Source organism: Phymastichus coffea, unplaced genomic scaffold (genome assembly GCF_024137745.1).
Source record: "Phymastichus coffea isolate CEN01 unplaced genomic scaffold, Cenicafe_Pcof_1.1 PCOF00001, whole genome shotgun sequence".
In the NCBI taxonomy this organism is placed as follows: Eukaryota; Metazoa; Arthropoda; class Insecta; order Hymenoptera; family Eulophidae; genus Phymastichus; species Phymastichus coffea.
The window spans coordinates 14,485,548-14,557,636 of record NW_026706812.1 but is presented as its reverse complement, the minus strand read 5'-3'; the positions used below and the strand labels follow the sequence as shown (position 1 = coordinate 14,557,636).

The window sequence follows — 72,089 nt, the reverse complement described above, 5'->3', positions numbered from 1 at the left end:
AACCCAATAAAAAAATCCAGGAAGATAAATCTATAGGTTTTTAGGGTCGCTGATTTCGAATTCGAGGTCCCTTGACCTTCACCATATCAGATTCAAGGTCATTTGAATGTCAAATAGCAAAAAAATCCGATGAAAGATATAAAAAAATACAAACATAGGTTTTCGGTGTCACTGATTTCGAATAAGAAATCCGTTAAGCTCCATGATATCTTCAAGATTCAAGCTGATTAGAAGGCAAAAATGTAAAAAAAATGGATGAAAAGTTCCAAACAGAAAATCTACCCATAGCTATATATATTTTAATTATGCTTGTAGCATGTGGTTGCAACTAGGACACCTCCACGTGGTGATGGTGGACAACGGAGTTGTTCCACTATCCGGCAGAGTCCCTAGGTAACGGCTGTCATTCCGTCATAGCAACCACACGAAATTAAGTTACGAGACAAGGATTAGGAACCCTAGAATCGGCATCTGGTCAGGGTGGGAATGCGGTCCCGTAGCCGTCGTCATCAAGTGACCGTAACTCTACATTGGTGGAAAACTTGGCCAATACGGAGTCAAACGCAACAAGTCAAGAAATGGATGTTGATTGGTACATCACATTATCTATTAGTAGGACTAGCAAAACTAAAAGTCGTTGCCTCATTTGCCGTTCTATAGGTAAGAGCCATGTTGTTATACCATTTGAAGCTAGGTTATGTGTATTTTTTAACTGTAGCATAATTATTCAGGGAAAATCTCAATGCTGTAAGAGGCATTTAAAAAGGAAGTTTTTTAAGCTAGAAGAATAATCTCGTATTAGAACAGCTTCAGATAGAACAACATTAACAAGTACAAAAGTCTGTGATTTGCTTAACGAACTTCGCTATTTCGTTACAAAGGAATTTCTTAACTTGGATATACCTAGTGCCTTAAGTAATTCAGACTATATTAGACTCACTGATATAACTGCATCAAACTTCAAAAACCTTTTCGGTTATATAAACAAATCTATTCGAAATACAGCTACTAGACGTTCACTAACTTGCCTTACACTACTATTAATGATACTCAGAACTGGTTTTTCACACTCTATCCTTTTAACATTTTTCCAAATGCCACTGCGATACGTAAGTAAAGCTATTGATTCTGCGACAAAAGCTCTCATGGACAAGTTTATTCCTCTTCATCTTAGCTTAGAACACATTGACAGGGAATATTTTATAGAACACCACATAAAAGATTTAGCAAAAGCCTTGTTTGCAAATGGTGAAGATATTAATATTGTTGTTACTGATACCACATACATATATATAGAAAAAAGCAGTAACTACTTGTTTCAGCGTCGTAATTTTTCTGTTCATAAGGGTAGACCACTAGTGAAGCCTATAATGTTAGTAAACACCACTGGTTACATTTTAGAAATATATGGATCTTATTTTGTTGAAGTTAAGAATAATGATGCCAGTATTTTGAACAGTTTGATGCAGCAACGAGTATCGCCCTTCCTATAATTGATAATGCCTGATGACGTATTGGTCGTTGATAGAGATTTTCGAGAGTCGGTAACAGTGGAAAATGCTTTCACAAGTCATGCCTAACTCTCAGATACCTTATATTAGGTACTATGTACGAATTGTCTCAGCAAGCAATGCTTATAGACCACCAAGAGTTTCAACGACTAACCACGATGACGCTATAATTGCTGAGAGAATGCTTGCATTGAGTAAAAGAGGGAATACTCTCCAAAAAAAAGTCGATGACAATGGTTGGAGGAAAAAAAGAGTAATATGGGAAACAATAGAAACAACTTCACTCATGGATTTTCCATGTTTAACAATTGATGACCTTCAAAGAATAACAATTGGTGTATACTAACTCAAACAAGCTGCATCCTATACTACAGAACACATCGATGAGGACAGGAATTACATACTTCAAGTGCACCAAGAACAAAATGATATTTTAAGAATTTTTATGCAGTCCCGTCATACTACCTTAAACAAATACTAGCTCTGAATTCAATATAAAGTAGATAGTTTCGATCCAATCAAAGGTTGGTAATGCCAGTGTAAATATGGCGCTAGAGTAGTAGGTTATTGTGCACATATAGACTCTGTTCTTTGGTACTGAGGGTATTACAGGCATTTTGCTAATCACCAAAACTTGAATGATAACTATCCTGATTTTTTATTAATGCAGCTGATTTGGAAGTGTTAGATAAAGAGAAAGAAGCAGAAGAAGAGAGAGGAGAAGTAAAAGAAGAGGACGGAGAATTAGAAGGAGAGAGTGACGAATAAATAAAAACGTTCAACGAACACTCTAGTAAGAGGCAAAAAGAATAAAGTTGAATAGTCACCCTAAAAAATAAGAAACAATCTATCACAACTACCTTGTTGTTTCTGCGTGACACAGATTGTAGATTATCACATCTGCAGTAATTTGCTTATCGTATAGATTTATTGTAGATTAACCTTTAAATGATCTTGAATCTGATATGATGGAGATCAACGGAACTCGGATTCGGAATCAGCGACTCTAAAAACCTATAGATTCATCTTCCTGAATTTTTTTATTGGATTTTCACCCAAAAACATTGAATAGAAGTGGTGAAGTCTTTTTTTTCAAAGAAGTGCTCAGGGTTAATAGGGGGGGGGGGCGAAGGGAATACATTTAGAGTGTAATCGACACCTTATTGTTAGTAGATATTGTAGGAATTTTTTCGAATTTTTTGGGATAAATCAAAATTAGGTCAAAAACCCGTCTTAAAGACCCTCCCCCTTTAGTCTAAAATGAGATAAAATTTTTAGGTAACGTTATTGCGCATTCAGGCATTAAACCAGAATAAGGCATTAATCGGAAAAATAATAAATTTGAAAGGTATATAAAACTACGAAAAATCTCAAAAGCCTACAAAGTTTTTCCATTTTCGTTAACTTTTACACTAATTCGCTAAGAATTACGCTACTATCAGCTGACTTTTGATGGATTTATTGCGACAAAGTAGAGGTTACCAGTAGTTGTCTGAGCATCAAACTACTTTTAAAAATATTAAAAAATTATTTATTGTGTAACAGAGTGGGTAATTCATAAGCGTACATCCCCGACAAATATCAAAATTTTTGCCCTAAGGACACAATAATGTCTATCGGGCGTCGATCTTGCATGCGCATTTGCTGGCTCCTTTGCGAACTCGTTAATATCTTAAATTATTGGTATTAAATTCCTCTTGTTGAGATTGGTACGGATAATGTATCTGGTGTTGTTACTCGTGAAATCGTCAATTCGAGTGCACTTTCTTGTGGTGTGTGCAGATTACGGTTCGACGGGCAGCAAGGTTGTGGAGGCTCTAACGCAATAAAAAGTACACGCGGTTGCTGGAAATCTCTATGCTTTATTAAGTTTGGATGAAAAAACCGAGTATAAAAGAAAAAAATATAACAGTTGAACCGAGAGACTATGCTAAGAATACTATCTAAGACTAGACTATAACTAACCGAATTTCGATAAAGAGAGAAGACCGTAGCTAATGCGAATTAATAACGCCGATAACCCGGTGAGTTTTTTCCGCGGAAGATCGGATCGACACACTCTTTCAAGTTTGCGCTGCTCAGTTTACTTGGTTCTACGACTATGGTGATTTTACTATCTCTAACTGCTCTTCTACGTGACCTTCCATGCGTTCTTGTCTCGCTTCTCCTTGCGTTTTGTATTTAGGTCTGTCTTTTTTTCGTTCTTTTATTGCAGCTGCTCCTCGCACCGGTTATCACAGGCTAATAATTCTCGGTCACCAGTGACCACACGATTGCTTTTCTCCTCATTCTATTTTTTCGTGTGCGCTCGCAGTCCGATCCCGATCGGCTAATTGCGAGGCGATTGGTGTCACCCTCGCCTCTAGTGGCAACTCGGGCAAGCCAGCGCTCTTAATGAGCAGAGCCGTTACAGCCCCCTTCCAGTCAGGACCAATCGGTACTGAGTCTCTGACGATTTTGTAAGGAGCGGCTGCTTGGCCGAGCCCCCCTCCAAAAAAAAGGGAGGTTGTGAAAAAAACATATACGGGCCTGGAAACCAGAAGAACTTTATTCTTGTGACGATTTCTTTTTTTCTTTTCTCTTTTTTTTTCTGTTATTTCGCAGTCTCTATATATCATCCGTAGGTTGTGTCTGTATCTCCCATCTCAGCCATTGATCCATAAAATTAAGGTGCTTTCCGGCGCGCGGACACCTGTCACATCCGTAACCAGCTGATCATCATACCGCGTAACTCTCCCACTGAGCAAGCCCACTGTCCCTGGGTATAACGCGCTTCCGAAGTGTTAGCGGGATATCATCGCCTGTTTTGGTCAAGACCAAATCAATGGATTTGGTTCCGCCACCAGTTCGACTTGCAGCACGTTGATGGGAACGCCAACAAAACGTTGTTTACTGTGGTGGTGGATCGGGCTAGTGCGGGATGCTCTAGGTCTAAGGATTATTATCCCTTAAGGACCATCCCGTTTTGTGTGCGCACCTCGTTGATGGTGCGCGCGTACGCCACGACTTGAGGCCATTCCTCTAAATCTGCGCTTTCGCCCAGTTCTGCGACATATTCGTCGTAGGCGTGAAAGGCTTCCCGTTCACGGAAACGGAGATTCCTCCATGTGGCTTCCATTGCCTGAAGATCTGCCTGTAGGACCTGACTTGCTGCTGAGGTACGGCGTTTCCCGCTATCCGGCTGGCTTGAGCAGCTAAGCCTTACCCCGATCACTCCGTTGATCTGACAGATGATCAGGTGGAGAACCTCCTGGTCTACGTTTTTAACGACAGATCTTAGGTTCAGGTTCAATAGAGCGGAGGCGGCCTACTCCAAAGGTTATCAAAGGTTCCTGATCAAAGATTATGGATATGCTGCAAACTAATATGCTGGATATATTATTCGCATAATTTATTCCGTAATTAATCAGAAGTGAGCACCTATATGACTGCTCAGGACCATCCGTTTCTACCAGTAAACCATTCAACAATCACTAATTTTATTATTTTCAATTATATATTTTTCTTGGTTAAATTCTTGTTTATTTTGAGAAATTTAATTTGCAAATTTATCTAAATTTTGAACTTCATTTATATAACATATTCTTGTAATATCGTTATAACACATTAGTAGAAAATATGAAATGCAACATCCATAAATCGAAATTGATGTTTAAAATATATCAAAAAAAAGTTTATTAGAAAAATATATGCTTGTATTAATAAAAATCCAGTATGAAATGAATGTATTAATATTTTATTCATACCCAATAAACAAAGTTTCGTTAAGTATTTACAAAAATATACTTATTACAAGCTTATTAGTTTATACATTTATTATAATTAGTCTTAATACGAAATTAATCATGAGGAGACTCTAAATGGATAATGATCTAATTAGTACAGCAAATAATTATAATTCCACAGCCATACAATTCTCACAGAGATACGTAAATTTATGCATAAAATCGTATTTTATAATTTTATAAATGAGTAATGCTCGAGAATTCCTATTCACATTCGATTAGTCAAAATTAAATCAAAACTAATTTTGGTTATTACATTTTGATTTAAATAATTTTTTTCGGTATATAAAAGTGATTGCGTAACTTTACTTTAAGAAAAATGTTTGGGGAGATTAAGATAATCCGAAATATTTAAAAATTAGTTTCACTATAAACTTTTATTTTCATATGATAAGCTATACGACACGTGAATGAACATTCGTACGAAAAATTATTAAAAAATGAACTCTTCTACGTTAATAATTACTGATTGCAACGGTAGTCGATTCAATTAATCGATCCGTTCGCGATTCTATTACTCGCGTGTTAGTTCGAACGATTTAGAGAGAGAGAGGGCGCGCGAGCGTTTGAAATAGGCAGTTAAGCCTCAGCTGTATTCGCGATAATACCGCCATTTTATTTTGCACTGTGTTCGCCGTTTTTCATAAAGTTTTCTGGGACGATTTTTACGTGCGGGAGTACAACAGCATTAAAGCGGCAGCAAGCAGCAGCAGTATAGCAGCAGAAAATTGTAGCGAGGCAGCGCAGCTGATTAATTGGAGGAGCATCGGCAGTTGATTTTTTTCATCAACAATTACGGCTGATCACCGTAATTGCACCGCAGGGTAGCTGCACCTCCCTTTATTATTGCGTGACAAAATACGTTCGGAAGTATTTTGTCAACCGCGATATTGAATCTTTTTGTATTCGCGCCGAGCGTTAGTTTCGCAGTAGTTTTTGAATTCTCTCTCTCCTCTCTCTCCTCTCTCTCCTCTCTCTCCTCTCTCTCCTCTCTCTCCTCTCTCTCCTCTCTCTCCTCTCTCTCCTCTCTCTCTCCTCTCTCCTCTCTCTCTCTCTCTCTCTCTCTGGTACGTACAGCGCCTCTTTTTTTTCGCTCCGCTGTTTCTTTATTTTACTCATCTAGTTTTTCCTCCTCGGAGTGAAAACTCATTTTGCAGGGCGGTCGCTAACTCTGGCTCTCATGCTTGGGCAATAAATCGCAATTTTTATTGCCTTTTTCGAGCCACAGTTGCGATTAAACACCTGCTACACAACATAACCTCCAATCTACGCCTCACACAACAGCACAATCAACGCCACACACGTAAACGCAAACAACGCCTTACACCTACGCTTACAATGTTTGTCGCTGCATCTTCTACATGCCTTGACATCGAGCCTCAACCTTAACCTGGTCAACGCCACATCCCCTGGTGTTTTCATCTTGGTCTCGTACTGCTGAAAGTTATTGCGGTTTTTCGCTGTATCTATTGCCAGTGTGTGCATGTACTAACTTCTAAGTATTTAGCGAGAGAGTTTTCATATTCAATTTTTGTGCAGTGCGTGTCAATGGTCTTTAATTAATTAGTGTAATTGGAATTTGCATTTTTCAAGGGCATTTCTTTTCAGTTCCATCATTGTATATCTCTCAGTAGCCCTGTTTTATCGATTGATGGCATTTTAGTTATCTGCGTTACCGACTGTCTAATTGCGCAACTCATCAGTTCTCTCTGTCGCCACTGACCGCGTTGTCTTATTACTGGCGCGCATTTCAAACTGCTCATTACGAAAATCTGCGTATCTCTAATTTTTATCGACGCCTTTAATGGTTACATTATGCGCATTCTGTAACTCATCTATAAATCGTAAGACTGACCGCTCAGTTCAGTGCACTGTTTGTTTTGAATTGTTCCACTCGCATTGTGTTAGCCCAGTTGCGTCGGCGGGCGCTATTATCTGTAGCGGTTGTCGCCCTGCGTCTAACATTATTCCTAGGAATACCCTATCACGTTCTCCGTCTTTTGCTACAACTTGTTCGCCACCCGCTACATCTAACGCGACCTCCGTTACTCCTGTTGCGTATTTCGCATCAAAAAAACGCACGGCAACATCTCCTCAATCTCCACTATTTCGCAACGTGAAGCAACTCTGCTCTACTCAGCCATCACCGCTTGTTACCCCTGTAAACATGGCGGACTCATCTGCTCCTCCACCGTGGTTCGTCAGCTTTCGTCAGGAATTTCTCGCTGATATGAGAGACCGAAAAGCAAATAAGAAATTCCAAAATGAATTCATGTCTTCGATCCACCATACTGTCTCTCAAAATGCCACTGACAACCAACGTCGAGACATGTTCTCATCGCTTGCCGACGAATGTGAAATTCTTGTTTTTGGCCTTCCATTAACGTTCACAGGCACACACTACCAAGCTGCCAAAGCCCTCTTATCGTTCCTTGGCTATGGTCAAGGCTGTGACTGCCCTTCCATCTACGCCTGTCGGGAGTGGATTTCAGCCACTCGCCAAGACACTCAAACTCAATTGCCTCCTCGCAACTCGGCAACCATCGCCATCCACTCCTCAGCACCTCAAATTAACAATGCAAATCGGACAAACACTTCCGCATTTGTATTTCAACTTGGCAGCCCACTGCTGCGAGACAAAGTGGTCAAGTCTTCTTCAAAGTTGAAAGACAAGACCTCTCTGGATGTCTTTGGTTGCGGTGGCAGATCGCCAGTTTACATCCGTCCGCTCTGGCCCAAGCCTGTGTTTGATCTATTCTCGTTAGCCCTCTCTTTTAGCAACAGGCTTGGTCGCCCAGTAGTCCTGAATCTTCGCGTATGCATGCGGAAGAATTGTCGTGCTACGCCTATCCCAATCTTGTCTTCTGATGATTTTCCACGATTCCTCCCATCTCGTACCTCAAACTATGGAGAAAATCGTACTTCTTCTGATGCTCCACTTCAACATCAACCTGAAGCCTCCCTGGCTAACCCACTACAACAGACCAGTGATGACAGTCTGATCTCAAACCGACTGCACGCGTACAACATCACCTTTCCATCGGTCACATTGACATTAATCGTTTAGACTCATTCACTCATTTTTCCCTACTACAAGCCAAATGTTCCTCCACGTACTTCGACATCATTGCGATAACCGAAACCTCTTTACAACCTGATTTCCCCGATACTCATCTAGCCATCGAGGGTTTCAAATTTTTCCGCCTCGATCGTGTCGGCAAAAAAGGCGGCGGGGTTGCGATATACATGCGAAATCATTTCAGCGTCAATATTCTAATCACTTCGGACCCACAGTATGATAACACTCCTGAATTTATCCTCTGTGAAATAAAGTATGCCAATTATAAACTGCTATTTGCCGTCCTTTACCGTCCTCCCCATGCTCACGCTCCTTTTCACTTTTTCAATTGCTTATCTGCCTATCTTCCTCACTTCCAAAACGTTTTAATCACTGGCGACTTTAATGCGGACTTATCATCTTCCTCCCTTTCTGATGCTTGTACACTCCGCACTCTGATTGTAAACAGCGGACTAAGTGTAGTCTCTCTTGAACCTACTCACCATATCATTGGCAAGTCTCCTCCCTCCCACACCACGCTTGATCTTTTTATTACCAACGACATAAGCAAGGTTGTATGGTTGTCACAATCGCATGCGCCCTTTATCGCAGGCCATGACTTCATTCAGTTACACCTTGCTTACGCTCGTACTGAACACTTCAAGAAAACCATTTGGACACGACAACTTTCCTCCATAAATACTGAAATTCTGTTAGGTACCGTGCATGAGAGTTTCAACTCCCTACCTATACTCTCTACCAACGCCAGTCCTTCCCTATCTCTATCTTTAGACTATGTTGACAATCTTCAACGCTTGATTGCGAAGAACATCTCCTCGTCCTTTGAACTTGTTTCTCCTATTCGCACCATTGCTTTATCATCCAAGCTTAAGCCATGGGTCTCCCCCCAAATCCGCTCCCTCATGCGTAAACGTGACTGCGCATATACCATCGCAAAATCCACGCAACATCCCACTGATGTTCGTATTTATAAATCGCTTCGCTCGAAAGTCTCTAACGACTTATCTGCAGCAAAAAACTCTTTTATAAAATCGAGAATTGATTCTGCTGCTGACTGTAAATCTAAGTGGCGTGAAATAAATGCCCTTGGAGTCAGCAAACCCTCCCATCCCTCTCCTCTTCTTTTTTTCGATGCCGATGCCCTTAATCGGCATTATGCGTCCGTTGCCAACAAACTCCCGCCTATCACCCTGGATAAGTTTCAAGCCATCCTATCTGAACCCCCTCCTCATACTTTCAACCTTCCCATGTTTTCTCTGTGCACCTTCTCCGTCAACGAAGTTGAGAATGCGCTCATTAATAGCGTGTCTCCTGGCCAAGGACTGGATGGTATCTCGTCCAAAATGCTTAAACTTGTTGCACCTGTAATTGCTCCGTATGTTACTTCACTTTTCAACAAGTCCATCACTTCTGGTTCTTTTCCCTCCGATTGGAAACGCACCCTCATCTGTCCCCTCTCAAAGGTATGCAACCCCCTATCTCCCTCTGATACTCGTCCGATCGTCAAAATTTGTGAATTGTGCAAGACATTTGAACGTCTTATACATGCACAACTCTCTCACCACCTTAAATCCCATAATATTTTGTCCCCTCGTCAATCTGGTTTTCGTCGTGGTCATAGCACCGAAACTGCTCTCCTTACAGTTGTTGACGATATTCGTCACGCCATTGACAAGCGCAAACTAACCATTATGGTTATGTTTGACTATTCCAAAGCGTTTGATTCCATATCACATACCATTTTGATCAGGAAGCTGCGCTCCATAAAGGCCAGTGACGCCACACTCAAGTGGTTTTTCAGCTATCTCGCTGATAGACTTCAGGCTGTAGTGGATGCTGGCGGAAAAGTTTCGGAGTGGCTGCGCACTGCTACTGGTGTGCCGCAAGGCAGCGTCCTAGGTCCCCTTCTTTTCGCTATTTTCATTAACGACCTCCCCCGTGTCCTCCGTTATGCAAATTATATGTTGTATGCGGATGATCTTCAAATATACGTGCACTGTGACTACAACAATCTTGCCGAAGGGATTGCCCAAGCTCAGTACGATGCGGATGAGGTTATCCAATGGGCTCTCTTAAACGGCCTATCCATTAATCCCTCTAAAACTCAAGTCATCATCTTTGGCAGTGAACTCTATATCTCGCGCATCGACTTCATTAATCTCTCACGTATCTCCGTACTTGGTACCTCCATTCCCTACTCCAGGACTATCAAAAATCTTGGTGTCACGTTAGCCAGTACCCTCGACTGGAAGTTCCATGCCGCAACCACCGTTCGCAGAGTCTACTCTTCCCTTCACTCACTCAAGCACTACAAACGCTCTTTGCATCATCCCCTCCGTAAACAACTTGTCGAGTCCCTTGTTTTTCCCCACTTCGAGTATTGTTCAACTCTCCTGCTGGACCTTGATAAAACTCGGATCTCTGAACTCCAAATCGCCCAAAACGCCTGTACCCGTTTCGTAGTCGGTCATATCCCTTTTATTCCGACAAACAGTATATCCTCTCATGTTACCTACCACAGGCTCCAACTAAAATGGCTTTTATTAGCAAACAAGCGACTTCTTGCTCTTGGTACTCTTGCGTATAAAGCTCTTTCCCATAAAACTCTTTCTCAGCTCCTGAATCATTTCTCAGACCCAATTTGTGTCACGTTCTCAAATAGGTCAAAACGGAACCCTCCTTCCTGTCTTAACTATGGTGCTCCTCGCACCCAGGCTTGGAATAACTCTTTTACCATCAGTGCCTCTCGCTTACTAAATCGTCTCAGTGTAACAGATTTTTCTCCCGATCGCCTAAGTGAATTTAAAAATTGGTTTCACTCACTTTTGTTCACGCTCGAAATCACTGCTTGGAGTACTCTTGTTCGTTTCGAAAATTTTGTTCCACTTGAAGCCCTCTACCACCTTCCTGCTCCCATACTACCTTTCCCACGCCTCGCAATTTACTACCTCCAATCTCTACCTGGAAGTTCGTGGTCGCTATCTAGATATCTACTTGCTTCATCCCTCCCAACTGGTCCCAGCAGTCATACTCGCAAGGCTATAATCCTTATGTGTGTCTGTTTCATGAGGTGTTGTCATACTGTTGATCCATGACCATTGTTCGATTATTTTTCACAGGCCTTTTCGAATTACGACAGTACTCGGCTTATAATACGCTATGTTTTATTATCATCACTGTTATTATTTTCCGCCCTACTATATATTTTATTAGTTTTAAGTTACGTTTATTCTTTATTTGAACTCGTAAATTGTTAAGTTCAATTTCTCGCTGTTATTACTATTTAAACCTATACGGGATATCTTGTTCCCGTATACCTGCATATCGCTTACATACGGTTAATGGTTACATGTTAAATTGTTTGCAACCCTTGATAAACTTTTGTATTTTTTCTTTGTAGCCAGACGGGGTACTACCCCAAGGCAAATAAATGAACTCACTCACTCACTCACTCACTCTCTCTCTCTCTCCTCTCTCTCTCTCTCTCTCTTTCACCGAATATCAATAATTGATTGCAAATCCTATTCGCATGCATTAGTCTTTCGGCCCATAAAAGACTGTAGTTTTTATTGATTAAAGTTAGTTACTTTTATTCACCGATTAGGTCATTTCATTTCCTACTAGCTTAAGCGATTTATAAAGGCTTAGGTTTTAATCCGATTTCAGCTAGGGGATTAAACGGATTAGGCGTAAAGTCGCCCACACCTAAGATATATCGAGTGTCACAAGTCACGTAACTTAAGGTGAGTTGAACTCCGTTGGAAATAAGACACTTAAACGAAATCATCTGACGTAAAGGTGAATACACGTACAACTATACGTGTTTAACGGAGCGGCGGTTAGCTCTACGTCGTGGGAGTTTGTGCTTAAATAAATTTTCCATTTTGTTAGATAACCTCCCCTGTTACATGGTCTAATTAGATTTTCCCGCATGAGCGTCCAATGTTATATCCACAATGTGACTGAGGAGGCTAGCTGTGCCTTTCTAATTAAAATTAAACAATAGTAATATTTTTAAAATAATTATCGTAGACAAATTCTGTATTCAACGAAGCTGACCCGAATTTCTGGTGACCATGATAAATAGTAATTTCGATTAATGTTGTTTTATGAAAGTTATTTGAAAAACAAATTTTGAGAATATTACACTGACAAGGGAACATTTCCAACCGTCCGCCTTTAATTTTGTTGCAATCGAGATATGTTATACTTTATAAAAAAATAAGAGACACATATTTTTTTATCGGCGGAAAAAGCTGTCTAGGGGGTGAAAACCACCCTCAAAAGTCATCCCTAAAAACAGTTAAACAGCAGTAACTTCAATTGTAATGAATCTTTTTTGATGAAACAAAATGGAAAAAATTTTTTACTTAAAAAACAACAAAACCGCATAGTTTTGGATTCGAGGGGTTGCAACCCCTACAATTTACAAGGGAAAAACTACATTTTTGAGTGGATTTTTCGTGTAAAGAATCACAAAATTATCATAAAAAAATTGAAAAATAAATTTTTATCTAGGAAATGATAAAATAATATTGACTAGCTTCGGAGTTTTTTCGTTATTCAATGTTACGAGGGTGGACCACCCCTAAACCCTACTATTGCTATATGAATCACTAATCCAATCACCAATTTCGCTGATTTTTCATTTGCTATGACTCTTAAAAATTGATGAGAGAATTATACTATTGTTGTGCTACGAGTAGAAAAGGAATTTGGGGTCTGGAAACCATCTTCAAAAGCCATCCCCAAAACCTTGTTACAGCAATATCTTCGGTTTTATGACTATTTTTCGACAAAAAAATTTTGAAAAAATCTATGTAAAAGAGAAACGTAACTCAATAGCTTTTGTCACTGGGGATTACCAGCCCTATGTTGTACAAGGGTGAAACTGTATTTAGAGTATATATTTTTACCGTCAGAATTCAAAAACGGCTCATAAAAAAATTAAATACGATCTATCTTGTGAAAAATAATACGAATAAACCTAAAGCGTTCCAATACATCTCCTAAACACCCAGTGACTAACTCCATACGCATACCCCCTAATCTATTTCCTGATTAACACCCTGATTAGCCCGTCTCGCATACCACCTGATCAACCTGACACTCCCTGATTAACTTCACTCGCATACCCCTTGATCAACCCTAGCCAACCGCTCTCGCGTACCCCCTGATTAACCTCATTAAGCCCAATTTCATATCCCCTGATTAATCCCAACCGCATACCTTCTGATCAACCTCACCTCCTGATAAACCTCACTCGCATACACCCTGATCAAACCCACTTGCATACCCCCTGATCAACTTCACCCCCTTAACGACCCCACTTGCATACCCCTTGAATAACTCCACTCATCAAGTTAATCCTCATAAACGTAAGCCGCCAGTTCATCCCCAAAATAGTTTCACCTCCAGAAGGCTTAAATTAATGAATGGTTATCGGACGGGTTTACCCCCAGGTCGGTCAACTGCTTGACAAATATTTTCGTAGACAGACTAACTCGCACAAAAATTCACCTGTATACAAGTTGATTCAGGACAAGTGATGTATGTTTATTTATTTTATTAATACAATATCAATACGTCTGATGGTATCATCATATTCTTCTTGAAATTCAATCAAATTTTTAAAGTTAATGATTATATTGTATATAAGATCCGTCTTCTTGTCACTGTTTCTCTATGAAAAAATGCTGCAGACATAGTAGTGTCTTGCACCATGCGCATTTCATAATTGCTATATTTTCACAAATCTTGCAGATAGGATCTTCTTCAATTGCAAAGCAATATTCTGCAGGATTATAGAATTTAGGAGGTCTTTCATCCAAATATCCACTCTCGTACCAAGCATATTTGATTACGTTTTGGAATCAAGGTGAAGATAATTGATTATCTGTAATAGATTGCTATTTTATAATATTAGTTCTTTCATGTAAATTTATGTCCGATCCGAATAAAATGATAGCATCAGATATTTTCCACACAAAGTTTTTCCAAATTCTAAAACCAAATACATCCAATGGTTGAATTTTGCCTGTGGTACCTTTGGTTCTTTTAAAACCATAAAAAGAGGCGAGAGCAACATACCTTCTGCAAATATTGTCAGTTGTATCGTATAAATATGTGTAGTAGATGATATTGATTGTACAACCGTTTCAACTGTCTTTATCCCTTTCTCATTTAATGTCCAGTCACTATGCATTTATAAATTAAACTAACTTTGATCAGAATTATATACATTACTTGTTCTTTTTTTTAGATAGTTCAGATTTCACTTCATTAACAAAATTTTGACAGTTCAGCTGTAGATTAGGCTCGTTATCAATAGATAGCTTTGTTACATGTTTCGTTTTTTTATGTGATACAATTTAATGTTTTCTTTTAAATAACAATATCCACTTTGGTGATGCTTTAAACCAAGGCACATTCCATTCATGCTTCTTTTCTAAAGCCTATCTTTTAAGATCTAAATCATAAACTATTAACTTCCGGTTTAAAGCATCTTTAATTTTTTGTAGAGTATAATCTGAAATTTTTAACAAATTATCTCTTCTAATTCCGTCTGCAAAAATTTGCTGTTTTCATATTCTCAACTGACGTTCTAACGTGATTAATTTATACTTACTTTGAACGGAACTTAAACGACAACTTCTTTTTTTTCCACTTTCCTAGTATTCAACAGCTTTTCTTTCGTATCCATCATCGACTGTTGTATTAGTTATAATACAATTAGACACCTCAGTTGCCTTCAGCAGATACTTCCTCAAAACCACCGTCAATCACTTCTGGATTGATATCAAAATCATCATCTAGAAAACATAAATTATCACTTATTTCATACTCAACGCCTGAATATTTGCCTTCAAAACTTTTTTTTTTTTTTTCCAATACATATTCGATATAATCGTGTAGCTGTTTCTCCGCGTCGTTCAATTTTGGTATATTTTCCACTAATTCAGTTACATGGAATCTTTTTAATAAACTTTGCATGACATTGTGAATTTTGATTGTCATTATCATACAGGCGGTTGCGATCACGACGCTCTCAGGAAGCTCGATTATAATCCGCTTAGCAAAAACATAGATGATGCACATAGTGCACCATATGGCCAGCCGCGAGGCTTTTTTGTCAAAGATTTTTGTCAAAGCGGCGGACAGTAATTGTCTTCCTCAACACAGAACGGAGACTTCTCAAACAAACAATTCGTTGTTTTGGGAGAGGACGTCGTAAACTTCTCTCTTTTGTGTACGGGCATATGCAAATGCTGAAGTACAAAATGCGTCACCGATTTTCCTCGACAAGCAACTAATGCTAGTCGACCCGAAGTGAATGCAATGTGTATTCGAACGAAGACTTGCAATCACAAGTGCCGATGTGCGTACCTTCACGTGGTGAGGCTGAAAACGCTGTTTCAGTAAAGAAACAGTAGGCAAAACACACAACGCTTGCCCCTAGAGCAAAAGGCCGACCGGCCAAACAAAAGAAACAAGACGGACCATGACAACACGTGGTGAGGTGCGGCCTGTAAAAGCCCAAACATTCAACGCGGAGTCTACCACACCCCAAGAGCTCAACTCGAGCCCAGAAAAGCCAAAATCCGGGAGTCACTTGAGGGGAAATCTCTTAGGATTGTGGTACCGCGCGCCCTCTTAGAGGACGGGAGACCGCTCCGGGAGCTAGTTTAATTCGGGTAGATAAGAAATTACTTCCTATCGACTGGCAATCGGTAGGTGCCACTACTGTGGGTAAAGAGTCGTGGTCGTGGTCATAGCAGCCACCCAAAGTTCTTTGCCTCGAACTCCTGGAGTAAGGCCCGACAACATTGTGCGAGAGAACAGTCCATTGGGCCGAGTAACTCTGGATGACTAGAACGCACTACGGATGCCGAAACTCTTAGGAAAAATATTTCCACAGAAGGGCAGCATCCTTTCTGCTAAGGAATTGCTTAAGCCCTAATAGCTAAAACAATTTTACATTTGAAAGCGAAATTAGTGGCTGTCAGCTCCCTTTGAAAGCGAAAACCATGCACTAAATGTCCATCAGATCCAGTGCTGCTAATGGTGAACACAGGCTAAAGATGATAGAAAAGACGGAAACCCGACATGCTCACTCAAATGCTACTTTGGTTGCAATTCGTCAAACACCTAACCCTGACTTGACCAAAACGAGGTTTCATTAATATCAAACCCAGCGTGAAAGATAAACACGCTGGTACTCTCGTAAATAGTTTTAAGTTATATTATAATCAAATTAGTTCTTAAGCAGTTAACAATAATTTAAGCAGTAACATAAGCAGTAGTATAGTAAATAGTATTAAGAAAAGTTACCAATCGAAAATCGATTAAAAATTAAAAATAAGAAAGAATTAAAGATTACAGATTTAAACCTATAGATTTAAAATTATTAAATCAAATCAAAAGAAATAAAATCAAAATAAATAATCTAATAATAGATTAACTAGCTTAATCAATCAATTGTAAATATAAAGAGCCATGGGAAACCATGGAGAAACCCGACAAGGTAACGAACGAAGCTCAAGTCAACACACACAAGAACTCACTGTTCGCATTCGAACGCTACTCGCTTAATTGAACGCGCACGTTAACGCCAGAACTAAAATCGAAAGCCACCCTCCAGAATCGCCAGCAGCGATCCCAAAGGAGGAAATATATAACTAGACATTGCGTTGTACCTTGAAAGCGATATGGTCAACCATTCTAGGTATAATAAGGCGAGGAAACGAAAGCAGGAGGCGACCGTTGAGAAACCAGAGTACTGCTCTAATACTCCGGCGTCAACTCAGTTTCCTTCGCAACCAAACAATCTTGACGAAAGCAAAGACGATTAAAAGGTTTAACTTGAACGCACAACAAAACCCTGAACTGGGTCCGAAACTGAGGATCATACAATTGAACCTCGACAAAAGGCAAGTAGCCAACGATGAGCTGGGAGAAATCATGACAGACAGAAATCTTGACATACAGGTGGCACTGGTGCAAGAACCATATCACTGGAATAACGCGATTTCAGGTATGGGCAGTATCGCAGCCATTCACGGAGCCAAAAAAGGCGAAACGATTCAAGCTGCGATACTCTACAATCCGCACAAGGTCACTGCTACCAAGATTTCTAACCTGTGTGACTCCTACTGCGTTTGCGCACAAGTGGTCGGAGCCTTTGGCGAAATTTATTTCATAAGCATCTACTGCCAGTTCAGCCACAGCAGGAAGACCTATCTTGACAAACTAGCTGATACTCTGAAGCAATTAAAAGGCAAAAGAGTCTTAGTTGGAATGGATGCAAATGCCAAGTCAAAGATCTGGTCTAACACATAGGACAAGAATGGAACAGTCATTGAAGAATTCATAGACCAATACGGGCTAATAGTGGCCAACAGGAGGGGCCAACTTCCAACGTGCCGTAGCACGAGGGGTGAGACGGATATCGATGTGACTTTACATACGTCAAATCTGTCAAACCTCTTGGCTAGCTGGGCGGTGAAAGAATGGACCACCAGTGATCACAGGCCCATAGTGATCGAACTGGATTTTGCCTCACAACCAGCCAGACTCATACGAACCGAAGAAACATTAGAACCAAGGTTTAACACGAGAAAAGCTGATTGGGAGAAATTCGGGAAACTTTGTAAATTCGAGAAAGAGAACCTAGCTAAACTCCCTTTAAGAACCTCTGAAGACATTGAAACATATATTTCAAAATTTGAAGAGGTCTTAGTAAGGGCAGCAAAGAACTCTATTCCACCAAAAAAGAAAAGAACGTGCTCTCTATTCTGGTGGAATCCTGACTTGCGAAGTAAGAAGCGAGCGATACAAAAACAACGCAAAATTGTCGCTCTGAAAGACAAGGAAGGATCGAATAGAAAACAAAGGAAAGCTCTCCAGAGATCACTTGAAAAATTGAGTCAAATGAAATCTGAATATGCAACGGCTATTAAAAAAGCCAAATGCAACAGCTGGAGAGACTTCTGCACTATTGAAAGCGAAAAGAATGCTTGGGCGTATCCATACAAACGAGCATCCAATAAAGTCAGAATCTCAAAAGCAATGTGCACGGTTAACCGTAATGGTTCAGTTACAAAAGACCGGAAAGAAACAAGCATGACTCTACTAGAAGAATTAATGCCTGATGACGACCCAAGCTGCGAAAATGATACACATGCAAAGATTCGCATAGATATGCGGGAGGTTCCAGTAACCGGCGACGCAAAGCCTTTCCTAATAAGGGAAGTCGAAATGGCCCTTAAAGCGAACAAGGCAGGGAAATCACCAGGCACTGATAGAATAGAGTCAGAAATGCTTGTCAATGCAAAAACCATTACACCAGGAACTGACACGACTTTTTAACGCCTGCCTAGAATGCGGAGTGTTCCCTAGAAGATGGAAAAGTGGAATGCTAATCACGTTGCTCAAAGGGGCTAAAAAACCCGAGAACGAGATTAAATCATATAGACCCGTATGTCTACTCCCCGTAGCCGGGAAGACACTCGAGAGGCTTGTGATTCAAAGAATATCCAACATTCTAAACAGCTCGGACTAGTCTTCGGAGGATCAATTTGGCTTTAAGGCAACTAGATCCACACAGGATGCCATCTGAAGACTATATGAAATAGTAAAAGAGGCAGAATCTGATCCGTCGACCAAGTACGTAGCCGCTATTCCACTGGACGTCTCAGGAGCATTCGATGCCTTATGGTGGCCAAGCCTGCTCTCCCAATTGAAAGAAGGAAACTGCCCGAGGAACATCTATAAGCTCCTCCAGAGTTACTTCAGTGATCGAGAAGTGGGCATATTTACCCACTTCGAAGAAACAGTGACGAAGGGGTTCCCTCAAGGTTCAGTATTCGAACCGGTAGGCTGGAACGTCATCTTTGACAAACCACTCCGGGCAATCTGGGACGCAGGATACGAAGTACTAGCCTACGCAGACGATGTGCTTCCTATCATTAAGGCAAAAACATGCATTGATTTTGAAAGACAAGCCCAAGAAATCATTAATATAATGACGGACTGGTGCAAGTCTGACAAAATGAATTTGGCAGTACAAAAATCAGCACTAATATGGCTAAAAGGCCAATTAAGCGAGAATAGGAACCCTACAGTTAAAATTGGGAAAGACAACATTAGAACGTACAAAATAGTCAAGTACCTAGGAATCACAATCTTGAAAGGCTTCCGATTGGAAGAACATATTCGAAACGTGATTCAAGACTGCAATAGCACCTATTTTGAGCTAAGTAAAATAGCAAAAGTAAACTGGGGCCTAAAATTCAATTCTATGAAAGAGATATATAATGGCTTCCTACTATCGAAAGTTACATATGCCGCTGCGGGCTGGTGGCAAAGGACCAACATCAAACAGCAATCTATTTTAGAAAGATTGCAACGATCGGTTCTTTGCAAAACACTCAAAGCCTACAGATCGATCTCTCATGAAGCCGCGCACGTGCTTGCAGCCTCCCGACCGATAGCTCTAGAGCTTGACGCGAGAGTTGTAAAGTACTGCGTCAGGAAAGGGAAATCGATTAAAATGCATGGCATCCGAATTAAATCGGAGGAATTTCGATCGGGTAGACTAAAAATCTCGAAAGCCATACAACTCATCAACGATGAAATCGAAAGGGTATGGCAGGAGAGATGGCAGTCAGCCACAAATGGCAGGAGAACATACTGCTATTTCCCAGTAATCAAGGATAGATTAAAGAAGAGGTGGCTAAACCCCAATCACTACACAGTACAGTTTATTACTGGACATGGTGCTTTTAAGTGATACCTCCACAAAAGAGGATTATGTGAAGACTAACTGTGTAGTTGTGGAGAAATAGAAAGCGAAAGTCATATTCTCTTTAACTGCGAAGAATTAAGGGAATAAAGAAAGCCATTAATAGAGGCTGTTGAAGAAGAAGGCCACATGTGGCCCTGCCCGGAAACAGCCCTAGTATCCAGCAGGAAAATCTACAAAGCCTTTGGAGACTTTGCTAGAAAAGTCATAGAGCCCAGGGAAGGAGCACCCATAACAAAGAGAAAGCGCAGAAACGTAGTTATAAACTACGGTAGAAAGACGCCGCCTCTTACGAGGTCCCTAACCAAAGGAAAAAACTCGCACAATAATCAGAAATTTTTGAATAATTTTTGAACTTGAACAAGCTTATTAAGCTTGAAATTCGAATGATAATTTTTGAACATCGAACTTTAGAATCGAACCCTGAAGTTGGATAAATTGAAAGCGAACCATATTACCCGATTTAGCCTAACCGTCGACGCTGATTTGAATGCTTGGCATGACTGACACGAATACTGTGAACTGCCTGGGGAATCGCCTTGTCGGCTAGACGAGACCCCGCCCTGACTTAAAAGTCGAAACAAAAATCGAAAAAGCAAACATCAGTATCAGTCAGTCATAAAAACCACTCCTCAGAAAGCGAGGCCCGAAGTTAGAGCAAAAACTGGGAAACAACCTTTCGAATGACGGATACCCACCAGCGTGACCAACTAGAGTTCCGTCGCGCCCAAACTGAGGGTCAAGCCTTTAGTTCCGCTCTCCCTGAGCGTCGAACTTTGAAAAGATCGGTACTCCTCTCAAGGAGGTCGCCGCCTTAGATTAAAAAGGCTCCGACTCACTGTGTGCGTCAGGGATGTCGTAGCAAACTTGACTTCCGGATCACCAAAGTATTTGAAAGCGAAGGGGTGAAAGACAGTGAGCTATGCCAACCTATTGGCGCCCAGAGAGAGGGGTGGTAATGTATGACTACAATATGCCACCCTCAAAAACGGAAAAGTGTGAAGAACGCAAACACTCACTGTCATTATCATACAATATTGATATATAAAAAAATTATAAGATGTTAACGAAATTGTATTACTATCCAACTGAAATATGTTAACATAAAACGATATATATCTATTTTGAGTTAACAAAACATGTTTTGAAATTTGGACCACATAAAAAGCAATTGATTAATCTTGAGTTGCCGTATATGTGTGTATATATATATATATATATATATATATATATATATATATAGTATATGTACGAGGTGTGTTCAAAAAGTAAGATGACTTCAAATTTCACGGGCAACGTACTTTCGATTATCGATTTTTTTTGTTTTGTTATGTTGGTACACTCTTCCCGAACATCTGTACCAAGTTTCAAGTGTATAGCATTTTTTGTTTGGTTGTGAGAGGCGTAAAGGTTATAAGTGTTTTGCGTGCTCGGCGATTTCTTGCTATCGAAAAATATGGATCAAAGGATTTGCATCAAATTTTGTGTAAAAAGTAAAATAAAGTGCTCCGAAACCCTTGAAATGTTGACGGTGGCATACGGTGAAACTGTTCTGAGTAAAAAAAATGTTTACAAGTGGTACAAACTCTTCCAAGATGGCCGGGAAGATGCTAATGACGAGCCTCACTCTGGACGCCCAAGCACGTCAACAACTGATGAAAACGTTCAAGCAATGAAGAAAATTGTTCTGAAAAATCGTCGAATCACTATCAGAGAAGTTGCTGAGGATGTTGGTATATCGCTTGGCTCGTGCCATGAAATTTTTTCTAACGTTTTGGGCATGAGACGTGTGTCAGCGAAGTTTGTTCCGAAATTGCTAAATTTTGACCAAAAGAACCGTCGCATGAGCATCGCTCAAAAACTGTTGAATGACGTCAACGATGACCCAGATTTACTCAAAAGTGTCACAACTGGTGACGAATCATGGGTATATGGTTATGATATCGAAACCAAAGTCCAATCGTCCCAATGGACGAGCCCAGATAAGCCAAGACCGAAAAAAGCACGCCAAGTTCGATCAAATGTCAAAGTTCTGCTCACTGTTTTCTTCGATTACCATGGCGTGGTGCATCAGGAGTTCTTACCATATAAACGTACGGTCAATAAACAGTATTATCTTGAAGTTATGCGCTGTTTGCGAGAAGCAATACGAAGAAAACGCCCAGAATTGTGGAAAAACAATTCATGGCTTTTGCATCACGATAATGCCCCTGCTCACTCATCTTTGCTTGTGAGAGATTTTTTGGCCAAAAACAACGTCACAATCATGCCTCAGCCACCATATTCACCGGATTTGGCCCCATGTGACTTTTTCTTGTTCCCAAAACTAAAGAGATCTATGAAAGGACGGAGATTTGCAACGATTGAAGAGATAAAGACTGCATCGCTGGAAGAGCTCAAGGCTATACTGAAAAGTGCTTATGAGAAGTGCTTTGAGGATTGGAAAAACCTTTGGCATAAGTGTATTGTATCTGAGGGGGATTATTTTGAAGGGGACAACATAAATATTGATAAATAAATAAATATTTTTTCTTAAAAATACAAAGTCACCTTACTTTTTGAACACACCTCGTATATTGATTATCGGCAGTTGTATTGTTTGTGGATAAAGATAATACTTTATCAGCGATTTTTAAAATATTGTTTTTATAATCTATTTTAGCGTTAAATTTACGCAAACATTCATTGCCTATTAGTCCATCTTCTTCAATAGGTAAATCATCGGGTACCATATGAAATTCGAATTCTAAATCTTTTATTGTAATATTTATTTTTCCTAATGTTACTACACTGTTATGTGTAAAACCTCGCAACTCTAAAATATTCAATTTATTCAGGTATGCTTCGTTTGGTTTCTTAGACCATTTCAGTAGAGATAGTCCAGCACCAGTATCTAGCATGATAGAAAGACTAATATTTTGATTTTTATCTTCTAAGATGGAAGTTGGTGACTTACTATTCAAGTTTAACAATACCAGTCTTTTCGTTACTTCTATTTTCTTTGTATTCTTACTTAAGCTCGGCGCTCTGTTTGGCTGGTCGTTTCCCCGGTCGCGCCTTTCACCTGGAAACCACCGGCGTTTCCCTGCTGTTGTTTCTTTTGTTCATTAAAAATTCTTTTTTTTTTCATCTTATTTTCCAGTGACCTTTAATACCGCAATAATTACAAATATTCGGATCTTTGTTTGGATTTCTTGGCCCGCGATCATTAGAATTAAAATTTCCCTGGTATTGATTATTTGATGCAGAGTTTTGATTTGCTTTCGGCGGAGCTACTTGCTGGCTCATTCTTTCTCTATTGGCTGTATTTTGACTATTCATTTGCTTTTGACCTTCGTTACTATTGAATCTTTCATTTCTAAATTTCGTACTGCCATTGTTACGGTAAAAACACGTATCTGCTAAATGATTTGACAACTTACAAATTTGACATACTTGCGAGTTTTCTGTTTTTACTACCTTTACACTTTTAATGTTTGCTAATTATTTTTTGCTTCTGCAAGTACTTTTACTGTCTGGTTGAGACCGTTGGGTTCCTGTTGGATGGACCATTGTCCATCCAATCCTGTTGAATGGACGAAGTACTAAATTTCATATTGTTTGGGACAATTTTCCAATACAAGAAGACGGAATGTTGGGAAGAGCATTTCTGAAAACTACAAGGGCTGTGATATCTTATCACAACGATGCCTTAATGTTAAACAGCGATGTGATGAACCCAGTGCCGTTCCTGCCAGAGAATGTTCCAATAAACAATCTACGTAACGATCTTATCGCTATGTACCCCATCAAGTACCAAGAAATGCTGAAAGAAGGTAAAATACCTCCTTATGAAGGGGAGACCGATTCTTCTGAAATTAATGTAAATGATGCGAACATCAAACATAGCAAGGTAAAATATAAGATACCTGCAAGGTCGCGCCAAGTTATCCAAATAAACTTGGTACGGACAAATCTAGTGGAAGGTTATCTCCCCCGAATCAACGTAGGAGACGATCGAGTATATATGGGACAAGGAGTAGTAACAAACCAAAATGGAACTTGTAAAATTATGGCTGTTAATACTCATTTTGATAAAGACGTGACAATAGAAGTGGACCCGAGGATCATACTGCCATTCGAGCATATAAATCCCGAGGGTAGTTCGCCTTCGGAAAGTGAAAGCGAATGCACTAGTCCACGGAATGCTGAAATACAGCTCAAACAAAAATATAAGAGGCTACTTAAACTATTGAGAACAGGACATTTGGCACCAAACGAATACAGAAGTATTAAACGTTTGATAAAACAATACCCAAATGTATTTTTACTGCCAGGTGAGCCGTTACCATGTACAAGTATTATTGAACATGAAATTCACCTGGAAAACAATGTGCCCATTAACACTAAACAATATCGACACCCACCGGCTCATAAGCAGTTTATAGAAGAACAAATTACGAAACGACTTAAGGATGGAATTATAGAGGAGTCAAATTCCCCTTATAATTCTCCTTTATGGATTGTACCGAAGAAAGCCGGAAGCGATGGCAAACCGCGTTGGCGAATTGTGATAGACTTCCGTGAATTGAACAGTAGAACTATTGGAGACGCTTACCCTCTCCCTAACATCGCAGATATTTTAGACCAGCTAGGAGGCTGTACCTATTTTTCAACTTTCGATCTTGCAAATGGCTTTCAACAAATTCCTTTGAAAGCCGAGGACATAGCTAAAACTGCATTTTCTACTTTACGTGGACATTTTCAGTATATACGTATGCCCGAGGGTTTGGTGAACGCCCCGGCTACGTTCCAACGAATGATGGACCATTTACTAAGAGGATTGCTAAACGTCGAGATGCTAGTTTACCTCGATGATATAATAGTTTATGCAAAGGACTTGGACGACCACGAGAGAAAGGTCAGAAAACTATTCGAAAGATTGTCTAATGCAGGACTGGTCCTACAGCCGGACAAAGTAGAATTCTTGCGTAGAGAAGTCAAATTCCTAGGACATATAATTAGCAAACGAGGCGTGGAACCGGACCCAAAACTGGTCTCTGCGGTCATGGACTTTCCACGCCCAACCGGTGTAAAAAGTATCCGATCCTTTTTGGGACTATCAGGCTACTATCGACGTTTTATTAAAGATTACTCGAAAATAGCGAAACCACTGAGTGACCTAACTAAAAAGGACAGAGAATACGAATGGGGACCCGAACAAGAAGAAGCTTTCAATACACTAAAAGAACTCCTATGTAAAGCTCCCATACTGACATTCCCCGATTTCGAGAAACCTTTCACTTTGACTACCGATGCTTCGGACTATGCTGTAGGGGCTATCCTATCGCAGGAAGTAGACGGTGTGGAGCGCCCGGTGGCATATTTATCGAGATTATTAAACAAATCTGAAAGAAATTATACGACGACAGAAAAGGAATGCATTTCGTGTCTATATGCCATGAATCAATTCCGCCCATACCTGATGTGCAAGAAATTCACCCTAATAGCCGACCACGAGCCATTGAATTATATGCATAACCGTAAAGACCCGGGACAAAGATTGATGAGGTGGATGTTCAAGTTCACCGATTTTCAATACACCTTCAAATTTAAACCCGGTAAATTGAACTGCAATGCCGATTCACTTTCCCGCAATCCAGTGGACCTGAACGAGTATTTAAAAGAGAAAGAAAAGTGTGAACAGGATCTCAATGACAATATACCTAATATACAGGTAATGATGTTCAAGAAGTGGAAAGACAAATCAAAAGAACAGGAAGCCGCTAAAGAAAAGTTAGAGGAAGAAAAGAAAAGAATGCGCAGACGAGCAAACTCGATTGCTGGCGAACCTAGACCGATAGGTAGACCTTTAGGCTCTAAAACCAACAAACAAAGGCCGGAGTTGGAACATAGTGTGATAGCTGGGAGAACGAGGAGTAAGAATCCTGCTCCATTGACGACTGCCGCCGACCCACGGGCTAGTACATCCGGCCAAAGGTCAAAGGCAGGGACTAGATTGCCTACGGAGAAAAGGGATCCTACGACACGAGCTTCGGGAACTAGACCGAAGATACCGCAAGGTCAAAACTCGAGTAATGTCTCGACTAACCGAGAAAGCGGAATTAGGACTGACATTTCCCGGAGGCCGCTGGTGCGGAAAGATACGCCCCTAACGACGTCTGAAATAAAAAAAAAACATCCGAGAGTCCAAGAAATCCAGAGTCAGGTTGACACCGCAGGATCTTATGAGGCTCTAACGGACGAATCTAGTGTAGAAACCGATAGGATCACTACTAAAAGCCCGACATTTTTTCAGAGGTCTATGATGTCGTCGACGGGTATAGAAGAAACGGACGTTAACATACGCAAACAAGGGAGTTCTGAAAGCGAACCGCCGATTCCAGATTTTACTCGTACTGGATTAAGGGAACAGGAGAAAACCGAAAAGTTAGAAGATTCAGCTCAAAATATACAGGACAAAACATTAGTTGAAAATACTGAATCGAGTACACAACAAACGTCGCAATCTGACGAAAGTGATGGATCGTTGGATATTGAAGTGACTGGCCCTCAAACGAGTAATAACACTGACAGTACTAATGACGACGACGTCTTTGAGAATAAACACGATTCTACCGAAAAGGAATTCGTGACCAACCTAACTCAAAATGAACTTGCAGAATCGTGTGCTAGGTTCGAGGAAAGTTTGAGACGACATCATAGTGCCGAAGACGTGACGTTTTATTGGGACAATAGAGATTTAGAACCGTACGAAATCAGCCACTTCTCTGATGAGGACGAAGTAGATCCTGAATTACAGAATGTGCTAGGAGAAATGGATCCATACAGTGACGAAAACTCAGACGAAGAAATGGAAAGAAGAATAAAAAAATTAGTGGAATTGTCGCAACATGCTGTGGAATCCGAAATAGAACAAAGAAATTCTGAACCACAGAGCGATACAATAACGTCAGACAACGACTCTGTTCATATCAGTGAATGTGAAAAATCTAACGAAAGGGATGAGCTAATCCCTTTGCAGAGACGAGAACTATCGGTGACGCCTAATGTGAAAATTGGTGAACCTAAAAGCCGAAGTACTCCATTAAATAAGGGACAAACGGGTATTAAATTTAAGGGACTCGAAGAAATACCGGAAGAAAAGGAAAGTGTAAATACCGAGACTACACAATCCCCGGTCGAATTGATTTTTTCGAAGGCTCCCATAGATGATGACTTCTTTTTCATCCTGCCTCACGCAAAGGGACCCATAAGTCAGTATAAAAGATCTAGTGATTATAATAATCCTAGTTCCTCAAATACAGAAGATAGCGAAACCCTTTTGGGTCCTGGGTATTTCACTTTGCAAAATAATGTGAGAAACTCTCAACAATGCTTGACTTACCAGAGAGACAACATAGTACATTTGATTTCACGGGATTGTGATAATACTACGGCAATAGCCAGATTATTAAGCGAGATAGGCGCTATTGACCTACGTAATATGAAAAATAAAAAACCTAAGATTGGACAAATTTTAATGACAAATTATAAAAAATATATATTCCGTAGTGGTAAAGGACAAATATTATAACTCAATGAGCGTAGAAACTATAAAGGTCGGATTGGCTAATTTAAAGAAGCTCTTAATTCGTGATAAGGTTAATAGCTTCCGCATATCTAGGAAAGGTGATTACGCAGATGATTTGGGACCGGGTTTGTTAATGGAACTATTGATCGGAGCCTTTGAAGGTAGTCCGATAACAGTTACCGTATGTTACGGGAAAACGACTTTGCCTCCCAAAGAAGAGAGAACAAATATCATTAAAACGTTACATGATAGTTTAATAGGAGGTCATAAGGGAGTAAACCAAACTTATCAGAAAATAAGGGCCCGATATTACTGGCAGGGCATGAGAAATGATGTACTGGACTATGTTAGGAAATGTCCGAAATGTCTAGAAAAGAAAATAGACAGACATAAAATCCATGAACCGATGATTGTCACCGATACTCCTATAGAAGCTTTTGACAAGGTCTCAATAGACACGGTAGGCAAGCTGAGGACGACACCTCGTGGTAATTGTCATTTATTAACAATGCAATGCCACCTAACGAAATACGTAATCATTGTACCCATAAAGGATTTAAAGGCGACTACTATAGCCGACGCACTCGCTAGACATCTGATATGTCAATTCGGAGCCCCTAGGGCTATTCTTTCAGATCGAGGGACGAGCTTCTTGTCGGATATAGTTGAATCTTTGTTACACCTCTTTAAGGTAAATCACCTTACTACGTCCGCATATAGGCCTCAAACGAACGGGTCATTGGAACGTAGCCATGCCCCTCTTATGGACTTTATGAGGACTTATTCAGAAAACTTCGATGATTGGGACAGGTTGGTTCCATTCGCAGTCTTTACTTATAACACCAGCGTTCATGCTGCAACGGGCTATACGCCTCATGAACTTGTATACGGACGAATAGCCCGATTCCCAATGATGATACCGCGGGAAGAAAAACTGCGTACTTATAATCAGTACTTAATAGACCTCGTTAATAGATTATCGGAACTAAAATTAGCTGCCGGTACGAACCAAATAACTGCGAAAGTACGATCTAAAAAACGATACGACAGTAAAATAAGCATGTTTAAGGGTAAGAAAGGCGATTATGCCTGGGTCTTAAACGAGCCCCGCGTAGGCAAGGCAGATAGTTACTATAAGAACCCTCTTAAAATTATTGAAATACTAGGACACAAACATGTTATTTTGGAATTGCCAAATGGTAAAAGAATTAGAAAGCATGTAGACAAGCTTAAATTAAAGCTATAGTATATATATTTTGTTTTAATTTTATTATGTATTTATTAATCACTATTAGTTGCACTATTATACATGTTGAAACTCCTTTCTTCTCTTCTTTTTGCTCCTATTTATTTTTTTTTTACTTTTCCCCTTCTATGACGAATCTGTATTTTTGTTTTTGTTCTTTACATGTGATTACATCTATTTTCAGGACTATCCTACTATATTTTTTTCTCCTCTTTTGCACTCCCAGAGTTGTGATCAGAGAAAACGAATTTGGACATCGGGTATTCCTCCGAATCCCGATGTACTGCTCGCGGGAACAAGTATTCAAAGACTTGGCACTCTGTGGGACTCTGGACTATATGTATTTCACGCCTATCACGACATATGGTTCGCACTTCCATTTGACCTGCAGTGTGCGATTTGTGTCCAAAGGTTCTGCTGCTGAGGCTGTCCGACTATACCATAGGGTATATGGGGCCAAATTGAACGAACTGGAGAGGATTGTACCCCCGTCTCTACACAACAAGAATCAGTACGTCTTTCATGCACAATGCAAAGGCATTGTCATGAAGAGGGATTTCGAAGCCCATAAAAACCTATGCAACAAGCAAATAGGTAAGGATTGGAAGAAACACTGGCTATGTGACAAGTCCTTCGAAAAACGAAGCTTCCACCTCCATTTACGTCAATGTCAATATGAGGACTGGGTGGAACCAGAGCAGTCCGAAGAATCTGTGGGACAAAACTTGGTATTCACCACCATCCTGGAAAACATTTTGGACGAGTTGGCAGCGATGCCCATAAACGCTACCAACCTTTAACTTTATTAATCCTTAGAAATTTTTTTTTCTCTTCTTTTCTCCTACCTTTATAAAAAAAAAAAAAAAAAAAAAAAAATAATAATAAATAATAATATAACATGAATAGTAACCATTTTAATAGTACATATATTACCCGTTTTCGTCATCCTTAATCATTCATGTTTATTCATTCTCATTGGACATATAATTCCCGAGGACGGTAATCATTCTAAGGGGGGGAGGATGTTAAGTGACAACTTTTAAAATTCACTTAATCCTGATATATGTAACGTAAAACTTATATGTATTAGTATTATGTATAATTGCGCCGCGCGTATTAATTGTACACGTTAAGCACGCGTGGGCGGTTCGGCGGCCGCGTAGTAATGCGGTGACGGCGTAGTAACACTCTCGCGCGGGATGACTGTATCGCCCACGCCTGACAAAGGCAGTCTAGCGCCAGAGCTAATCACGAGCAGTCGTAATTCCGTTCAGATTTACATACAGTTTTATTCAGTTGCTTTCATATAGTTTTGATCTCAGTTTTTTTTGTCAATCAGTTTTTATTTATTGCTAAATTCCTCAAATCAGTATATTCATATCCTTGCTATCAGCTATTAACGCATTATTATAAAATACACACACACATATATATATATATATATATATATATATATATATATATATATATATATATATATATATATATATATATATATATACACACGTATACGGCGTACGTTCAGATCGATTACAGCATAATTATTTGTACAAGGATAACAGTTATTATAAGGACCAGCAAAAATAAAAGGATTATATTTCTTGGACGAATATTTTGACAATATACACAATTATATAACTATATAATTTCGAGGACAAGCCTACTAATAATAATAATAAATAAACTTCTAACAAGTAAGTAACTCAAGGTTCATTAGTGTAAACTTATTTTCTTCTTACCTATTTTTCTATAATAATAATAATATTTGGATTAATTACCATTTGGCAAATTTCCGCATATTCATTTTGTGTATAACTATATATATATATATATATATATATATATATATATATATATATATATATATGTAGACGTGTATGCGTTCGTTAAATATTAATTATTTTGGCTTTGGTATTTTGCTTTCGCGACTCTTTCCATTTATTATCATAAATACCGGTCGCGCCAGTGTAACGCGATCTTGTCAATTACATAGCATTATAGCCTACGCTGACTAAGTATTTAAAAATTAAGCACGTCCCCGGATAACATGATATGCATGTGTACGGGATAAATCGTACGTCTACGATATTTCGACAAGCTCGGTTCCAAGCTGCTAAAATTCCCGAGTAAGCTTTAATTCAAACTTTATAAAGAACCCCTATATACATATATATTCCAGTTATTTGATTTTTTTCCATAAATATACTTATACGTTAAAATATATTTAATAATTAACTAGCGAGCGTTAAGTGAGCGGGGCCTCATGTATGCAGCAATACACCACATCGAGTTATAGTGTCGCTCTTTTGCTAGAAAGACACTAACGACGTGTGTGTCTATTAGTACACACATAATAATTATCAATAAACAAAACTCAAGGTAAGAATATACTTTAACTATTATCTACCTTATGCATGCAAATAGCTATTATTCTACCCTCGTTTTAGTTATCGTATACTTTCCGGACTCGCACTTAGTCCTAAAACACTACCTATCCGCTTTGAACCTCGCGCCTAAACGTCATCTGACGTGGACGTAACAGCAGGAAGACTCTGAAGTGCTATCCAGTAGTGATGTTCGATTATTCGAAAAAGTATTCGATTCCTAATAATCGAATTACCAAAATAATCGATTCTTGATAATCAATTTTATTTGAAAATAATCGATTAATCAAATGAATAATCGATGGTTGTTTTAATTAAAAAAAAAGAATAAAGTGCTTATAAATATATGGAAACAATATTATAATAAGAAAAATAAGTAGGAAATAAGAACTACTGATAAATTAAACAATGCAAATTACGTTCTGATGGTATTTATTAAAAGGTCATTGCTTATTTCAATCATTTACAATTTAACAGGCAAATATTCAACATCGACCAATGATTTAAATAAACTTTGAATTGCTACTACAACAATAAAATTTTTAAACTTAAATGTAGTAAATATGTAAATAAAATTTTTTTATGCACCTTGATTTTGTCTGTCTTCGACGAATGGGTTGAAAACATCATGATCATTGTTATCCATTCTTGATTCTACCTATTGCACCTCAGCTCACGTCTCACTCTCACCTCACATTCAACCGTAACAAATTTCTTTTCTATTCGAACGTATGTAAATAGAGAGAATAATATCCACGCATGCGCAAAACACAAATTGCACAAAGTGCAGTCGATTCGATTATTGGCCAAAAAATAATCGAAGCTGTAATAATCAAGTTCCAAAATAATCGAGAAAAAAAATCGAATATTTTGTTAAATAATCGTATGCTTATCGATTAATCGAATATAATCGAACATCACTAATCCAGACTACGAAATGTTGGCTCGGTCGACCGGTGTATCTTCATGATGCTAACCTAATCCCCCGAAAGATAAATTTTGGCTTTGATGTTTTCAGTTTTTGTTGTAAAATTATTATTTTTATTATGAAATGCCAAAACGAATAAGTGATTATATTATATTTTTAATCAAGATCGTGCTTTTTGTAACAGTAAACAATTATAAGTAACGAAATATGTCTGATGTTCGAGACATTTTAGATATTGAAGTGCCAGTTGTTAATGAAGTAACTAAAGAATCTATTATTAGTGGTGATAAAAAAATTAAAAGAAAATATGATTACAAAGTACCGAAACGTCCTGAGGGAATGCATCGAGAAGTATTTGCTTTGCTTTGCAAAGATAATAATGACGTTCCACCTCTTTTCCCAACAGATACCGGGAAAGGTTATAAACAATTAAAAGCTAAGCTAGGTTTAAAAAAAGTTCGACCCTGGAAGTGGACTCCATTTACAAATCCAGCTCGTACTGATCAAGCAATCTTCCACCATTGGAGACGTATATCTGATTCTGGGAATGAATATGCTTTTGCTAGATTTAATAAAAAAGTTCCAATCCCAGTGTATACAAATACTGAGTATGTACAACATCTTGTTACAAATGGATGGACAAGAGCTGAAACAGATCATTTATTTGATTTGTGTCGTCGATTTGATTTAAGATTTGTTGTTGTACATGACAGATGGGATCACAAGAAATATTCGTCAAAAACAGTTGAAGACTTGAAAAATAGGTAAGATTTATGTTATATACATTTATTTATAAGATAATAGATTCTTAAATGTAATTATTAGCTATGTTTTCTGAATTAAAGGTACTATCAAGTTTGTGCTGCATTAAACAAAGCTAAGAATCAATATGAAAAAGTATATACTTTTGATTTTGAGCATGAGCGCAGAAGAAAAGAGCAACTTAAAAAATTATTTGATCGAACTTGTGAACAAATTGAAGAAGAACAAGTTCTCATAGCAGAATTAAGAAAAATAGAGCAACGTAAAAAAGAACGAGATCGCAAAACACAAGATTTACAAAAATTAATTACTGCAGCTGATAATCAAGCTGACCTTCGAAAAAATGATAGAAAGGCAACAAAAAAAAGTGGTAGTTCTACTAAACACAAACTAAATAAGTCAGATTCATCCAATGTAAGTATTATTACTTTGTAATTTTTCAAAATATTTTTTACTTGCAATTACAAAAACTTAATTTATTGCTTGAATTTTTCTAAAGATTGTGAAACTTCAAGCATGTGAGCCAACAGGAATAAAATTTCCAGATATAAAAAGCAGTGGTGTATCTCTTCGTTCTCAGCGAATTAAATTACCTAGTAGTTTAGGACAGAAGAAATTGAAAGGCATTGAACAGACATTAATTGAAATGAAACTAGGTAAAATGATGTATACGCTAAATCACAATTTTCAAAAGTTTTTTTTAATAATATTTTTAATTTTTATAGATTTAAATCCTCCTCCAACTGAAAACATAAGCCAACAATTTAACGAACTCCGTAGTGACATTGTTTTACATTACGAACTGAAAGGAGCATTAAATAGTTGCGATTATGAATTGCAATCTTTGAGGCATCAATATGAAGCACTTGCTCCAGGAAAGGTAATCAAATTAATTTACTTAATATTTTTTCCATAGCATTTATAGTTTTATTAATAATTATGAAATTGTATGTAGTTACTTTTTGAATATACATATATACTAATAATGAATTCTGTCCATATTTTTTAACTTTAACTGCATAGTAGAAAATGTTAAATTTTTATAGACAATACGGCATGTTGAAGATATATTTTTATAAAATATATATATAAGGTCATTTAAATTTTACTTATATTTTTTATTTGACTGTCAACTGTTAGAATTGGCCTTTTAATATGTCGGTGATCTTTTATATTGTTATTTAAAAATCCTTGAATCTTAGGAAAATGAAAAATTCAATAAAAGTACTTTCATTTTTCTCAGACTGTAACTTAACGGCTATCTAGACGATATTCAAGTTTCGTTAGTGAGATTTTTGTTGATAATAATTTTTTTTATACTTTCCTCTAGCTTTTTAAAACAGATTTTTGATAAAAATTATTATATTTTCTATTTTTAAAAGTTATTTTAGATTCGTTTCACACAACAATAAATTGATTCGTTTTCAATGATAAAATATTTTATTTTATATAATAAAATATTTAATAATAACAAAATATTTTATTTTATTTAATAAAATATTTAACACATCTAATAAAAAAATATTTTATTTTATTATTGAATTACAATAATTTATATAAACGCTGCATTAAATTGCATTCATTTGGTTACTGTTGGCTACTACAGGTATATCTTTCTCGGATACATATATTTCAAAATATCCATTTTACACATTGAAAAATTATGTCTTAGCTGAACAATGGAAGTTAATAGATCATTGAGTTGTGTTATGACAAGTCAGAAAAAAATTTTGATTAATAAATTTATCAAATTATTTAGTACAATTATTCATCACTTTTTAACCCATTAAAGCCCATGCCAAAACAACATGAGATAGCGCTAAACTAACTATGCCATTCATAGCATAAGTGAAAAAAAAGTACTCGTGTTTTTTCTTTTGCCATTTGCAATTGTTTATAAAAAATTATTTAAACAAATTACCAAAAAAATTAATATTTGTAAAAACTTATTGCGGCAATCGATTCTACGGGAAAAAATATGACAAAAACGTATATAACGTTTTCTGGTCAAACTTAAATTTGACGCTAGGAAATGACTACAAAGTCCATTCATCCGAAAGTTTGATACCGTTGATTATGAATATAATCAAATATAACCTAATGGTTGGGTGGATGATTTGAAAAAATTTTTATTTTATTATAAAGGTGTGAAAACCGTGTTAAAGATCACGTTTGAGTGGCGGGCTAACGGTTGTATCAAAATTTATAGATATCATTTACTTTCACTTCGAAGCATCTATCTAACTTACGAAGTGCATTCTATAATATTTCATAATTTTCACAATTTTTTATTCTTCAAAAATGTCCAGGCGAAAAATATCAAGGCGCAGAATTGCTGATATAACAGATTTAATTGAGATTGATGATGTCGAGTTCGATTCTCTATCTAATTCTCGATCTGTCAACATAGCATTTATTCCCGGAGACCACGAAAGCTTCGATGGAGATTCTGATGGCGATCTGGATGAAGATATATCATCTCAACTTATTCCTACTGGTTCTTATGAACATGTCAAAAGCATGTATACCAGTACTCAAAAATTACTAGAACCTAATCATGTTTTCGATTGGCAAGAAAAAACTCTGACTCATGACACCACTGTAAATGATTACTGTCATTTCAACATTGAACCGATTTCTTCTTTGTTCTATAAAAATTCTTTAGATTTGTTTAAACTATATTTTTCTAATTCCATGAAAAATTATATCGTCGAAGCTACATTAGAAAATAAACGGTATAGATAGTTTGACGGTTTGGGATTTGACCTATACAGGTGAGCCTGTCCGGCCTGCAATTGTTTATTGCAGTTTTTCACTAACAATTTGAAGTTCAAGAAGAAAACGTTATATACGTTTTTGTCATATTATTTCCCGTAGAATCGGTTGCCGCAATAAGTTTTTAAAAATATTAACTTTTTTGGTAATTTGTATAAATAATTTTTTATAAACAATTGCAAATGGCAAAAGGAAAAACACGAGTACTTTTTTTTCACTTATGCTATGAATGGCATAGTTAGTTTGGCGCTGTCTCATGTTGTTTTGGCATGGGCTTTAGTGGGTTAAGTAAAGTTTTTATCAAATCTGACAAATTTTTACTAAAATTAATTTTTAGCTACTTAATAAAGCAACTAGCATTTAGCACATGTAGCAAGCTTATTTTGGTAAATAAAATAAAGAAATAACTCAAAACGATGAAGAATACATATTGAGTTTATTGATAAAAGAATTAGTACCATATTAAGACATAACGGTTAATCCTTATGTAAACCTTTATTACTTATTTACCATATTAATAATAACTTATAAATAAAACAAATTATATTTATTTATATTAGTGATATGTGTTACGAGCGAATCAAGTTCAATTTTGCTTGAGGAGGATATGTTTGTAGCGCGGGATATTATAACACAGGCCGACAAAATTTGAAAAATGTCCGCACTCAGAGACCAGACAAAATATTTCCGAAAGGATTTGATACGCTCAATTCGAATCTGAGTTCAGAATTGCTCCATCATCCTCAGTATTCGAGATTAATTAAATAAGCATATAATTGAATAACAAGAAAACTACAATTTTTACATTACCCGTAAATTTACTCTGTTAAGATAAATAACTTTAATTTGATAAACATAACGAACAATTCAGAACTGTATATATATTAATTTATTAAAAAAATGATTTATTTATTTACGTATATTTAACGCTAATATACAATGCTAATGATATAATAACATGAGTTATGAATAGGTTATTTACATTTAAAATTATTTATTATGATAGAGAAAATTTATAGGTAATGTAGAAATTGTAGTTTTCTCGCTGCTCAATTATGTGCTTATTTAATTAATTGCAATAATAATCACATTGCTTAAGTGATGAAATATTATAAAGTAACTTTAAACTCGATATCGATATAATATTTACGTACATAACCGTTATACTAATAAACAATGTCATTTTTTTGTAAATAAAAAATAACATTCATAAATGACAACAGCAACTAAATAACTATTGAGAGTGGAATAAAAGTATGTTCATATTTTACTTCCTTGAAATAGCTGTATCAAATTAAAAAAAAACGTTTAAATTGATTAATTAGAAGCGAGAAAAAGTCAATATAAAGAACGCGTAGTAATTTTGAACGCGCCAATTCACTTTTTCGTTGTTGTGCCGACTTCCCCCACCACTGCGTCTCTAACGCCGGAGAGCGGATTTCGCATGCGTTCGCTTTGTCTTTTTCATGTAATTGTACAATAACTGTATGTGTGATGTATTTTTTATTAAAAGATATATAAAGTATTCGATTAAACGAATACGAAGGTACTTTTTTTCTCGCGAATTCGCTTTATAACCGACTACAGCTATTAGACTTTGGCATTTAATAACTCTATATAAAATAATTAAAACTCAACATTCAAGGCATAAAAAGTTACTTTATCCCAAGTACTTCACAATACACTATTTAGATTTTAATTTGAGCAATCGATCGCGGAAATATTCTATTTGTTATTTACGTAAAAATGGGAGTTTTCGTTTAAAAAATCGTACGAGTTAGTTAATATTAAAAAAGTGTCGATTAAACGACGAAATATGGTAGCTTAAACTTTGAAGTATACGTAAAAAAATTGCGGCAGGTGTCAATGGCTTATTTCCAGGCAGTGTTAAAGTAAAAAAAGTTCTAAAATTTGGACTTTTTTAATGGACTAATGCAATAACTCGGTAACTAAAAAGAATATCGAATGGATTTTGTTGTTGTTATATTTATAAAAGATTAAAATTTTTTAAAAGGAAATCATCATGAAGATCCATTGATATTGTCAACAGCAATTCCGGATACAAAAATTAGCTATGTTTTAGCGTTTTCTTTTTTTTTATTTTGCGTCTATAACCGAGGCAAATGAAATTTAACAACTTTGTACCATGGCATTTTATTGACAATTGCACGCTCTACAACATTGTTTCTATACATTTTTCTCGTTTTTTGCATGGTTTACGAGTTAAATAAAATGTGTCGAAAAAAAACCACTTTTGGCACTTTTTTCTTTTAACCATTTATTGTGAAAAACGCATCCGGAAATTCGAGGTGCAAACTTTGGTACGGTACTACAATATTTCTGAGCAATTCTACGAATAAAATTTCTTTCTAAACTCACATCCATTATTAACTACAATTCTATTGCAAAACTGAGGGTGATGGGGTAATTCTGAGCTCGGATTCAGATTCAGTGGATCAAATTGCTTCGGTTACACCAGGTCCAATCTGCCGATGTAAAAACATGTTGGTCTGTGTAATCTAGGCAGCGCTTTTAGCTATAAAGAAATATATAATTACGATGGCTCCACCAAGACGGGCCGTATCACATTGGGGCATCGTTGGAGGTTTTATAAAATTTACATCTTTCCATCTAAAACATTTATTAAACATAGTTTTATCTTTGGCTAATAAAAATAGTTCTATCGTTCAAAAATAAACTGATTCATATCATATCGTTCAAAAATAAACTGATTTATACTAATAACAGTAGAAAAATAACGAAAAAAATTTTTTAATGCCGTTATATTTTCACGATTTCGTCTCCAATAGATCTGATAATTTATCATGTTTTTCTTCAATATCTTTTTTATTAGTTCAATTAGTTCGATAACTAGTACTTTGCTTACCATTCGTCGATATTAATTGTTAAATACAAAACGAATTACATTGATACTCACCGATTTAGCAATCATTTCAAATCTCACAACGTAAAAGATTTTTAGGTTTGTAGTTATATAGATTGTGGACCGCGCATCACGTTAGTTTTTCTTTTTTACTTTTCAAATAATATAACGAATGTCGCTCGTTAAAAGTAGAGCCTAAGCGCTTCCATCGCGTGGGGCAACTCAAAAATCGGCCCGCGAGAATAAAGTAGAGAAGGGGAAGCGGAAAGCGCCCGCAAAACGAACGAACGAAAGAAAGTGGGAGAGAGGAGAGAGATTAGGGCATCGGTCAGCACGCGTTAAACGCGTGTAACATGGGATAGTAGGAAAAAGGGAAGAGGAAATGAGAGCGATTAGGCCGCCGGCTAGCGTGCGCGAGGCGTGAAGAGAGGAGAGGAGCACGTGGCGGCATTCGAGTCCGGACCTGCGGATAGAAAAGCACGACTGACAAGTGACCGTAGAAAGAAATTGAAGAACTCCTCGACCGACATCGTGCGGAGGTCCGATAGTTCCAAGGGAGCAGAGAATCGCAGCTGAGGAAAAGATCGTCCACTGCCCATTACAGCCAGTTGCCCAGAGCGATCTGAGGCAACAGTCGAGGATCGCGGGTAACTGTGAATCCGGGCAGGGAAAACCTCGGCTGAGGCGAGTACTGCAAGGAAGGGCCAGAAGTCGACGAGACCCGTGGACACCGTCGAGAACGCCGTTGTCTGCAGCAACTCGTTTCCGTGACGTAAGTCCCCGATATTGGATGTAAATGCGCGTGGCTGAATAGTGAAATTAGATAGTGCGCGTCTTTCTCTCTCTCATCGCGAACGCGACATATCCGACGAAATCTCTCGGCCACAGCTTTACCTTTGTATAATCGAACGCGACAAAGAGGAATAAATTTGTAGATCTTGCGACAATTGGCTGAGATTTTTTTCGAATCCCCTTTGGTTTTCCTCTCCTATCGCCCATAACAGAACCTGCCCGACCTTGAGTCACTGGGCAACCCGGATCGCCGCACGTGTTCTCTACGTGTGGGTTTTCACGGGCTCTAGGGCGAAAGGTCAGAAGGTTGAGGCTCTACGAACGAGCTGATCGAGGCGGCGGTTAGCCTCGCAACGTAAGGAATATCCTTTTCTTTAACGGGTAAGATTTTTATTTCCGCTCCGAATAAAACTCCCCGTTACAATAAATAGAACTTTTAGCTGTACAACTCAATTTATTTTCATAATTTTTTAGCATATTGGCCTATATTTTTAAACTTTTCGTAAGATAGCCCCATATCAATAGATACGTTATTTTAACTGTTTCTCAACTTTTTTTCAACTGTTTATCCGTGATTATTTGGGAGATTTTGTTTACATTTATAAATTAAAATTCAATATTTTTTGAAATAAATTGATGGTACCGAATGGGCTGAAATCAATTCACAATATTTCATATCAAACATCCATTTATAACTCTCTTTATTGTTGATGTTTATTCAAAGTTAAACTTTACAATAAAGACAATTTTTACAAATTCAATGTCCTATAAATAAATGTAAATGAAGTGCATTAAGAGTACTTTTTCGTATTATTTTAACGTTAGATTGATGAGAGACTATGCGTTATTATCTTTTCGATGCCTAAAAATGTCTTATTTATTCAATTAATTGATGGAGTACAAATAGATATGAGATACCTCAATCTCTTATTTAGCGTCGATTTAGTCATAGCAATGACTCACGTGATTACGTCCGGTTAATTAAATTACGAATAACATGATTACTTTTTTGTATACGAGGATTAATTGATAAGGTATACATTGATTTGAAATGTATCGGTCTGTTGTTTAGTGCCAATTTAGTCATAATAGTTACATATGTGTGACAGGGTTATAGCGATGTTTGCTAGCCCTGTGTGCGGCACTCTTCTCGCGTGAACGCAGCGACCAAGTGTATGCTATATAGCGACTACATACTTGTGTCGTTGCAGGATATGGAGAGAGGAGCGCGCGACAATCGGCGAGGTGTCGCCGTGAGTGCGAGTGAGAGCGAGAAGAGCGAGAGAGAGAGAGAGAGAGAGAGAGAGAGAGAGAGAGAGAGAGAGAGAGAGAGCGATTTTGACTGATTTTTGACGGCGAGAGAAGTGGGAGCGCGACGGCGCGAGGCAGAGAAATTAAAAAAGAGGAAGGGCAGTTAGTCGCGAGCTCTCGAGTAATTAGGGCCGCCTAGGAGAAAACTGGACGAAACGAGATTTCGGCTGGAAAGAAGCGACTGCCCTCGGTGCGACTGCCACGTTTGCCAGGAAGCCAGTTGTTCGAAGCAGAGCCAGTAGCCAGAGCCAGAGCCAGAGCAGCGACCATTCGCCGTCTACGAGGCAAAGGCTGTGCTGCGGCCCTTCCTGCAGCAGCTTCAATCGTCGCCAGGGCACCGTTTCCTGCGGGACTATGTTTTCGCCGGCGTCGCCTCTCTGTCGACGGACCGTCGGCATCCGGTGGGTCCAAAGCCAGTTGATCTCTCTCGCGCCAGCTCTTGATCGGTTACGGACATTAGCGTATTTTGAAAATTTATTACGCACGCTGAGCGATCTCGCTCGCGTGATCCCGCGAACTCTGGTTGCGGAAAGGTTGAGCGAGCGCGCTCACCGCGGTGAAGTAAATCTTGTAGCGATATTTGTGAAAAGGAGTTAATAAATGAGATGCCATATGTAGTATAAGTGAATTAAAGTGTCCGATTATTTGTATCAACCTTCCCAACCAGAGCGAACTTCAGCCTATGAAAGTCAGCGCCGGCTTTCTTTATCGAGAAAGAACCCAGAAAAAATTAGCAGAGACCAGCCCAAGGCGCACGGTGGCTGACCCCTCTCGCATGGCATCCCTTGTTTAATCTCGGCCGGTTTCGGTGTTGGCATCGCTTTGTTCTGGTTGGAAAGAGCTGATCGCGAAATTCCCTTTGTGATAAGTTTTGAACAGTGCGGTGTCTCGGCCGATCAGCGGTTTCGGCGAATTCGCGGAGTAGCGAGCGAGAGCCGTGGAAATAGTTAGGGAAAGGGAAATTCTAGTTGCATGGGACACTTTGAGTTTTCGTCATTATTGTGTCGTCAACACATTTGGCTCGAGTTACGCGGAAGCCCGGAGCTAGTGAAACGGGCTGAGGCGAGTATCGCGGTGTTGTGATTAAGCGATTACGCTGTAAATTTGTGTGCTGTTATTGCGCAGATTGCGATTGCTCGAGCCGGGTGTTTTGGCTAGTCGAAATTTGTACGTTTGAATTGTGTGTTTGTGAATTTGAAAGTTGCGAGAATCGCAACGATCATTCTCGGCTATTTGGATTGTTGCTAAGCGAGAGCTCAAGGTTAGACGTGTTTAGAGGCTGAGTAAGGTCTTTGTGTTGCGTACTCGCACCATAGGCATGCCGGCTTGTGCACGCTGAGCTGTTCTCGAAAATAAAGAGGACAAACGCGCTTAGGCCTGTTGAAGGTGAAATAGGCCGAGGAAAGCTCGGGTCTGTTTTGGTGCCTGTTTGTTTACTGCGCGGGGCCGCGTGAAATACGATGCCGGTGACGAGATCGCCCAAGCATCGGAGAGCTGCAGAATCGCGGCCGCGGTCAGAAGCGTTTAGAAGGCGGGTTATGAAAATTCCCGTAGTAAAGTCAATATGGGAGCACATTCAGGCAATGCAAATTCAGAAATTGATGATATGGATGACGTCGAACGGATTAGTTACGGACGGTACGACTGCGATCGTGCAGGACAGGGCATTTCGCGCATTTTTATATAGCGTGCGTCATGAATCGGCACCGCCTGTGAGAGCTGACGATTTTCTGTCAGGTGAAATACCGACTATCGTTGATGCGAGAAACGCATCATCGGCCCTGGTCGGATCACTGCTGGAAACTTTAGAGGCGGAGGTGAACGCACCGGTAAGCGCTCGACGAGAGCAGAGTGACGTCATGCAGCAAACACGTGCGTTGCCATCGGAGACGCGAGTTCGCGCCACAGATGGTGCGATTGCACGTGAGGAGGTGCGCGGATGGGATCAAAGAGCAGGCTTGCATCGTTCGGTGCCGACGGACTTCGCGCCAGCTCTGGGTATTGCGAATACGCAAACAGAGATTGTGCGAGCGCGCGCGGAGCGGCGACCGGAGAGTTTCCACGGTCAGGAGCTATCGATGTGGCAGCGCGCAGTAAGAACGTTTTGGCCGGCATGGTTGATTTCGGCAGCATCTAGGGTAAATAATGCCGAGAGCCGGGGCGAACGCGAGGATGTATCGCAGGTAGCAACGCGAGGCCCGGGAAGTACGAGCACGCCAGTGCGTGATGGCACGCAGCTGGGGGCGAAGTACCGACCTTGTGAGATGATTTACGATCAGAAGTGCGGGAATGATACCGCGGGTCCGCTGTTGGGCAAGCGTGAAGCTTGTAGTGGGTCTGATGAAGCAGAGGCTGGGAACACGGACTACGATTCGGCGCTCGAGGACGACGAAACGTGGCTGGAGAGCGCGTCAGATGAAGAGCGCGCGAGCAAACCGAGGGGCCGATTTCTTAATGGGCAACAAGCAGACGTGGTCACGGCGGTAAAAAGTTGGTCTTTATCATTCTCGAAGAAGGGTGGACTGACAGCGGAGCAATTTTTGAGGCGATTGCATGAAATGCAATTATTGTACAGATTCAAGGACGCAGAGATATTGTCGGCGTTAATGTTGTCGTTTACTAGTACGGAAATGGCTTTATAGTGGAAAACGAATCGCCCGAGCTGGGATACATTGCAGGATAGATTGGATAGATTCCATTTTAAAAATTCCAGTACCAGTTCTGTCCGCGGCGATCGCGCGAGGACGTTTACGACGCGCTACGTCGCCGAACTCAAGGCGAGAATGAGCCATTAGGTGAATTCCTCACGGCCTTCCTATATATCGCGAGTAGGTTAGAACCGAAGCTTTCGGAATGTAGACAGCTTGATGTGATTAACAATAACACAAGCCGACAAGGAAAAAAACCCAGAAACCAGACAGTACGTTCCCAAAGGTTTTTGGTGCGCTGAAACCGAATCTGACCTCAGAATTGCTCCATCACCCTAGGTTTTCGAGAAATCCTAACCTAAATGTTCAAAAAACACGATTTTTCACTATATTTCGCGTAGTATTACGTTGTAAGCCAATTTTATTTTACAAAACGTGTAATGCTATCTCAAAGTACTACTCTCACCCTTCAAAACCCTTTTTTCAGATTTAAAAAATCTGTTTTTTCCATCGAGATATCGTAGATTGAATTTGAGTGATTTAGCGATTTCGTTAAGCACGAAATAGTGGCGAATTTCCGAATAAGGAGTTATAGTGTAATTATATGTTTATTGGGTCACTGAATCCAAATTTAACGTCAGAATGACTCTATAATCTCAATTCCCTTAATCCTAGAGCCCCATAACCTGCGACGCTGTAACCCCTGACCGACATACCCCAATTTCCTTAACCCTCGAGCCCTTTAACCTGCTGCGGTATAACCCCCGACCCTCACACCCCAATTTCCTTAACCCTCGAGCCCTTTAACCTGCTGCGGTATAACCCCCGACCCTCATACCCCAATTTTCTCAACCCTCGAGCCTTTAACCTGCGAAGCTATAACCCCCGACCCTCACACCCCAATTTCCTCAACCCTCGAGCCCTATTACCGCGACGCTATAACCCCCAACCCTCATACAGAAATTCGCTACGTAGAATACCTCAAGCCTCCAAATTATATTCAACCCCCGAGCCCTGCAAGTCTGCAACCTCAGACTCCTTTGCCAGAATTTCCTCAATCAGCACTTCAAGCTGCTATCGTTTAACCGTATGTCTCTATATTTCAATCCCTTCAATATCCAAGCCTTGTATTCTACGCAGCTTTCAATTACGCGTTTTAAATCTAATTTATTCAGTTTGTGAGTGTTGCATCTGAATATCTGCAACCCTACAGTTTTCCACTTCTTTTTTTTATGAAAACGCTGTCGTTTATCTTGAAATGAACGTTTAAAAGATTTGCGTCTATGATGATCTGTCAATGTATCGTGGCGGTGTAGAGCCCAGCAATAGTCAGCCATCATGCTCTCATTCCATCTACCTTGATAATGTTCCTCTTTGTTTCTGAAATGTTGATGAAATTCTTCACCCATTTCTTCACTGAACGCCCCAATATTGTCCGGAAAGTATTCCAAATGTGAAAACAAAAAGTGTATTTTCAGGTTCATCAAACACCCTAATTTTTGAAAATTCTGTAGCATTGCCGACACAATAGTTTTGTATTTAGAGTCCCGGTGGTTTCTGAGAAAATTCTCGGTGACACTTTTGAGACTTATCCAAGCATTTCTCTCATTAGTCGTCATTGTCAAGAGGAATTCATCATCTTTCATAAGTGCTCGAATGTCTGGCCCTACAAATATGCCTTCCTTAATTTTCGCTTCAGACAATTTAGGAAATTTGCCCTGAAGATACTTGTAACATTCGCCTTCCTTATCTAGTGCCTTGACGAATTGCTTCATCAAGCCCAGTTTTATATGGAGTGGAGGTAACAAGATATGTTTATTATCAACAAGGTTCTATGGACGACATTGTGTGATCCAACAACCATTCCGATTCTTTTCGTTCAATCTTTCCGAACTCAATGTTCTTCTCGTGCACGACTGTCCCAGAGACACAAAAAACAGGGGTGCTTCGTGTTTCCAGATTGCAAGCCAACTAATATATTGATCATCTTGAAATCGCCACAAACGAGCCATTTGTGTTCATTGTAATTGATTGTCTCAAGAAGGAATCGAAAGTTATCGTGAGACTCTTTCATCACAGTGGAATGAGCAATGGGAATAGCTGCATACTCATTCCCATTGTGCAGAAGTACTGCCTTGAGACTTTGTACAGATGCATCCATGAAGAGTCGCCAGTTCTCTGGATTATAACCTCCTTGCACTCCATATATACTAATAAGATGCTTTATATCGTTGCAGTAAACAAGGTTATCCACGCAAGTAAAATATGGCCGAAATTTAATATCTCTCTTCCTGTAAATAGAAACTTTTGTCTCAGGTAATAAAAGATTTCTTTCTTTTAGTCTTGAAGCTAAGAGTTCTGAAGAATCTTTCGGAAGATTCAAATCACGGATCAGATCATGCAAAGAATTTTGAAACCTAAAGTATCACATTTACAAAAGTAACAGTCATCATGGTGATTTTTAGGTTCACGCCATATTTTTGGTTGGAGAACAACTTTGGTTTTAGTTTTATTCCAGTTTTTCAAACTTCGGCGACAGTCTTCACAAATATATTTAGGAACCCATTGTATGTCTAAATTCTTCATAGGTGTCTCGTAACATTCTTCAAACTGATCTTTAATGATATCAGTGATTGATCGACGAGGTCGAGCTATCTCAAATTTACCGCAGATATTACAAAAGGAATCGATTTTTCCTTTGCATGGAATTCCTACATGCCGACATCTTTAATAACTTATAAGTTAATATTATAATAGTAGTTAATATTATAGACTAATATTATAAACTTATTCTAATAACGAAATGGGTAAATATAATTAAATTTCTGGAAGACAAAGTTATAATAAAAATCAATGAAAGTACTGCACGCAGTGTTGTACGAGAAATAATACCAAAAATTCAATTCCAGTGACTTATCCGTTAGCCTGCCGCTCAAACACGATCCCTAACACGGATGAAGAACGAAGCACAAAAATTTGTAGTTTTTTAGCAATGTCATACACGGTTATCCTCAAGTAAGGAAATGTAGGCCCTAAGTGAATCCGATATCTGCTAACGTAGATACTTTCTTCATCGTTAGTAGACCAGAAAAATGTAAGATTAAAAATTCTAGCTGATCGATTTCGCAAGTTATAGACACTTGTATGTAAACGTAAATTGTACTTGTATACGTAAGCTGGATATGAATTTTCCTATCACAGACACAAATTCTTCTACCTTCTTTTACCGCAGAAATGACGTCTATCGTTGTTCCATTGACCCAGCGGTATTCCCCGTCCACCAAACCCGAATTTCTTTAACCCTCGATAGGGCCGGGGGTTATAGCTTCGCAGGTTAAAGGCTCGAGGGTTAAGGAAATTGGGGTGTGAGGGTCGGGGGTTAAACCGCAGTAGGTTAAAGGGCTCGAGAGTTAAGGACTTTGGAGTATGTCGGTCAGGGGTTACAGCGTCGCAGGTTATGGGGCTCTAGGGTTAAGAGAATTGAGATTATAGAGTCATTCTGACGTCAAATTTGGATTCAGTGACCCAAAAAACATATAATTACACTATAACTCCTTATTCGGAAATTCGCCACTATTTCGTCCTGTAACGTAATCGCTAAATCACTCAAATTCAATCTACGATATCTCGATGGAAAAAAAAGATTTTTTAAATCTGAAAAAAGGGTTTTGATGGGTAAGAGTAGTACTTTGAGATAGCATTACTCGTTTTTTAACGAGTATAGTGAAAAGCGAAATATGGGTAATTCTTGGCTATTTCGATTGACTTGTTACCCTTAGGTTACGGATTTTTTTTTAATTTGGCACAATTGTTGTACACATAAAACTGAGATTTTTCCCAAATTTTGGAGACGATACATTAATTATATCAAAAGTTATTAACAATTAAAGAAAAATGATACAAAATTTTCAAACGGCTATATTTTAAAAATTAATAAAGATATCGAAGTCGGATTTTTTTCAAAATACTTATAATGCCTTAAAATTTCGAAATAATTACAACAATAAACAATAAAAATTTTTTGTCGAAAGTTATTAACTTTTTGTTTAAACAATTGCTAATATCTCAAAAAGTATATTTTCTTTTGAAAAATTCTTGCTCCTACGTATTCCTGAGGATTTTTGCTATCGAAATCAATCATAAAATTCAAGGGCCCGACATATCGGAAAGTGTAGCCTGAATCAAAAGAAGACGCCTCGGCGTAAGGCTGCGGTAGAGCTCCAGCGGACTCACGGTCGAAAAGTAGTTTAGCTTTAATCTAAAAAACTAATAAAGATACCGAATCGGATTTTTCCCAAATTACTTATAATACCTTGGCCTTTGGAAATAATTACAACAATAAACATTAAACATTTTTTTTCGAAAGTTATTAACTTTTTGTTTAAACAATTGCTAATATCTCAAAAAGTATATTTTTTTTTTGAAAAATTCTTGCTCCTGCGTATTCCTGAGGATTTTTGCTATCGAAATCAATCATAAAATTCAAGGGCCCGACATATCGGAAAGTGTAGCCTGAATCAAAAGAAGACGCCTCAGCGTAAGACCACGAAGACGTCCTGCTGTCGTTGCGACGTACACCGAGGCATCTTATTTTGATTAGGGCTACGCTTTCCGATATGTCGGGCCCTTGAATTTTATGATTGATTTCGATAGCAAAAATCCTCAGGAATACGTAGGAGCAAGAATTTTTAAAAAAAAATATACTTTTTGAGATATTAGCAATTGTTTAAATAAAAAGTTAATAACTTTCGACAAAAAATTTTTATTGTTTATTGTTGTAATTATTTCGAAATTTTAAGGCATTATAAGTATTTTGAAAAAAATCCGACTTCGATATCTTTATTAATTTTTAAAATATAGCCGTTTGAAAATTTTGTATCATTTTTCTTTAATTGTTAATAACTTTTGATATAATTAATGTATCGTCTCCAAAATTTGGGAAAAATCTCAGTTTTATGTGTACAACAATTGTGCCAAATTAAAAAAAAATCCGTAACCTAAGGGTTACAAGTCAATCGAAATAGCCAAGAATTACCCATATAGTGAAAAATCGTGTTTTTTGAACTTTTAGGTTAGGATTTCTCGAAAACCTAGGGTGATGGAGCAATTCTGAGGTCAGATTCGGTTTCAGCGCATCTAAAACCTTTTGGAACGTACTGTGTGGTTTCTGGGTTTTTCCATTTTTTAAATTTTGTCGGCCTGTGTAATTTATACCCGAAACTTCGCAATTATATCAGGGCGAAAAAGGTTCAAACGCTAAAAGACCTTCGCGTTTACGGGGAGAGATTTGAAGGCAGACGAGACATCGAGAACCGCTACCGCCCGCCGCCAGCGCCGCAGGAGTCGTTGATGCCAGAAGTTGCTTACCGCGGAGATTCGTTAAAGAGAATCACGAAGACTAATAGTTATGCGAACTTTGCGATGGGCGAACGGGTCTATGCGGTCGGGAATGAGAACAGAAAGGACCGCCAAGAAAATAAAAATAAGTCGGCAATAAAATCCATAGACAGAAGTCGCAATCCGGATAGTGAAGGCGTAGCTCAACAAGAGGATGTGGATTCGTCAAAAGAGTTGCCGAGAGATATGGTAGCCATGTTATCGCAGCTAGTTCAATCGCAGAGGGGCCCGCCCAGGGGAAATGCGAGCCCTGCTGCGTTCCTCGCAGCAGGGCGCGTGACCTTTCAGGGCGTATGCCACAAATGCGGGGGGCTGGGATATCGGAAGGCCGAGTGCCCAAGCCCAGAGAATTTGAAGTCGACGCGAACAAGTTCGGAGCCGTTAGGGGCTGGAGGCGCGAGTGGCACAGGAGTTTCTAACCAAAGTGCGAGTCGTAATCGGGGAAAGAACCCAGTGCGCTGCTACAAATGCCAACAGCTAGGACATTACGCGAACCGGTGTTCACAAGGTAGTGGAACGGGGTTAACGTGCCAAGGCTGCGGTAAGGAAAATAAAACGTTTGAAACATGTCCGCAATGTCAGGTGTGGCTCAAAGCTCTGGAAAACTTAAAAGCGGGATCCAGTTGCCCGACGGATTCCGCGTAATTGTGCGTAACAAGGAACCCAACGGGGCAAAAGTCGCGTTCATGAGGCTGTTCTATAGCAAGTTAGCAGAGTTTCAACAGCAGGTTGAGCTAAATGAAGCTAGATTGGGCGCGAATAACGCGAAAACAGAGGCCTCTATGCAACGCGAGGGCGCGAAAGGTAGAATCAACGAGAGTTCGAGGAAAGAGTTCGACTGGATCGAATTCAACGAACGATGGCTAAGAATGCGTGAAGCAGGTCCTGAGCGCGAGCGAGGAAAGCGAGCGTTGGAGGCAGGGGAAATGCTAGATTCACGTGAATTAGTGCGAAATGGAGGAAATGGCTAAGGGAGTCCGACGCTCGGGCTGGGTCGAGAGGTGAATCGACGAGAACGCGCGGGGTGGATCAGTCGGACAGGAACTCGATGGAAACTGCAGAGACCGCGCGGTCTTCGAGAAGTTCAGAGGGGGATGCGGCGCGTGCGCGGCCGGTTCCGGAACAGACTCGGGCTGCGGGATCGCCTCAGCAGGCTGGAAATTCAAAAACTGACGACTTTGACGGTGTAGACGAGACGTCGTCGCGATCCGTCACCTCGTTCTGGGAGTTTATGGTGCTGAGCGGAGAGGTAGCAGTTAGGGCGACACCGATCGCATCGGGTTTGGTAGCGTCGGATGGCGCAGGATGCGAATCGACACGCAAAGATTGGGCGGATAGTTGGGGAAGCGAGAAGCGAGACGAGTCATTGGGGACCGCTACGGGTTTCTCGCGCCTTTGTGCTCGTGTTTGCGTGGGCGAACCAAAAGTGGACGCGGTGGAAAATCGCGAGTTGCTGGTAGTCCATATCGCGGGGAAGCCATACAGTGCGCTGTACGATTCAGGAGCGATGGTGACTATCGTGGGCCCGCGGATACGCGGCAACTTTGCAGACAAGATTGAGCCGTGCGACTTCGCGTTGTTCGGGATTTCGGGAGTGAGAACCGGGATCGTGGGAAAACTTCGACTCAGGGTTGAGATCGACGGGGTGTCACGAATAATCGTAGCGCGAGTCGTGGATGTGCCAGTGCAATACGACATGATAATCGGGATGGATTTCATTCAGGAGTTCGGTATTGGCACGGAGCATGTGAATGGGAGATGGCATATAGAGGATGGCCCGTGGCACTGGTTCGCGGAGCTGAAGCGCGAAAGAGTAGAGTTCGCGAGTGATCCTGGGATCGCGCGTGTTCGCGTTAGAGCCGAGGTCGCGGGGCTCTCCGAGTTGCGGTTCTCGCAGCGCGAGTTAGTGGAACGTCTGGTGCGGCGGGTAGTACCCGAAAAGTCGCCTGCGCGTACGCATTTAATTAAACATGAGATCGACGTGCAGGGTACACGACCAGTAAAAACTCCCTTAAGGCGATATTCGCCACAGGTGTTGGAGTTTATGCGAAGCGAGACAAGGAAATGGCTGGAATCGGGGCTAATCAGAAAATCGACAAGCGATTGGAGTAGCGCGTCGGTTATAGTCAGGAAACAAGATGGCACGAATCGAATGTGTATAGATTTAAGGTCGGTGAATAAAGCGACGAAAACAGATGCATATCCGATGCCGAGCATTGACTCAGTTCTCGATCGACTGCGTGGAGCGCGTTATATTTCTAAAATCGACTTGAAGAACGCGTACTGGCAAGTACCGCTAAGCGAGGAGAGCAAGAGATGTACGGCATTCGCGGTCCCGGGATTAGGGTTATTCGAATGTAATTATATGATCTTCGGATTAGTAAATGCTCCGGCGACGTTCATGCGGCTGATGGATACGCTTTTCGGACCGGAATTTGAGCCATATGTTTTCAAATATTTAGACGACGTAATTGTAGTAACCGAAACTTTCGATGAGCATTTGGCTTGGCTTGAGCGAGCTCTACAGAAGCTGGTAAATGCGGGACTCGAAGTAAACGTGACGAAATGTGAATTCGGGTGCTCCGAGGTGACGTTCTTGGGATACCGATTGGATAGTCAAGGGTTACGACTTGACCTAGACCGGATTAAGCTGGTGATTGACTGCCCGCGACCCCGAAACGTTAACCAGTTGCGACGTTTCCTCGGTATGTGCGTATGGTACGCGCGATTTATTGAGCATGAGAGCGAGATGAAAGTACCGCTCACGAAGCTTACGCGCAAGAGCGAACATTGGCGCTGGAGGCAGGAACAAGCCGAAGCTTTCGAAAAGCTAAAGAAAGCGCTGATGGAGGCGCCGGTTTCGGCGAGACCCGATTTTGCGAAGACTTTCTTTATTCATTGCGATGCATCGTCGTATGCGTTAGGTGCGTGTCTAATTCAGAAGGACGAGGATGGGTTTGAACATCCTATATGCTACGCGAGTAGAATGTTGAATGTGCACGAGCGCAATTATACTGTGTCGGAGTTGGAATGCGCGGCTGTGATAATGGGGATTAAAAAGTTCCGCCCTTACATTGAGGGAGTGCATTTCGTGGTAGTCACGGATCATACGGCACTTACTTGGCTACGCAATAAGAAAGAACCTACGGGTCGGTTGGCGCGGTGGGTTCTAGAACACCAACAGTACGATTTTGAAATCGTGTACAGGAAAGGTCGCCTGCATCATATGCCGGACGCGTTATCGCGCGCGTATGAGGATGGCGAAGAAGTAGCAGCTTTCGCGACGATCAAGGATCCTGAATACTTGCAGCGCATGAAGGACGTACTTGCGAGACCGGATAAATTTCGGAATTGGCGAGTGGAGAACGGAATGCTGTATAGATTCTCGTCTGATAGATTACTCGATCCGGTTACAAACCGTGAGCAGTGTTGGCGCTTGGTGGTACCGTTAGAACACCGAGCTCGAGTGATGCGAGACGCACACTGCGAGCCGTCGGCAGGACATTTCGGAAGGGATAAGACCTACGATAGAGTCACGAGAGAGTATTTATGGCCCGGAATGTATTATAACATCACGGAATTCGTGCAATCGTGCGAAAAATGCCAACGATATAAAATAGAACAACAATTTCCGATGGGCTTCATGAGCAAGCGGGTAGTTGAGCAATCGTGGTTGGTAATAGCGGCAGACGTGATTGAACTTTCGAGAAGTAAGAATAGGTTCAGATACTTGGTCGTGTTTCAGGACTTGTTCACGAAATACGTGGAGGTTAAACCTCTTGTGTCAGCTACGGGGAAAGCTCTTGCGCAAGCTCTTGAAGAGCTTATTTTGTATCTATGGGAGATACCGGGGTATATTGTCACGGATAATGGTAAGAATTTCTGTGGGAATGAGTTTCGAGCGACGCTAGACGAGTACAATATTGAGCACGTACTTTGTCCACCGTACCATCAGCAGGCGAATTTCGCCGAGCGAGCGATTAAGACGCTGAAGCTGATGGTGGCGATGTTCGTCGATCAGGATCACAGGAATTGGGATAAGTATTTGCATGAATTCAGGTAGGCGCTGAATACGACGATACAGGCGAGCACAAAAGTCTCGCCGGCGTTCTTAAATTTTGGCTAAAAGTCTGCGTCGTGAGGTTGAAACGCGAACGCCGATCACCCGCTCGACAATCGAGGATTGGAGCGAGCGTATGGTGAGACTCGATGCGTTACGCGATCTTGTGATTAAACATATTGAAGAAGCGCAAAACCGACAGAAGAAACACTACGATAAAAAACGACGAGACGGAGAGTTTTCAGTCGGCGATCTAGTCTTGAGGCGAGCACACACTCTGTCAAGCGCGAGTGCGGGGAAAAACGCAAAACTGGATCCGCGATATACCGGTCCGTATAAGATTTTGCGGGTAATTTCTCCGGGAACTTATATGTTGACCACGAATAACAACAAGCAAGTACCAATGGCTCATGTATCTGAGCTCAAAAGATATGTGCTTCCTCGAAATACGAGGAAAGGTAATAGCCGAGGGTGATTTGTCTGTTGTGTGATGTTTGTGTGAGTGTGATGTTCGTATTGTTTATTTTATTTTTACGGATGAATTAAGAGAAGATAGAACCGTGATTATCTGGTCAGCGAACTGGATGTTAGATGTTCACTTTAAAGGGTTTTATGTTGCTTTATTTTATTTTATTTTTTATTTTGTTTTGTGTATGGTATGTTTATTTATGGTTGTTTATTTTTATTTTTTATTGATTTTGATGGTTTTGGCGAGCTGAATTATTGAAGTTTTATGATTTTGATTTTGTACTATAGTTTTAAGTCGTTTTCTCGCTGGTCCTGTGTTCAAGCGAGGAGGGTTGCGTTGGGTAACCCACGGGTGCCTGCGGCTTCCGCGGCTTAGCGGGGGGCTGTGACAGGGTTATAGCGATGTTCGCTAGCTCTGTGTGCGGCACTCTCCTCGCATGAACGCAGCGACCAAGTGTACGCTATATATCGGCTACATACTTGTGTCGTTGCAGGATATGGAGAGAGGAGCGCGCGACGATCGGCGAGGTGTCGCCGTGAGTGCGAGTGTGAGCGAGAAGAGCGAGAGAGAGAGAGAGAGAGAGAGAGAGCGATTTTTGACGGCGAGAGAAGTAGGAGCGCGGCGGCGCGAGGCAGAGAAATTAAGAAAGAGGAAGGGCAGTTAGGCGCGAGCTCTCGAGTAATTAGGGCCGCCTAGGAGAAGACTGGACGAAACGAGATTTCGGCCGGAAAGAAGCGACTGCCCTCGGTGCGACTGCCACGTTTGCCAGGAGTAACATCGTAGCGCTCGAGCAGTTCGGACGTACGATTTGAATGCTCTTCTGAACTAAGCAACGATTATATTGATTCTAGTTATAAGGTACAGAGAAATAGTGTAATTCATAGTATAATTAACTACCCCAGTCGAGCCAATATGGTTACGCCAGGACAACAGGTGCAAATTACACCTATAAAAAATACCGGAAGTGTAGAACGCTATAACAGTTTGGAAAAAGGTAGAAAGTAAGAGACCACGGGGCAGCCCAGAAGACACTAAGCAAATTAAAAAAAGGCAAACACTCATCCAAGACTACTGGCTTGGAAACAACATTAACGAAGTAAAAACAAGCAACAAATTCGAGGCACTAACAGCAACAGAAAACGAAAATACAGGTAACACTGAAACATCACCTTCACCAACAGTAACGAAGAAACTCGCAAAACCCCCACCTATTTTCGTTAGTGGAGTCCTAAATATTAACTCGTTAAAAACCCTACTCGATTGGATTACAAAGGAAGAAGAATACACGCTTAAAGTATTAAATAATAATGAAATAAAAATACAATTAAACAACCCAGATCTTTTTGCACAAACGGTTTCAGAGTTAGAAGATAAAAAGACTAATTTTTACACATTCCACAATAAAATTCCACAATACACTGTATATACTACAAATCATCCTAGTGGCAAAGCTCACGGAGGAACAGCTATAATAATCAAAAACAAAATCAATCATTACGAAATTCAAGCATCTAAACACGATTACCTGCAAGCAACTAACGTCGCGATTACGGACAATAATGGTCAAATAATAATATCAGCACTGTACTACCCGCGAAGACACGCAATAACCAAGGAATAGTACAAAAAATACTTCAACAGCCTAGGAAATCGCTTTCTCGCTGGAGGTGATTATAATGCCAAACACCCATGGTGGGGATCAAGGTTAATAACTCCAAATCCTAAAGGTGCAACTTTATACACAGTAATGAAAACAGAAAACTTAACACCGATCTCAACAGGTGAACCTACCTACTGGCCATCAGACATAAATAAACTACCAGACTTAATAGATTTCGCAATAGTAAAAGGCTTAAATACTAAACATTTACAAGCTAAATCATGCCTCGACTTAACATCAGACCATTCCCCGATCATTATCGAATTTGTATCAGAAATTAAATTAAACTCGAAAAACTTGCCTCTTTACAACAAAAAAACATATTGGGATTCTTATAAAAGAATATTAAATGAAAAACTTTCTTGTAATATACCATTAAAAACAAAACAAGATATTGATATAGCGATTAAAAACCTTAATAACAATATTTATAATGCCGTTAAATGTGCAACTCCGGAATTTTCGATAAATAAAATAACAATTACAACAAACTCTAAAACAGTTACCGACAAAATTAAAAAAAAAAAGAATGTTAAGAAAAATATGGCAGCAGACTAGACTAAAAACTGACAAAACAAAATACAACAGATCAATTAAAGAACTTAAAAAAATACTTTACGATGAAAAAAATGAAAATATAAATAACTATTTAATGAACCTAACTACAACGGAGGCTTCTGACTACTCACTTTGGAAAGCAACCTAAAAAATTAATCAACCGCAAAAATTTTTACCTCCCATCTTAAAAAACGATAAGACGTGGGCAAAAACAAATATCGATAAAGCTAATACTTTCGCCACACATTTACAAAATGTATTCAGCCCACCTCAACGTAAAATAACGAAAGAGGAAGAACTAAATTTACTAATTAGCATGCAAAAAAATAATAACAATTACCATACGTTTAACAATATAAAAGCAAAAGAAATAAGTCATATAATTCATCAGTTAAAAAACAAGAAAAGCCCTGGACATGATAATATTAATGCAAAACTACTGAAAGACATCCTACCAAAGCAATAAGATACATAACTATCGTGTTAAACTCAATATTTCGTTTAAACTATTTTCCTACGATTTGGAAAACAGCAACAATAATACTCATACCAAAACCGGGAAAACCGCTGCAAAATGTTACATCTTACAGGCCAATTAGTCTGTTGCCTATACTTTCTAAAATCTGCGAAAAAATAATAGCTAAAATGTTCCATAAAATATTATTAGATCAAAAAATAATACCTGACCACCAATTCGGTTGCCGTAATAATCATGCCACAATAGAACAAATAAATAGAGTAACCACTATAATAAGAAACACCTTCGAAAAAAACGAATATTGTAATGCTGTATTTCTTGATGTAGCCCAAGCTTTTGACAAAGTCTGGCACCAAGGACTTTTATACAAACTTAAAAAAATTTTACCAGAACAACTCTACTTGTTACTAGAATCTTACTTAAGCTCCAGAACGTTCAAAGTAAGAATAAATAATGAAACATCAGATCTACGCATAATAAAAGCCAGCGTCCCGCAAGGAAGCGTTCTTGGCCCTATATTGTACTTAATATACTATACATCCATGATCTCCCTAAAATGGAAAATGTCATCATCGCCACGTATGCCGATGATACAGCAATCTTAATATCACATGCCAATGAAACTACAGCAATACCTGGATACAGCACTTAACTGGTTTAATAAATGGAGGATAATGATCAACGAAACGAAATCAATAGTGGTTACTTATACCCAAAAAAGAAGCTCATGCCCACCGGTAAACATAGATAATAAAACAATTCCACAAGGAGACAAAGCAAAATATCTCGGAATGCACCTGGATCGACGATTAACGTGGAGAGATCATATCTGGACTAAACGGAAACAACTAAATCTACAGACAAGAAAATATTATTGGCTGCTAGGGAGGTATTCTAAGCTTTCAATTAAAAACAAATTACTGATTTACAAATCCATAATTAAACTAGTTTGGATATATGGCATACAACTCTGGGGTACAGCCACAAAATCCAACATTGATATCATTGAAAGATTCCAGAACAAAACACTAAGAAATATCATAAACGCACCATGGTTTGTAACAAATGAATATATACGAAAAGATATCAACATAATGACAGTAAAAGAAGAAATAGAAGCAGCCTCCAGCAGATATATCACCTGGATTACAGAGCATCCAAATCAACTAGTCAAGGAACTAATCGTTTCAACACCAACAACTTCAAGGTTCAAAAAATATAAAACACCATTTACACAAAAATGGGGTTAGTTTGTTTTAATTAATATATTAATTTATTAATGTACTGGTACCGATCACTGGAGAAGTACCCTCATGTAATTAATCATGCAAGTAAAATTGTAATTGTTGTAGATTTAATAATTCCATTTACTTATTGTTCATGGACAGATTGTAAATTTACTTTGGAAATAAAAAAAAAAAAAAAAAAAAAAGGTTTGCCGGGAAGCCAGTTGTTCGAAGTAGAGCCAGTACACGCAGCGACCATTCGCCGTCTACGAGGCAAAGGCTGTGCTGCGACCTTTCCTGCAGCAGCTTCAATCGTCACCAGGGCACCGTTTCCTGCGGGACTACGCTTTCTCCGGCGTCGCCTCTCTGTCAACGGACCGTCGGCATCCGGGGGGTCCAAAGCCAGTTAATCTCTCTCGCGCCAGCTCTCGCTCGGTTACGGACATTAGCGTATTTTGAAAATTTATCGCGCACGCTGAGCGATCTCGCCCGCGTGATCCCGCGAACTCTGGTCGCGGAAAGGTTGAGCGAGCGTGCTCACCGCGGTGAAGTAAATCTTGTAGCGATATTTGTGAAAAGGCGTTAATAAATGAGATCGCCATATATAGTATAAGTGAATTAAAGTGTCCGATTATTTGTATCAACCTCCCCAACCAGAGCGAACTTCAGCCTGTGAAAGTCAGCGCCGGCTTTCTTTATCGAGAAAGAACCCAGAAAAAATTAGCAGAGACCAGCCCAAGGCGCACGGTGGCTGTCCCCTCTCGCATATGTGATAACATTCGGCCAATCAGATCATGAATAAAATGCCTCAACATAGCATTCTTAATTTTTTTGATAAAGGGAAAAATAATTAAAGGAAATGTTAAAACGCAATCCTACCCTCCGGTGTTACCTATATATAGCTATTCAACTTTGACAATTTATTTGTCTTTATTTAGATCGACAACCACCATTTACTTTTACGGAATTTGAAATTTCATGCAAAATATTATTTACGTGAAAATTTTAATTCGATTCTGTAATAAAATATTATTAACCACATTAACCATAATAGTATTTAATACATTTCTATCGCACATATTTTAAGAACAAATATATTTTTCATTTATAGTCTATCTAAATACATATACTTATTTTTAACGTAACTGTAGACTTTCTTTGGTAATCAATGACTTTTATTTTATTCATTATAATATTCATGTTTTATATCTTAATAAGGTTTTTGTGTACATCATTTCAAAGAGTTTCAAAGATAAATAAATTTTAGCTCAATATTAAATTTCAAAAGTAATTTGTCAATTTTCCAAATTTGTATGTATTTTAAAATTAAATATCATAAACTCACTCAAAAATGATATTATTATATATAATGTAAATATATGCTAAATGTAACTGCATCATGGTACAATGAACTTTATAAAAAATGAGAACAAAATTAAATTGCCGAATGGCAGCTCAGTGAACATGTACATATATACCCCGCCTAAGCACTGTGCGTAGCAATATTAACAATATCAAACCATAAATGTTATTAATGAATATTCATCCATTTGTCTATTGCTGAACCATTAGTTCAATAACTAGTGTGACTGATTCAGCCGGCAACTCACTAAATTACGTATAAAAAACAATCGCAACCATTCAGTCTAATACAGTCGTTTACCACAGTTATTTGCTATATATTCATTAAATCTCACAAATAATAAAATTATTTCCTGATTAAAATGGCTTGTAAAACAATGTATAGTTTTTATAATATGAACTGAAAGCTGACAAACTCTTTCGATTAAAAAAATGATTAAAAATGTTTAAATGTTCAAAAGATAATCATATTTTATTAAATTGTTAGTGATTAATAGCTCATTTTTAAATTGTATTTTTAATATGTAATATAAAATATATAATATCTATATTTATTAAGTATCTTAAGGGAGATCTCTTCTGTAAAAATAAATAAAAAAATAAGTACATGATTTGACGGAAGCACTGTATAGTAATTTTATTAACATACTTAAAAATAACAAAAACATTGAATGTTTTATGTAATTTAATTTAACAAATCTCTAACATACCTTAGAGCATTTAGCACCTATTGAATAGATATTTTTCGTTGGGGAGTATTTCTTCACAAATAAATGAATCAAGGTAGTATTTAACCAATGTACAGTATAAGCATTGCATGCAAAAAAAATTGAATAGAAAGAACTACTGTAATTACAATTACAGTCGAACAATTAAAGGTAAAAATAAAAACAAAAAATATAAATAAAAGCAATACTTATAGAAGCGTCCAAATTATACGGTAGATTACATAAAATCCTTATTAAAAAAGAAAATTATGAGAAGTGAAACGTATATTGATTATTATGATTGGTGTTGAAGATCGAAGTTATAGTATGTGATTGCCTTGCTAATATGACGTAATGATATGGCGAGAGAAACAGAAATTATTTATATACTTGCTATAAATTGACAAGTGTAGAGCGCGTGATTATTAGTATGATTATTAATAATGATTATTAGTAAAAATTAAAATTAAAATTAAAAAATTATAAAATTAAAAAAAAAGAGAGGTCTGAAAGTGAAGCCAGTTTATTCGTGATCAGATTAGCTGAACTATGGTTATGTAGATTATTATTCTACATTGGTTTATTGTTAATTGATTGAGTGAATAACAAATAAGGGAGAATTCGCAAGCATCAGCTTAAGATAAAATCCATATTCATTCAACGGTCTAACCGTAAAATAATATAGTAAAATAATCTTGATGCGCTTAAATAACATGTATTTTCAGGACATATAAATTTTGTAGAATATTTACGTTATCAAGTTCAATTTCAAATAAACATAATTAATAATAAAGAAAATCATAAATGGATGTTTTACGTGATATACTGATTTCGGCTAATATGATGCAGTAATTTTTTGAAAAATTGTTTTGGAATTGAATTTATAAATATAAACATTAAGTGAAAAATGTGACGCGGATGAATAGATGAAAGTTTAAAATAACGTTGATTACTGAAAATAATAATTTGGAAATTTAATTTGTAAAAAGCACCAAATGAGTTGAAGCTGACTTATAGTATTTTTGTCAACAAAATACATTTATTGATATAGGGATACCGCACAAGAAGTTTTGAATCGTAAACATATGTTAAAAAATAAAGAAAATAAAATTGACAGACAGAGTTGACGGTTCGATTTATTTGGAAAACAAAAAAAAAAAGAAACTTAGGACCCTTTCCATTACCTATAGGTATAAATACCTAAAAATTTGATACGTTATTAAATTTGAAATTACAACTGAATCTACAAATATAATTTAAATTAGATTTTTATTTAGCAATTAATATCGATGCATGTTATCAAGAAGCATAGAATGTCTGATATATGTTGTATATTTTAGAATTTGTAATTTCGCTTATAAATAGTTGTGATAGAATTCGAGGACGTGAGAAACTGAATAGTAGTGCAACTGAGAAATGGGTGCGTGACGCACTTAACGGCACTATCGTAGTAAAACTATGAATTTCTAAGTTTTCAATAAAGATTATTGTATTAATACGTGGAGAAAATTTTCGAAAAAATAAATATATTATCATTGATATTATTATTTAATTTTGTTAACTTTAGCTCTATATTAGTTGAACAGCTTAGTAAGAATAATATAGTATATTATAAATATTAATCCCCATGCATAGTCATACATTTCAATAATAATAACTTTGAAATTATGTGATATCATTTCAAACATTTCAGATATTCATGAAATTTTATGTTTGTTGAAGATTAAATTGAATGATTTAATTGAGTGTGTACATATATAATGAGCGTGCGAGTGTGTGTATAAACATATGTTAAAAAATTAATTTAACTATTACGGCATTACAAATTTAAATATATTTATAATATTTTTGTCAAAATTTATACATATTATTAAAATTTGTGTTTGGTGTGTATATGTGTGTGTAGTACGTATGCAATGCAATTTGTATTGTGTGATATTGAATATATATATAGGATGTCCCATTTTAACTTACTTCGAAAGATTTCTTAAAAGTAGGTAGCGAATAATGTTGCAAATAAATGTTGCTTGGCTTCAAAAGAGATTTATTTTGGTGACTTTGTCTTTAACCTTGAAGATGTTCTTGAAGGTTATTTCGAGGTCAACTTTGTTTTTTCAAATAAGAACTTTTATTTTTATTCTCGGAATTAGAAAGAGCGGGAAAGTCTACATTCAGGCGAGGTAACATATGGGTCCGGGTAACGTCCTAAAATTATACGAAGGCCAATTTTTTTCATTCCATTGGCCCAATGAAAATAAGATTCAACTATTAATGTTTCAAATAAAAATTACTCGTGTTTAAGAGAGACTTGTTTTAATGACTATGCCTTTGACCTTGATGATGATTTAGAATGAGCGGTAAATTCTAAGGTTTATTGTAATACCTAAAATAGATCTCTAATATGACCTTAGGGTGTCATCTAGACTCCACAGATATTGCCTTATCTGAACGTAGAATTTTTCGCTCTTTCCGATTCTGAGGTAGAATCGAAATATAAAAATTCGGCGGTTGAATATGAAAATATGAAAAATAGGAATATCTATTTGGAAAAAGAACGTTGAATTTAAAATAATCTTGAATATCATTTTTAAAGTCAAAGGTAAGGTCACCAAAATACGTCCCCTTTGAAACCGAGCAACTTTTGTTTGCAGCATTATTCGTTAACTCTAACTACTTAAAAAAATCATTCTAAGTTAAAATAGGACAATGCGTATACATACATTATAAATTTTATTTCTTATCTTGCTTGTCACTCTGTTCTCAATCCTTAGATCTATTTCTTCTTACTAAATATTGAAACAAATACAATTTATTTATAAATAAGAACTGTTAGAAACCCAATTCAACCGTTTCGAATTTTAGAAAAACTGGGGTTTGTCGGAAGATTAGAGAAGATACAAATTAAAATAGAAGCCGTACTTTATTGCTCTCTAAAAACTCTTTTAATAAAGACATCTTCATGAATCTTTTTTATCGTAAAATACTTGGTATATTTTCAATTGTCTCAAAAACAATTTAATAATTTTTCGAAAAAGTGCTCCGCTCAGGCAATAGTATCGATTTAAACCAAGAAATCAGTTCTGTTACGATAATTTTTGTTTATTCTAACGTTCAGGACAGCGTGGTAAATCTATTTTTTTTATTAATTTAAGTACTACGGTTAAGAAATTTATTATGATGAAAAAATCGATTGTTTTTATTGTTTTACCTTAAAGTATTCTCTGAAAGTACTCTCTGAAAGTTTGAAGTCGATCCGAATTATATGTTAGAAGGGAGAGAAATTTCTTTTGATCTGCCTCCCCCCCTCTCGTGTGAATCATATTTTTCGTTTCACGCAACTTCTGAAGTGAAATTCAATTCAACTTAGGCGTAAGTAAAAAGAGGCTTTAGATAAAGCTGTTGCAGAAGTACAATCGCTTTATGGGTCTGGTATCGATGATTCTATGTAAGTTTGAAAAAATCGTTTGTGTTCTTACTTTAAACTTTAAACGTGTTTTTCTTAAAGTGATACTTTTCAAATCGGTGTACACGATAACTCAAAAACTAATGCATCAATCTTATCCAAATTTTACATACTTCTTTTAAATAGTGTTGACTTATAGTTGAATGAAGGATTTTCTTTTTCGTTCATTGCAAATTGTTATACATGACATTATTTATTGGGTTTTTGCGTCGAAAAATAAATTTTTGACACGATACGTCATCAAAAATTTAAATTTCAATTTTTTTATAAATTCTTTGTTCGAGTACATGCTAAACTCATGTACAAACGAAAAAATTTGGTTTTTTTTCAGATGACTCTAGTCCAAGTTATGTAGTACCGAATTTTCAAAGGATTTTGTAAAATAGTCGTCAGAAGGCGAATTTTGAATATTTTTTTATAACAATTTTTTCAATCAACAAATCGTTCAAAACTTAATTTATTTGATAGTCATAATATATATTACTTCAATACATTATTTATTATTAAAAATATAGTTAAAGAAGTCATTTTTTTTATTTTAAACCCCTTAAGAAGAATTCCCCAAACTCCTAATTAATATTTTAAGGCTTATGAAAAAAAAAAAACTGGAAGCCAAACACTTTCAAATAATTTGAAACGTTATGATAAGATCTTTATTGAAACAATTTTAGAAGACAATAAAGAAGACTTTATTTTTACTTTTTTAATCTTCTGCGCTCCCTTTAATGAATTTTTTAGTAATATTTTCCAAATTAATTTTCAACGTTCCATGCGCGAGGACTTGCACGCTTTAGAAGCAAAGTATGCTTCAAATTTCTCTTCGCACACGTCGTATCAGAAACTACAGTTATATACATGTGCCAGGAAGTGATTTCACCGTCGTGAGGCTTCTTCATCCTCGTGTAGTTTATTCATCATCGCTTCACTTAAGGGCAAATGCCCACACAAGGCTTCAATTACTTTCTTGCACTAATATCAAAATGCACTATTTAGATGTATTTTTTTAATAATGTTATTGGTTCTATCATAAGACCTATATATAAAAAGCGTTATAAGCGAAAAGCTATTGACAAAATTCGTTCTTTTTTTTAAACGATTTTTAGGTAGGTATTATAGTAAAATTATTAGCTCTTTCGTATTTTACATGAAAAAATTCATTGAAATTTTGCACCATATATTTGTGTCTCTTTAGACTTCTTTGAACTTGAACAAAATGATTGGTTAATCACTATTATAAACTCCATTATTTGCAAATAAAAATAATTAAATTATCCGTTACAAGCTAGTTGAGAAATACGCACTACCTTTATATGTATGTTTATGTGTGTACGTGTGCATGTGTATTCGTATGTGTGTGCGTGTGTGTTTATATATATATATACATATATATTAGATGTGTCTGTATGAAAAACTCACACTATACAGAGTACATTTTAATTAACAACAGTTTTATGATTTATTAAACTTTTTTACGAATTAAATTAAATTTAAACTAATTAAAATATATTTATTTAACAGACTCTAGTCATACCTCCATCTCTGCAGCCAAAGTCTGAGCAAGAAGCTAAAACCGATGAAATTGACGCCAGAAATTCGTCCATTGTGTTACATATATTATAATTTTTGTGTAGAAAAATCATAAATTATATTTACTTAATAAAGAAAACAAATAGTTCATTTGACAGACTTAAATGTATGCCGAAAATCCTATATTAATAAAGTATACGATTGTAAAATAACCTATCTCGATGTTTTCAACTTGTTGTCTATTGTCACACAATATGATACATATATAATAATATCGGCATATAATATAACAATATGATAATCAAGTCTGAAGTGTTCTCCTGATCAAGTGTGTAAGACTTTAGGTTGGATCATTCTAAATTTTAATTATTAATTTAAATTTCAATATATCTCATTTAAAACAGTCTTATGGACGGGTCAGTTTGTTCATATCTAGAAATTTAAAACTATTTCCAACTAAGAGATTGCGATGAAAAATAGAATTTATATAATGATACTTTTTGAAATATATATTTGGAAGGTCCATACGATAGAGTTAATTTCGCTAGGGATCCCTTTGCCTCCATTTTCTGCGCTAACATGAAGCTTTTATACAAATTTTACTTACTGGAATCCCAATTTTATTCGAAGTAAGCGATAGGGAACTAACCTTCAAATAGTAGAAATTACAAATCTCTGTTATTGACCCAAGTCAGTCGAGCCTACTGAATTGAGTGAAGTGAGTAAATACTTTTGAAAATTCTTATCAACGAATTCTTGCGAAAATTCGCTTACAAGTGTTATATTGCGACTAGATTATTAGTATTTAAAATAAAATTCGACCCACTAATATCGTAGAGGCACATAATAATTATTTTTTTGTTTTGAAGTAACAACGATACCGGCCGGGAATCCATTTCAGACCCTCGGCATGAGAGACTAAAACTAATCCATTGTGCCTCAACATTAGTTATATTCTCACTTATTAGTCCGATTGGTATCTTAAATGAAACGAAATTTGAAAATTAAAGCAAATTGATTACAAGTTAGGTTGTAAAAATACAAGTTTTAAATATTTTTAAGCTATGACTTATATATGTATAAAACAAATATACTTATTGTAACGATGAACGTCATATCTGCGCTCTCACCTCGTTAGGATGACTGCCCGCGAAGGGCAGCACCTGCCGGACATGAGTTGAGGACGCGCTCTGCGCGGTAAAGGGGGATAGAGATAGCGAAAAGAGTAGAGTCTAGGATAGCTACTCGCGGGGGACGGTTGTGGCCCTTGCGGAGTGCGAACGTTTCGCCCCGTCTTAAAAATGTGCAGCTGTTTTGTGAGCGACTATAGCTGAGAGAATTAGAAGAGGGCATACTGAGAGGACGCGCGCAAAGGATCGGCGGACGCCCGAATCGACAACGACAACTTCCCCAGCGAGACCGGAATACGAGCGAGGCTAATCTGAGCGTCGGCGTAGTTAAGAGCTTAAGGTAAAGTGACCAGCTTCGCATTATTAGTTTCGCGCATTTAGACAAAGTCGCCGGTGATCTTACGTGAAATTGCGAGATGATAAAAGGCGATCGCGCGTATTGCGCAGCGAAAGTAAGTGTGTATTACGTGACAGTTTTGATGTCTCTTCAAAACGGGCACGTGCTAGACCGTTTTTAGCTCCGAGTGGTCCTGACTCGGGCGGACTAGACCTTCAGTACGGTACCCCGACCGTGTCACCGAATGGATCGCGTCTTCGCCGATAATATCCGAAGTTCGACCTTGCGAGGGGATAGCGGCGGTAATCGGGAAGCAAAAAGGGAAGGGGCTTCGCCGGTTTTCTTAAATGAACTTACACCGGTGCGTTAGATAGGTTTATATATATATATATATATATTTATACTTTAATACGTCTGATAACACTTCTAGTAATAATATTGCGGTACTATGTGGTTCGCGTTTTATTAAATAAGTATTTTAATTTGCGCGGTCAGTGGCGCTTAAACACTTGGTCCCGGTACGCAATCACGTGAATTCGCCGAAAGGGGAACCTTGATTATGCTTAGTAGTATTAGAGCGAAGAGAGAGAGATAATAAAATAACAATAAGGAAGAGATTTCACCTTATCGAGGATAGAGCTCAAAAGTACTCACTCTGTTGTCTAGGTCCGAAATATTGTTAGGTTCGTTATATAGGTAATCACTGGTTTCGAATTCGTGCATCCGCCATGGTAGTAGAGCGATCTACGCTTGATGTGAGATTGAGTGCGACGACGATTGAAGGTGGTACTGATTCGCAGCGAAAACGTTGGTTGCAGGAACAGAGGATTCAGGTGACGAATGAAGAGGCGCAGTACAGTGGTGTTTGGTTACAGACGACAATAACGGCTGAGTAGGCGAGGCTAGGCGTTTCTTGGCCCGGACGAGTATAGATGGAGAGTGTCCGGTAGGCGTGGCGAATAGCGCGGCTGTATTGGCGATCGGTAATTGGTTGGAAGGTGACGAATCAGCACAACATATAAATTCAGTAGTTTTGGATATCGGCCTAGAATTTGGGGATATACAGTTAAGGTGGTAAAGCGAATTGCAGGATCCGCACAAAAGAGATCTGTCGAGTCGTAATGGAAGGTAACACTTAGCACAGTCTCTAATTGACATTAAGAAATGGTAAGGGATTACAGGTTTAAGGTTTAGAGGATTAAGAGGGAGTCGAACTACGTTAAACTCAACAACTAAATAAACTGGAGAGGAAAGAGCGAATTAACGTAGTCGAAATGGTTAAGATAGTACGAATGTGATACATAGAAAATTTGGCGCGAACAAGAGTAAACGAGATTCGTGACTCCTACCCGCAGTTACATGAAATACAAGATATTTCGAATTTCGCGGGAAATTTGGAAAAATTAGCGGGAATATTAATTAGCGGAGGAACTTAACATAAATGGCGCTCGGAATTATGAGTACTTAAAATAGGTCGCTTAATAATAAATTGGCTGATGACTAACAGAAACAACAAAACAAATCACTCAATCGAAGAGGCAACGATGACGGATACAGGAGAAATTGATTAAGGGCACAGCCGGATAACGAGGCGATAATTATTAAATTAAAATTTTGATGTTTCTCTCTCACTAAAGCGGTGCGTAGGCGATGACAATGTGTTCTTTAGTAGCCGATGTTGCAGGAAACCGATGTGCAGGAGAAATCTATGTAGTACGAAATGATGCCAGATGATACCAGTAGCTGCTGAAGTCTCACGTACGTTCGGATTGAGATGGAACAGGTTATGTGACAACTGTAGATTGAGGTAATGTGTAATTCCAGGGCAAATTATGCACTAACTATCTCAAGCCTAGCTGCCCCTTGGACTACACATCACCTGGAACAAGTTGCTCGCAGAGGTGCAACAAAATTATATTAGTAAAACTGTAAAAAGCTGGAGCCGATGTAAAGTGCGTGCGGCGCTCACCAGAGAGAGAGAAAAAGAGAGAGCGAGAGCAAAATAGAGAGAGAGAGCAAGAGTGACATTAATTAGAGAAATCTTACCTCGAAACAAATAAAAAAGAGTAAGTTACAAAATTTATTTGGCTATCTTATCCTTCCGTAATAGTTATCCCTTTTCGGAGATCCATTAAGCGTGAGTTTGGTGGATCTCCATTCAAGCTCCCTTAAGAGCACATTAAGCTAGAAGTCTAGTGTGCTCATAATAACGTTTGGTTATTATTAACTCCATAATTAGGAGTTTCTGGAGCAACAATATTGCTCGTCCCGGCTAAAGTGTTACGCACAAGCCAAATTAGAGCAACCCTGAGTCTACGCTTACTCCAAGCGTACCTGAGAGTAACTCCGACGTCACAGTATTGAAATATATTTTTAACTTAATTTTTATTTGTATTCATAGATGATGATGGTTTTCTAGTGAAATATGTTAAAGATAATTATTTTCAAAACCAAACAATGACAATGTTGTATAAATCACTGGATAATATTGACTAGTACGAGTACGTATTTTACACAATTTACTTTTTTTTTTATATTTAATTGCAAAATAAATAAATAAACATTTATTTTAATGATTTTTAAAGTGCAAGAGTCAATTTTGGTGATCCAGAATTTGATAATGATGATGGGTTTCTTCCAAGGTCTGATTTTAGGAGGGATTTGAGTCGAGCAGCAGTGACCTCAATCAATACACAAGAAAGTGTACCTGTTCACAAAAATTGTAACTCTGCTAGCTCTGGCTCAAATACTCAGCATTTTGAACAATCGAAGTAAGTTGATTAATACTTTGCTGTCGCTTTTATCGTTTTCTTACAATATCAATATATTTTCTATTTATAGGAGCGATAGTATAAGTGGAATTTGGAAACATTTCTCTAAGACTAATGACAAGGACTATGTTGAATGCCATTATTGCAACAATAAAGTCAAGACATCTGGTAATACGACCAACGCTTGGAATCATCAAAAAATTAATCATAAATTGCTGCTCAGCAATACAGACTCAAAAATCTCAACAGCTAAAAAAAACAGAACCAAGATGCTTCTGCATACTCTGAGTGTGGAAGTGCAAAGAAAAGAAAAATTACTGTAAATATAAATTAATTTATATATTACATTGATTACAGTTATATTTAGTTATATTTCAATTATTACAATAATAAATTTATAATAAATACAATAATATATATTTTGCTTTAGAATTTTTTAAAGAAAAATGTTGCAACCGCAGATGCCTTTGAGAAAGTGAAGTCATATCAAGGTGCGTGCAACATAAAATAATTATTACTCAATTAGCATTTACTATATATATATATTTTATTTGTAGATGGTGGATTAGAATGTGACAAATTGAACAATGCTTTGACTTTTAGGATCAGTAAAGATACTTTGCCAGTATCTATAGCGGAAAAAGAAGATTTCCGCACATTCATGAAAATTGCCAAGCCGCTGTATAAACCACCGTCAAAAAGAACATTGATGCGTCAATTAGAGGCTAGATAATATAAATTAAAAAAAGAATTTATCGATGAAGTGGAGAGAATGTCTTGGTATTGTGTAACAGCAGACAAATGGACAGATAACTCTGAACAAAATTATATAGATGTCACATTGCATTATATATGTATGGAGGTTGATAATTCAGAAAAATTTAGGATGCTTTCCTTTGGACATAAGATCTAATACTGCTACTCTCGAAAAAGCATTACTCGGTATATTTATTGATTTTCAAGTGAAAATTGAAAAAATGTCAGCAGTCATATCTCATGGTGAAGCTGCGCTCGTTAAAGCGTGTGTCAATGTAGTTGGCGCAGGTAGACATTTAATTTGCAATCCTCACAATGCTGCACATGTTTTACCAGACACAATTGAATATTCCAAAGAAGTAAAAGGTATTATAGATAAATGTAAAATTATCGTTACAATGATCAAAAGAAGTAATGCAGCTTCAAGAAAGTTGAAAGAGGAGCAATTAAAAATAGACGGTGTTGATGAGAGCAATGTTCGGAAGTTGAAACAAGATGTATTAACTAGATGGACTTCCACAGTTGAAATGCTTGATAGCTACATGGAATTAGAGCCATTTCTTTATACACCTATGACAGAATGTTACCACTCTATTGATTTATTGAGTAGGGACGAGCTAAGAACTCTTGAAGAAATTCTGCCTATGATGTAAGCTGTATCGAAAATGATAACAGAAATTAGCGGTGATACTTATCCGACTACAAGCTTAGTCATTCCTATTGTTCATTGCTTAGAAAAAGAAATTGGCACTCACGTTGTTCAAACAGATATAGGAAAACGATTCAAAATCAATTTAAAAGCTTATATGGATAAAAGATTTGCTAATTTAGAAAGCCATCCATTATTAGCTGATGCCACGTTATTGGATCCACGTTTTAAAAAGATCCATTTTAAGAATTTCAAATGTGCCGCTGATGGAAAAAAAAGAATAAAACGAAGACTCATAGCAAATGCAGTTCGTTTAAAAAAAGTAGATACTGTATCTACATTACAATCTGCAGATAAAAATAACACTAGAGAAAAGTCTCTCTGGGACCATCACGATTCTATGAAATTAGCTACAGAAAGGAAAGCTCAAGAGAAGTCAAATAACGCATCATCAGACTGCATCCAGTCAATAATGGATTCGGAAGTATCTTATTATTTGAATGAGCCACATATAGATAGGAAAGAGAATCCTATTGAGTATTGGAGAAGGAATGGTCAGACAATGGGTAATGAATCTACGAATCTGGGTAATGAATCTCTACGTAGGTTAACCGTTTTAGCGACAAGCGTCCCATCCGAGCGACTATTTTCCAGAGCTGGAAATATAAAAAGAGATCGGAGAAGTAAACTGTCCGATAAAAATTTAAATATTTTAATATTTCTTGGGTGTTCATCTGCTAATGATTGGTCAATTTAAACTTCATAGTTCTATTTTTTTATTTATTCATTTTAAATATGTACGTGTATGATGCGTGATTGCCATGTTATGCATTTAGAATTATAGTAATTTAAATAAAATCCTCAATTCATATAAATATTCTATATTCCTTTTCTTCCCAATTAATTAGTAATTAATTTAGTGGTTTAAGATGCGTTTACAATGTTTGCATGATAAACTTGATATAATATTCTTTTTACTTGAATAGAAAATGGAAAATTTACTTATTTCTTTTTATCATTTTTAGCTTACTTTCATGACAAAATGAAGCAGTATCTAACTATCTAAATCTTTGAATTACTGTGATCAACTCAAATCTCAGTTTGAAATCACCAGTGGCAATGAATTGTTAACAAAAAATGTTTTAAACAAAGAGTTTATGTTATTTAACTTTTATTCATGTAAAGAAATAAGTAATATTTACAAAATAAGCAAGCCTCTGAATGCTTTGTATAAGTTGTATTCAAAATGCGACAGTCCAGCAATCTTAATATTTTCTTTTTCCATTTTTATCAGAATCCATTGATAGCGTCCTTTCAAATATTCATAGATTTTGCAGACATCAATTACTGAAAATGTTTAAAAACTCATTCAAAATTTAATAGCTTCTACTTTTATAAATCTAAGTATATTTAAAATAAATAATAATTAAATATAATTATTATTATGAGCTGGCTTGATAGAGAGATATTTATTTTTTTGTAACTCGCGTGTCACGTATTCCAAACAATTATTTTTCAACTCCTCGATCATCCCCATAGAAGATAAGTTTTCTGCTAATTTATTCAACGCTTCCCGTATTGGCTAATATTGCAATGAAAGAAAAAGACAAAAAAGTAGGGACTAAAGGCGTTGCTGTGGCGATTACTCGAAGTTATTTGAATAAGAAAAACTTGAATACAACATTACATGTAGTAGAACAGACTTCAAATCAAAGATATTTCTCCAATGTTGGAACATGTTCTCTGTGTAAATATTGTAAAACACGTATGCTTTATTTTTGTAAAAATTGTTTTGTGACGGCGGGCCATATGATCAAAATTAACAAATTTCCAAGGAATAATTTTTCCTAGTATTAAGACCAACGGCAGAGTTGAAACCGTTTCCCATGAGCTGTTGGAACCGAGTCAAGTGTCTCAGGGAAATTTTCCTTGATAATCTCCAAACGGCAATAAAATCTATAGTTCAAATTTATGTAAGCGTGCATTCCTTTTTTTTTATTACACTCTTCCGCCCCTCGCACCCTCGCACTTACATAAAAAGTGCATGCAGCCTCCGAA

The 72,089-nt window shown here is 37.9% G+C and overlaps 1 protein-coding gene across 1 annotated transcript; it reads left to right on the top strand.

The window, feature by feature from the left end:
* The first annotated feature begins 32,232 nt into the window (after positions 1 to 32,232).
* LOC131675047 (DNA methyltransferase 1-associated protein 1) lies at positions 32,233 to 64,589 on the top strand. Its single transcript, XM_058953875.1, has 5 exons — positions 32,233 to 33,073; positions 33,155 to 33,485; positions 33,571 to 33,727; positions 33,797 to 33,951; positions 64,380 to 64,589. Exons 1-5 carry the CDS (start codon positions 32,517 to 32,519, stop codon positions 64,479 to 64,481), a joined length of 1,302 nt encoding a protein of 433 aa, XP_058809858.1. The 5' UTR covers positions 32,233 to 32,516; the 3' UTR covers positions 64,482 to 64,589.
* Positions 64,590 to 72,089: the final 7,500 nt, after the last annotated feature.

Coding starts and splice junctions, on each gene's coding strand:
- LOC131675047 (XM_058953875.1), top strand. CDS start 32,517: ATGTCTGATGTTCGAGACATTTTAGATATTGAAGTGCCAGTTGTTAAT. Junction 33,728..33,796: donor ATTAATTGAAATGAAACTAG/GTAAAATGATGT, acceptor TAATTTTTATAG/ATTTAAATCCTCCTCCAACT. Junction 33,952..64,379: donor AAGCACTTGCTCCAGGAAAG/GTAATCAAATTA, acceptor TTTATTTAACAG/ACTCTAGTCATACCTCCATC.